General features: G+C 41.7%; 2 protein-coding genes across 6 annotated transcripts in view; one reads left to right on the forward strand and one right to left on the reverse strand.

Annotated features, from left to right (window-relative positions):
- Positions 1-10,684: 10,684 nt before the first annotated feature.
- Sqle (squalene epoxidase) lies at positions 10,685-32,188 on the forward strand. Its single transcript, XM_005397981.2, has 11 exons — positions 10,685-11,617; positions 14,761-15,013; positions 19,259-19,439; positions 20,545-20,641; positions 21,823-21,936; positions 22,020-22,191; positions 24,618-24,713; positions 28,305-28,447; positions 28,835-28,931; positions 30,580-30,667; positions 31,665-32,188. Exons 1-11 carry the CDS (start codon positions 11,327-11,329, stop codon positions 31,861-31,863), a joined length of 1,731 nt encoding a protein of 576 aa, XP_005398038.1. The 5' UTR covers positions 10,685-11,326; the 3' UTR covers positions 31,864-32,188.
- A 2,603-nt stretch (positions 32,189-34,791) lies between these two features.
- Positions 34,792-71,509, reverse strand: part of Kiaa0196 (KIAA0196 ortholog) — a 53,282-nt gene continuing 16,564 nt past the window's right edge. For 3 of the 5 annotated variants that reach the window (XM_005397982.2, XM_005397983.2, XM_005397985.2), the window contains 22 exons: positions 71,302-71,415; positions 69,672-69,843; positions 65,600-65,727; positions 62,989-63,118; positions 61,164-61,276; positions 59,490-59,656; positions 59,338-59,413; positions 57,905-58,015; positions 57,091-57,231; positions 55,679-55,759; positions 52,461-52,562; positions 51,305-51,484; positions 50,720-50,844; positions 49,329-49,491; positions 48,828-48,930; positions 48,660-48,739; positions 45,546-45,649; positions 44,655-44,784; positions 42,984-43,080; positions 40,626-40,779; positions 38,149-38,236; positions 34,792-35,172 (listed from right to left, as the gene is read on the reverse strand). In XM_005397982.2, coding sequence (XP_005398039.1) covers positions 35,116-35,172; positions 38,149-38,236; positions 40,626-40,779; positions 42,984-43,080; positions 44,655-44,784; positions 45,546-45,649; positions 48,660-48,739; positions 48,828-48,930; positions 49,329-49,491; positions 50,720-50,844; positions 51,305-51,484; positions 52,461-52,562; positions 55,679-55,759; positions 57,091-57,231; positions 57,905-58,015; positions 59,338-59,413; positions 59,490-59,656; positions 61,164-61,276; positions 62,989-63,118; positions 65,600-65,727; positions 69,672-69,843; positions 71,302-71,415 — 2,616 coding nt within the window. In that variant the 3' untranslated portion in view covers positions 34,792-35,115. The remainder of the gene's footprint in view (positions 35,173-38,148; positions 38,237-40,625; positions 40,780-42,983; positions 43,081-44,654; positions 44,785-45,545; positions 45,650-48,659; positions 48,740-48,827; positions 48,931-49,328; positions 49,492-50,719; positions 50,845-51,304; positions 51,485-52,460; positions 52,563-55,678; positions 55,760-57,090; positions 57,232-57,904; positions 58,016-59,337; positions 59,414-59,489; positions 59,657-61,163; positions 61,277-62,988; positions 63,119-65,599; positions 65,728-69,671; positions 69,844-71,301; positions 71,416-71,509) is intronic. The other 2 variants (XM_013521306.1, XM_013521307.1) reach the window with 2 other exon arrangements.

The raw sequence follows: 71,509 nt of genomic DNA on the forward strand, positions 1-71,509 counted from the left end.
AGGCGTCCATCTGACCCAGCTCTTGTTTCTTGTCTATCTTTTCCTTATTCCCACTGGTATTCCTTCCTGGAGTACACTGTGAGAACAATGAGTCCCTATATCAAGGTGCATCCATTTTTCTACAAAGTACTCACAATTATCCTTCTTTACAGAAGAATAGTACTCCATTGTGTATAAATACATTTTCTTTATCCACTCACCTGATGGACATATAGGCTGTTTCTAAGATTGAGTTATTATGAATAGTGCTGCTATAAACATGGGTATTATGGATCATGGTAATACAGTGATTTAAACTTTCAGGGAGTTACCTAGAAGGGGAATATCTGGGTCAAATAGAATTTCTAGTTTCAGTTTTTTGAGGAATCTCCATATTGATTTCCACAGTGGTTATACTAGTTTACATTACTACCAACAATGTAAGTGTTCCTTTTTCCCGCAGCTTCACCGGCTGTTATTATTTGATTTCTTAAAGATCACCGTTCTTTCTGGAGTAAGATGGAATCTTAGAATTGTTTTAATTTGCAGTTCTCTAATGGCCAGCAATGTTAAGCATTTTTTTCATGTATTTATTGACCAATAGTACTTCTGAGAAGTATGTATTCATTTTGGTTGCCCATTTTTTACTTGGATCTTTTATTTTTTGGGAGGTCTAAATTTTGAGTTCTTTATAAATTCTAGATCTTAGTCCTCTGTCCAAGGAATAGCTGGCAAAATTTCTTTCCCATTCTGTAGATTGTCTATTCACTGTTGTTGGTGTTTCCTTTGCTGTGCAGAAACTCTTTAATTTGATATGGTCCCATTTGGTTATTCTTGCCATTTCTTTTTTTCCCCGTTCTTTCTTTGTTTTTTGTTTTTGTTTTTGTTTGTTTTTTTTTGGATACAGGGTCTCACTATGTAGTTCAGGCTGGCCTTGAACTTGCAGTGATCCTCCTGCCTCAGCCTCCCAAGGTCTGAGATTACTTCATACACCATCATGCCCAGCTCTTGCTACTATTTCTTGTGCCACTGGGGTTCTGTTCAGAAACTCCTTGCATGTGCTATGTCTTCAAGAGTTTTACGTATTTTATCTTCCAGAAGATTAAGTGTTCCTGTTTTAACATATAGATATCTGATCCATTTTGATTGTACATGATGAGATATATAGATCTAGACTCAATCTTTTGCATGTAAATAGCCCATTTTTTAGCACCATATATGAAAGAGTTTATCTTTATTCAATTGTTAAATAACTGAAGGTGCCTGGGTTGTTTCTGCTTCCTTTGTTCTGTTCCATTGATCCATGTGTTTGTTTTTGTGCCAGTACTATGCTGTGTTAATCACTGTCACTCTGTAATATAACTTCAAATCCAGGATTGTGATGCTTCCTGTTTTGCTCTTGTTGCCCAGGTTTGCTTTTGCTATTCTGGTTCTCTTCTGGTTTTATATGAATTTTAGGATTGTTTTCTCTAGAACTGTGAGGAATGCTATTGGTACTCTGATTGGCATTATATTAAATCTATGTATCAGAATTGGTAGTGTGACCATTTTTACTGTATTGGTTCTGCCTATCTGAGAACGGGATATCTTTCCATTTCCTGATGTCTTTTTGAGCTCCTTTATCAGAGTACTGTAGTTTTTGTTGTGGAGGTCTTTTACTTCCTTGGTTAGTCTAGTTCTTGTTTTTAGATTTTCTTGATGCTATTGAGAATGATATTGTTTCCTGATTTTTTTCTTGATGAGTTCATCATAGGTGTAGAGAAACACTATTGATTTTGTATACTGGTACATTGCTGAGTTTTGTTATTAATTCTTAAAGTCTTTTGGTGGAATTTTTGGGATCTTCTATGTAGAGAATCATGTCATATGCAAATAATAATTAGACTTCTTTCTACACATATTACTTTTCTTTTTCTTGCCTAATTGCTCTAGCTAATGTATCTAGGACTGTGTTGAAAAGGAGTGAGCACTATTTTCTTATTCCTGAGGGATAACTTTCAGATTTTTCCCACTTAATATTATGTTGGCAGTACATTTTTCATAAGTGACTTCTTTCAGATTGAGACAAGGTCGTTTTTTGTCTACTTCCTCAGGACTTTAATTAGAAATGGAGGTTGGGCTTTTTCAAAGGCATTTTCTGCATCTATTGAGGTGATCATGTGATTTTTGTCATTGCTTTTGTTTATGTGATATAGTACATTTATTGATTAGCAGATGTTGAACCATCCTTTCATCCCAGGAATGAAGCCTGCTTTGTCATGATGTATGATCTTTTTTTTTTTTTTGTTTGGTTTTTCTCCGGTACCGGGAACCGAACTCACAACCTTGCGCTTGCCAGGCAGGCGCTTTTGCCGCTGAGCTAAATCCCCAGCCCAATGTATGATCTTTATGATGATTTGTTGCAATCTATCTACCAGTGTCTTCTTGAAATTTTTTTGTGTCTGTGTTCATTAAGAGATTGGCCTACAGTGCTCTTTGTTGGATACTTTTCTGGTTTTGGAATCAGGACAGTGCTAACTTCCAAGAATGACTTTGGACATACTCCTTTTTTTCCCATTCCATTAAAGAGTTTGAGGAGTTTTGGTGTTAAGTTTTTCCTGAAGTTCTTTTGCAAATGACAATGAATCCTTGAGGACTTGGACTTTTCTTAATTAGTAGGATTTATACTGCTGCTTCAATTTCATTACCTGTTATTGGATTATTTAGGGTTAATTCTTCTTGATTCAGTTTTGGTAATTCATATGTATGTAGGAATCTACTTGTTTCTTCTAAATTCTCCAATTTATTAATGTACCATTTTGCAAAGTAATAAACTTTGGAATTTTGGCAATATCTGTTGTGATTTCACCATTTTCATTTCTAATTGCATGTTTGGGTCTTTTCTTTCCTTTTGTTGGTAAAATGGGCAAAGAGTTTGTCCATTTTTTGTTTTCTTTTGAAGAACCAACTCTTCAACTCATTGATTCTTTGTGTTATGTTTTTAGTCTTAATTTCATGCTCTGATCTTTGTAACTTCCTTCTTTATACTAACTTTGGATTTGTATTGTTCTTGTTTTTCTAGGACCTTGAGATGTATCATTAGGTTATTTGGATTCACTTGGTTTTTGTGGTGCTGTCTTCATAGCTATAAACTTTCCTTTTAAGACTGCTTTCAATATGTCCTATAAGTTCTGGTATGTTATACTGAAAGTATAATTTAATTCTAGGAACTGTGTTGTTCCTTCATTTCTTCTGTGCCCCATTGATTATTTAAGAGTGTATTGTTTAATTTCCATGGGTTTGCATAATTTTACCCTGCCATTGAGTTCTAGTTTCATTATGCTGTGATATGGTAATATGCATGGTATAATTTCAACTCTTTTGTATTTACTTAAGTGTGCTTTATTGGCTAGTGTGTGGTTTATTCTGGAGAGTGGAATATGCTGCTGAGAAGAATGTGTTTTGGGTGGAGCACAAGTCATTTTGTTCAAAGGGTTTATTCAACTCAGATACTTCTTAGTTTTTTTTTTGTCAGTTGATGTATTTGTGATAATGAGATACTGCAGTCCATCATAATTATATTAATGTTTATCTGGTTTTTTATGTCTATTAATGTTTGTTTCATGAAGTTGGGTGCTTTGTTGTTTGGTGCATATATGTTTTTAATTGTTATCTCTCCCTGTTGAATTGTTCCCTTAACCAGTATATAATGCCTTTCCTTGCCTCTTTTTTTTTTTAATCAGTTTTGACTTAAAGTCCATTTTATATGAAAATAAAGTAGCTACTGTGCTTGTTTTCAGGTTCTCATTGGATGGAATATTGATTTTCATCATTTAGTCTATGAGTTTCTTTTTGGGTTAAATGTGTTTCTTATATACAGGATATTGTTGGCTTTTGTTTCTTGATCCATTATGTCAATATGTGTCTTTCAAATGGGCAATCAGGAGCATGCAAGTTGAGAGTTATTACCAAAAGGTATTGACTCATTCCTGTCATTGCATTATTTCCCTGTTGCTGATTCCATTTCTTTCCCTTTTACTTAACTGCTCACCCTACCCAGTACATTCAATCTGTTGCACATTTGGCATTATTAGTTTTTGTGTCTCTTTCTGGGATATCATTGAGAATTTTTCTTGGAGTGCTGGTTTGGTTGTCATTTTTTAAATTTCTTCATCAATTTGGAATGATGGTTTTGCAGGATATATCAGTCAGGTTTGGAAGTTGTTTCCTTGTAGGGCTTGCAACACTTCACTCCAGGCTCTCTCGGGCTTTAAGATTTGTGTTGAGAAGTCTACTTTGATTCTAGTTAATTTTTATCTTTCTAAGTGATTTGTTGTTTTTCTCTAACAGCTTTTAAGATTCTGCTCTCATTTTGGACTTCTGGGATTTTGACTATAATGTATTGTGGAGTGGTTCTTTTCTGATCATGGCTATTGGAGTTCTATATGCCTCGTTTAGCTGTCTGTATGTTAAATTCCTTCACCAGATGTGGAAATTTTTCAACTACTCTGTAAACAATTTGCTTATACTTTTTTAGTGTATTCTGATTTTTCACCAATTCCAATTAATCTTAACTTAGTCTTTGCATCATCTATCGGCTACTGGATCCAGTTTTCATAGTCTCTTGTGGTTAAGGTAATTGATCACCAATACAGTTTTGACACTGGTCTCTTCTGCTGCCCATATTTCCCATACAATTTTTAAACTCAAGAATTTGGTACCTTTTCATGGACTCTAATTATTTTCTATGCTGGATATTCATGTTTTGCATTGCTTCATTAGTTCAGCTGGCTTTTTATTAGCATCTTCTGCGGACTTGCTGATCTTTTCATTAGGATGATTAGCTGTTACATCTTCTTTGAAGTCACCAAATGCCTTAGTGATTAGTTTTTTTTAATCTTCTCTGTTATCTTTTTAAAGAACTTTACTTTGTGTTTTTGGATTTCCTTCCTTTTAATGCCCTATGGATCAGTGTTGGGGGAGTTGAGTTTTGGAGGAATTTTATTGCCTTGTCATGTTTCTTTTTTTTTTGTTTATTTGTTTTCTGTGATGAGCCTTATTGGTTGATTATGGTGGGAGACTTTGTTTCTGGCATGAAGACTTCTTTAGTTAGTGTCTACTTTTCAATGATACACTCTGGGCATGACTAACTTTAGGCCTTTGCCTCTGTTGCAGAATCCCCCTACTTCCATTTATTTGGGAAGGGAGGCTGCAGTGTATTTGGCTCAGTTCTCTGGGAATGGGCTACAGTATTGTTAATGAAACCAAGGCAATCCAGATATTGGCATACAGAGAAAACCAGTTAATAGCAACAACTCTGTCACCTTGCTGTAGTAATAAAATCTGCAACAATAATAGAGCCAAAGACAAACTGGATATTGACATACCCTAAGAACCAATAATGTACCACCCTTAACACATTCCTACCAGCTTGAATCACTGGTGGTACATGGATGACTGTAGTAGTGGGTGGCTTGTACCACTGGTAGTACAAACAGTTCTAAGCACTTTTATCAGTTTCTTTATTAATAAAATTAATTAAAAGTCTATAAATGGGCCAAATCTAGTTGCTTGAATTTAAATAATTTAGTGCCAAAAATAAATATTAATCTATACTATTCATACCAATTAAAATTATAATATCAACAAATTACTTTATTACATGAAAATATATTCATGAATTTCATTAAAATATTTATATATAAAGGTGACTGATTTGTGCAGTGTGCAAAATGTAGTGGCACACACAGGTTAGCCATGTAACATCAAATGACTGAATTCAAATCAAAGCCACTAGGTAGTGAGATATATGAATTATAGCCCTGTCTTGAACATGTTAGCCATAGAAAAGAGATCTATGATTATAGCATAAAGCCTAAAACACATCAAATATTGAATTATAGTAAATAGCCACTAAATGGAACAATTTTACCTCTACCAACTATAAAACAGTATTCAATCGGGACAGCATATTGTTAACCATCTAAAGATTTATAAAGCTAATAGGTTGTAGGAGGATAGAGGCTAAGAAGAATGATATCATAAAAAATGTAAAATTAAAAAAATTAGGAAAGGAAGATGACAAAAGTGAAATCTTAGTAAGGAGTAAAAGGAAATTAATGGTATTAGACCACTGTAACAAATAAGAACAAAGAAGAAAAAGCAGAAAAAAGTAAAACAGCAAAGTCAGTGGAAAGAAAAAAGGGAAAATCGGGGGGAGAAAAGCAAAAGAAAAACGGGGGGGAACCTCCAAACACCAAAACTTAATAAAAGAGAAAAAAATGGGCCAGAAAAATTCCTTTATATTTTCATTGAGTGGTTTCCTGTTAGGTCCTACAGTCCAGCAAGTCAGTCCTCTCTGCCCAGCTTTATAGACCGTGGGTTTGTGAGCACCTCCCCCACCAACATCAGAGACCCCACACCATGGCAACCATCCATGCTGAGACACATGACCATTGGTAAATGGGAAATCAATCAATCAGACTATGGGTCTCTGCTGGATATAAGAAGTAGTATGTGTGGGTGTGTTGGGGGAGAGGCTCAAGCAGACCACTGGATTCAATGCCATCACCTTCAGAACCAGCCTCCTTTGAAAGCCACACCTGGCAAGATCATGCCTCCCACCACAGGGTACAGGGCCCCATGTCCTTCCTTGTCAGAACTTGAACTTCTCAGGGTATCTCTGTGTAGCCCTCAACCGCTCCACATCTGTCTCCTGCAGCTGTCATCCAGGCACTGCGTTAGAATAGCACTCAAAATCCTGGAGTGAAGCTGTTGTATAGTTGTTCTTCAGCTTAGTCCTACACAATCAGTCCCTTTCTGGAATGGTGCCTGATTAATCTCTCTCTGGAAATATGGTGGGAACTGTAGTGAGTTTCTTCTCCAACTCTGTCCTGCTGTGAAGGAGTCACTCTTGGAGTAAAACCCCACTTGTTTTTGCAGTTTACAAAAGCTGTGAGCTTTTCTTTGGGATAATGCTCCTGGCCAGGCTTACTTTTTCTCCCTGGAGTGGCCTACTCTCTCAGGGCGTGCTTTTATACATGATTAAGTTGGATGGCTTGTCAGTGCCTGTGCAGTCCTGTGCTGAGACCCAAAATGCGGAGTTAGCTGATAACTGGCAGTTTCATGTGGTCAGGAAATTGAATCCACAGTGTTGGCTGGGTGTGGGCACTGTGGGCCTCAAACCTGGCAGTACCAAGAGGAAGAATGGCTGAGAAAGGGACGAGTTCAATATTTCCACCTGATTGAGAAGATGAAGTGCATCTCAGATCTAGAGCACTAAGTTAAATTTAGGTGTGGCAGATTATTGAGTGTCTTTCAGTTTTCAAACCTGATGGTGAGGAACAGGCACCATGGAGACTTATGAAAAGTCACCAAGTTAGCCTGTTTGAAAGAGAACCCTCATCCTTCCAGTCACAGTGCCGCCGACAGTGGGAAGTGTGGTCACTGGTTGCTTGCACTGAGTGCTGTACTAAGGGTGAAACTGCACTGTGGGAAAGAGGGAAAGAGGCAAGTTATGGTCACTAACGCTGACAGAGGTTGTTGGTTACTTCTAATTTTTAAAATCTTAGCTTTCAAGTAATTCCATCTTAGTCCTCCTTAACCCTTTGTTTAATTTATAGCTTTTTGTACTATAAAGTAGCAGCTTCTTGCCTTTTTTTGACAGATGACATCTTTAATTACTTGTTGATTGCTATCTTCACATTAAACTCTAAACTCCAGAATGACAGGTACTGTTTCTGCTTTGTGTATTGCTTTATTCCCAGTACCAGCCAAGCACAGTGCCTGACACAAAGCACACACTTGATATATACCTATTCCATTGTGTGGGCTGGTGGACAGTCTAGTTATGCTTGATAGACAGTCCACAGGAAGGAAAGGAAAATAAACAAAGTTCCAAATTAATACAGTTGTCTCTATCACTTGTGACTAGCATTTCCAAAAGATTGTTAGGGTGATGGGTGAGAAGGTAAAAGAAAGTTTTGAGCGCTTTAATCTAATGTGTTACAAATAAAAACATTAGTAAAAAAGGAATGGCTTATTTTGCTTACCAAAAAAAGGGTAGGGGGATAAAATAATACAGGAAAGGTTATAGTCAATGTTTTGAGAAATGTTTACCATGTAATAGTTTCAAGTGCTCAAGGCCTTGAATCCTTTGGAAAAGGATAGATAATTACAGCACAGTTTGGTGAGTGCTAGGAGGAGGTGGAATTACAATTTGGAGAGAAGGAGTTGCTGATGATAATTAATCTGGATTTTAAAAGGATAGATGGTGGATAAAAAGGGCATGTTCATCAGGGCTTTTTCTCAGCATTGAGAATGGCATTTAGAAAGGAAGAGGGCAGCACCTGGCGTGCCAGAGTAGGTCAGTGAAGACAGCAGAGGTGTCGAAGCTGGGGGAATAAGGAGAACAGGTGTGTTTTTTGTTTGTTTAAGATAACTAGATTTTGGTGTAGACATAAAAAATAAAGTCAAACATTCCTAGGCTCCTCAGCTAGATTTCCTGCCCTGGGATTCAAGCTCTGCTACTCACTAGCTGCGTGCTTATTTTTTGTGCATTAATTTCCTTGTTTGTAAGTGGGGCTACATAGGACCCACCTGATAGTGCTGGCACAGGGCAAAATGAATTAATGTACGACAAGCTCTCAGAATGCTGCCTGCATACAGGTAGGTTTGCTTTCATCACATTGATGGGGTATTTCTCATGAGGCTGCTCTACAGCATTATCATTTTCTGACAGTAAGGGGCTGACCTGCTGTCATAGTTCAGTTTTCACTTCAGGACTCACTGAGAGATTTCCGTTTTTAAATGAGCAGTGTCAAGCAATATTTAAAAATCTGAGCAGTACTTAATAACATTTAATTCAGTTCAGACAAGAGAGGCATTCAGAGTATGCTTCACGTTAAGTATTGCAGATACTCTTTGTTCCAAATTTAGAAGTGGATCTGAAACTGCCCCAAAGATTGAGGCCCTGACACTGTAAAGATCACTTTGCAGAGACAAAAACACATGAAGAACATTGTTTTCAAGGGATCTAAACCTTAACCTCCTTAATAAAAAAATCCTCACCATAATCTTGAATACAGGGTAAGGAAGAAATAACCCCTCCGACGATACAGTGTTCCCCTCTGTCAACTACTCTAGCCTCATGATTTTAGCAATAAGAAGATACCAATAAATAGTTTATTGAACTGATTTTCCAATCCTTTTTACTTTGATGTGTATTTCAAACACTTTTTTTTGATATTAGTGAAGAATATTGTTGGGGAAAGTCTTATAAAGGAGGAACGGTTTTATAACACAGGAAAGGGCATTTATTGATAATTAGGAGTAGTGGGGACCCAGGTCTGGTGATGTACCACTATGGGAGACTGAGTCAGGAGAATCACAAGTTCAAGCCTAACCTAGGCAACTTAGCAAGGTGCTATCTCAAAAAAGTAAGGGAGCGGGTAGATACAAGATGTAAAGACGAGTTTAGCTTTTGGTTTTATGTCTCACAAGCTGTGATCTAGTCAGGCCACTTGCGTTAGTGTTCCACTGTTGTGACAGAACACCCGAGATACACAATTTAAAAGGTGGGAGGAGTTACTTGGCTCAGTTTCAGAGGTTTCACATCCAGGTCACCTGGCCCATTGCCTGGAAGGAGGGTGACGGGAAGGCCCCACACTCTCTTCGAGCGCTTGCACCTAAGTTTCTTCAGCTGGGGCTCCACCTCCGAAGGTCGCACGATCTCCAGCGATGCCCCAGGCTGTGCCCAGCCTTCCACACAGGGACCTTTGGGAGACATTCCAGATCCTTATGGTAGCTCCACTCCCGTCACTTTCATTCTCTTTTATAAAATCAGGTTGTCGTGGGGGTCAGATGATGCCTTGTAAGTGTTCTGACACATAATAGCGGATAAAACGCGGCAACGGGGGTGCAGTGACGAGAGGTGCCCTGTTTTCCTAAATTCTTGAGTATGTGTCTGGCACAAGGTGCCAGGCGAAGAAATGGCCCTCAGCTTGGAGAGGGTAAGCCGCTCAGCACCTGTACCGCTCCAGGTCTGAAAGTCTAGGCCTGGTCTTCCTTCTACACCGCCCAGCCTTCATTGTTCATTCATTTATTCGTTCCTTTCATTGAGGACACGCCTCCTGAAAAGCAGCTACGTGCAAAGCACCAAGCTAGGTGTCACGAGTGACTGTATCAGGCAGAGCCCTCCCTCCGGCAAGTGCGGGACCGCGGCCAGCGGTGGCTGGTGAGGGCCGGTGGGGCGCGGTGAGCAAAGGCGCCCAGGCCTCCGCGTCAGGGAGGCGCCTCTCCGGGCAGCGGGAGCACAGCCTCCGTCCCCGTCGCACCTCGGTTCTCAGGCCCACACTCCGCGGGCGTCCGCTCCTTGCTCCCGCGCACGCCCACAGGCGCCAGGTTCGCCCGACCCTCACGTGCCCCACGCGCGCTCAACCGCGAGCAGCCTCCCGGCCTCGGGTGGGCGGGGCCTCCGTCGGGCCCGCCGGCCCCTCCCCACGCCCCCACCCTGACCACGCAACATCGCCCTACCGCCTTCCCGGGTGGTGCCCCCGAACTGCGCCGCCTGCGATTGGTCAAGCGCGCTAGCGCCATCTCTGCCTACCGCGCGGTGTGCGCCCTCATTCGCCGGCGGCAGTGTGGGGGGCGGGCCCGACCCGCCCCGAGCTCCGCCCCCTGGTCCTGGCCCGGAGCGAGCCCGCCCAGGCGGCGAGGCGCGGGCCAAGGCGAGCGCAGGGCGTGAGTACGGCGGTTGCTCGGGCGACTGTGGCGGCGCTGCGCGGGGAGGGCGACCAGCGAGCGAGACGTCGAGCGGGCCGCGGGGAGCTGCCGCCGTCGGGCGCGAGGACGCCGAGTCGCGACTGGCAGCGGGGTCGGCGGTGGAGTCTGGACCCGCGGCAGCCGAGGCCGTCTTTGTTGGATCCGGCGTCGACCGGGCCTCCCCCGGGCGGTGGTTGCCGGGTCGGGAACTGTCGAGCCCGCAACGCTCCGGTGAACGTCAGCTGCGTGAGCCCCGCCCATCGACGGCGGGACGGTGCGGCGCAGAGCCGACGCCGCACACAGCACCGCCTGCGGAGCCCCGACCCGGCCGTCGGGCACAGCCGAGAGCGGAGCGCGCGGCCCACCATCCGGAGCGCCGGGGCGGCGGTGCGCGCGTCCCGCCCCAGGTCCTGTAGCCCTGCCCCCCGTGCTTTGTTACCGACCTCCTGGGGGCTGTGGACCCTGATCGCGCCAGCATCGTGGTCCCCTGACAGTGTTCAGTGCAGTGCTTCGGGTGCTCGTGCCTCTCAGTAACAAACCTGTGATCACCAAAACCCTATAGGGGAAACAGTCGCAGCCGTGACACGGGCCACCGAAGTCTCTAGCCATGTGGACTTTTCTGGGCATTGCCACTTTCACCTATTTTTATAAGAAGTGCGGGGACTTCGTGAGCCTGGCCGTCAAGGAGCTCCTGCTGTGCGTGCTGGTGTTCCTGTCGCTGGGCCTGGTGCTGTCCTACCGCTGTCGCCAGCGCAGCGGGGGCTTCCTCGGCCGCCCCCAGAGCGGCTCCCAGGCCGCTGTCTTCTCGGACGTTCTGTCGGGTTTGCCCGTCATCGGCTTCTTCTGGGCCAAGTCACCCCCTGGGTCAGAGAAGGAAAAGCAGCTGGAGTCCCGGAGGGTAGGTTGACTTCAGAGTGGGCAAATGCATGAGTGTGTTGTGTTCAATCTAGGACGGTGCTCGCTCCAGGATTTTATTTGCTTTAAGGGAAAAACTGTCATTTTATATGCTCAGGTGTAAATTGTCATTTGGCCGAAATGATTTTTAGAGCTCTGGATTGTGCCTTGGCTACACCGTATTAGGAAAGATGAAAAACATTTAGTTGCTTTTAGTGTTGGTTGCACTTCTTATGGGGGTTGGAGTGGGTGTGATTGGGAGAGGTAAAATTAAATGTTAGAATTTCATTTTGAAGGACAGCATCACGTTCTTTGATACAATAAGACATTTTATTTAAGTCTTTGGGTCGGGGATGTATATTTGTAACTGGGAAGAAAGAAACGTGCTTAGGTAGCTCCTGCTTGTAAGAAGTAACAGGTGATAGGGAAAGGGACCAGAGCTTGAAAAGCAGCAGAAGTACTCAACATTTTAAAGCCTTGGTCAAAAAAGCCCTCCTCCTCCAGTCATTGGAGTACTGAGTTGAATCCTAAGGATACAGTGGTACCCTTAGCCAGGCAACTACTAGTTGTGATGTGCGCGGTGTAGTGACGTGCCTAGATCAGAGGCTGGTGCTTAAATGCAAGTCAAAGTCCTTAGGAAGGGAGCAGAGGAGTCCAGTGTTGGGAGATATCTGGGAGCAAGATCTTGGAGACCAGATCACTAGGACCTGTTGGCCATGGGTGTTTGGACTTCCCCAAGAGCAGTGAAGATTTTAAGTGTGGGTGGTTTCCAGTGTGCTTGATTTCCCCTTTTTAAGAAATCATTTCATTTGCTGTAATGGAGGGTGAGTTGTTGGGGTGCAAGGATGTCAGGCAAGAGACCATAGCATGGGACCTAGCAAGGGATGAATGTCCATCAAGTACTGTAGTACTGGATCTGCGTCATTTTGCTATGTCTCCAGGACTGCTTAGGAAGGTTTGTGGAAGAGGGGGATCTGGTTTAGAAGTTTTGCTTTACCACTTTTGACTGTCAGACTTGGACAAGTTTCTGCAGGAACCACTTGTCTTTTCTGTTAGTTGGAGATAGCATCGCCCTTGCTGGTAGTTAGGGGATTAGATGATTCCATTTAATCGTTTGCAAATGCCTGATCCATAACTATCTAATAAGTGTTCGTGGAACTTTACTAGTCTCGCCTGGAGGTGCTGTGGAGCTGTTGGGAGCAGTCTGAGAGGTACTCATTGTTCAGAGTAACATGGTGAGTGTGGGTTGGAGGGATGGGAAGGAAGAAAGAGGGCACTTAATTCCGTTTGAAAACTGGTGTTTTTGTCTGAGATGACTTACTGAGCGCTGGTCTGGGTGGCTGGGACTTACTGTTCCAGGCTATGAAGAGAAGTTTTGGAGTAGAAAACCTGGAGTAGTCGGTATTGGTTCTATTTTGTGACTGCCTGGGCCTTTTCCCTGTTTTGAGAAACTAGGGAGTGTGGAGTGTGAGCTGTTGAGCAGGAGGTTTTTATTTGAATTTTCTCTGTTGATATGGGTCTGAAAGACTTGATTTCCTTTAGATCTGTCCTTGTAGGAGTGTGTGCCTCTGTGTGTGTGTGTGTGTGTGTGTGTGTGTGTGTGTGTGTTTATTGGGAAGATTTTAGGAAGAAGGGATGTGTCTTTTTCCCAGAACCACAACCTGAATATAACCAGTTCTGACCATTAAGACATAATGTGAAGAATAGACTTTATTTTCCCTCCTTGGTAAAGGAGAGAAAAGTATTGCTGTATGAGAAATGATAATAAAAAATGGACAATGCCCAAATCCATTATAAAGGTAACACCATGCTGAGTGAATATTAGAACATTAGAGTTCTAAAGAGTTTTAGACTCTCTACCTTCCCTCTTTGCCTGAGTCCTTTATTAAAATCTTTAAATGGAATTTATTCTTACCTTGATCATGAAGGTCAGAGAACTCAAGAAAGATGCTTCCTTGCAATTCTGTATCTGATATGTATTCAAATTGTGAATCCAAGAATAAATACCTAACTGTATTGTAAGACTGAATTGTTCATTTAAAAAAAACTCCATTCTCAGCAGGCAAAGATCTCTCAAACAGGACTTTTTCATCCTTCCTGTGAGTCCAACTGGTGCTGGGTTAGTATTTGGCCTTGTTCCTGAGCTGGAGGACCAATGCTTTGATTAGGCTTGTAAGAGTGTCAGGGTGGAGAGGAAAATGGGAGAGACACCTTGAAAATGTGCTTTTAGGCTAAGGACTAAAGTTGTAAACAAGTCACAGCCCAAGGAACAGTAAGAGTTATTTTTGTTCTTTTATAATTTTATGGATTTAAATAATTCTTAGTTAATAAATAGGTAACCAGAATTTGACAGTCTTTTTGTTATATCAAAGTGATTTTAGATAAATTTTTTTACAAAGTGAAAATTCAGAAGGAGAAAATTTAAGGTGACTATCTGTAGAAATATGTAAAAGGTGTCAAATAGTATAGCACAAAGTTAGAAGTTGTAAGATATTTATGTCTGGTAACTACTCAATATATATTTAAAGCATTGAGTAATTAATGATAGAATTTGCCCTATAATATGCCTTTGAGTCCCTTAGGGACATTTATTCTTGTGTGCAGTTCTAAATATGTTTGTATAATAGCATTTTCTAAATACCATGTTTGGAAAAAGGAATGCATGTATATATTTAATTTTATTGGGATAATATGTATTTTCATTTAATCACTACTTTGATATCATTGATGTTTCTTTTTCTTTTTCTTTCTCTTTTTTTTTTTTTTTTTGACTTTTTTCCTGTACCAGGAATAGAACTCAGGACCCTGCGCTTGCCAGGCAGCCATTGTGCCGCTGAGCTAAATCCCCAGCCCTGATGTTTGTTTTCCAAGGCAGGGTCTCACTATGTAGTTCAGGCTGGCCTAAATTAGTGTTGTTCCCCCTGCCTCAGCTTCCCAAGTGCTGGGATTACAGGTGTGCACCACCACCCTTGGCTTCACTGATTTTTATGTATGGTTTGGGTTTTAAAATATAAGAGGTTCATTTTGTTTAATAATGTTTGGGGTCAAGCTTTTGCCTAAGATGCAAAAGTCTGGTGCATCTGTATGGTGGTAATATGATTTAAGGCTAACAAACTCACAAGTAAAATTTCTTTTTTTATTAAACAGCACAGAAAAGGAATCCACCTTTCTGAAACAACCTCAATAGGAGCAACTACCTCTACATCAATGTCTTCCCTGAATGATCCAGAAGTTATCATTGTGGGATCTGGTGTACTCGGTTCTGCTCTTGCGGCAGTGCTTTCCAGAGATGGCAGAAAGGTGACAGTAATTGAGAGAGATTTAAAAGAGCCTGACAGAATAGTTGGAGAATTTCTACAGCCTGGTGGTTGCTGTGTTCTTAACGACCTGGGTCTTGGAGGTAGGTTCGTGTTGATTTCCAGGGGAATTCTTGTTATCAGCAAGCATCATCGTTGAGACTTCACTGGCTAACGAAAAGGGGTTCCATTGTATTTTCACTTAGAAAATTTAGAATACTCATTTATCAACAAATTCACATGAATATGAGAGCAAAGGAGAAAACCAGCGTTTAGTAGTATGAAGAGAGAGGAAGTGGACTTGATGAAATATAATGAAATATCCAAAAAATTGTAATGGTCGAAACGAAGGACTGGAAAACTAGAATGAAGAGAGAATTCCAGTGAAAGCGTAAGGGGACTTCATTTGAAGAATATGTGTTATATACATGGTATAGTGCTGTTATTTAGAGTCTTATTGAAGCATCATTTATCTGTTTATCTAATGCCTTTTAAGTACCAGCTCTGCTCATTTAGGAATTATTTATTTACTACTTTTGCATGAGGTGCTATACTGGGTACCAGGGATACATTGGTGAACAAGACAGGTAAACTGTCCATTCTTGAGGAACAGAGTGCATCCTACAGCCAGAATAGGAGGTGAGAAGCTCCTTGCTTGGTGTATGTGTGATTGGAAATACGGTATATTAATTAAAAGAATTGATTCTGGAGCTAGGTTGCCTGGATTTGAATACCTGCTCTGTCTCCTATAAGCTGTCTGACCTTGCCTAAGTAACCAGCTTTAATTAAAGTAACTCAACCTTCTGTGTATTAATTTATTGATGGTATACTAAGTGCCTCTACTGCATTGTTATTACGAGGATTAAGTGAATTCATACACATAAATCATTCAGAATAGGGCTTGGCGTATTGGAGGCACCAGATATGTATGTGGTATTTTGTAAGGAACTGGAAAGGAGACCCACATAGCTTGAAGGGAGTGGATGAAGAGCAAACGAAGAGTGGTATAAGACAAGGTTGGAGAGGTAGGCAGCAGCCGGTCATGTAGGGCTTTGCAGTGGAGCCAGAGTGTAATGTGATCTCATTCTGCATCTACAGTAATGACCTCAAACCTTAATAGCTCCTCTGAGTAGCACATTAAATCCGTATATATTTCAATCTGACCCTTTTGGGGGTTGCTGGGGCTCAAACCCAGGGCCTAGTGCAGTGATGGCAAGCATTTTGGAGGCTGAGTGCCCAAACTGCAACCCCAAACCCACTTACTTATCACAGGGCGCCAACACTGCAATAAAACCTGAACGCTGAGGTTTACTTAAACCTGAACACTGAGGTTTTAGTTTAGAAAGAACAGCACATACATTAACGTGTTTTGTTCCAAAGGAAAAACACAGTAACACATGTGCCATAGGATCGCACACTAAGCATGTGTTCTACTACAGAGCTACATACATCTCCAATCCTGAAATTTGTTTTATTTTGCTTTTTAAATGCTTGTCTTGACTTCACCTGATTATAAAGTCCAGAATTCCTTTCACAGTTTACCACTGGGTCACACCTGCCCTTTGTAGACTGCCATTTTAAAAGAATGCATGGATATAGTAGAGAGAATAGACTGTACGTCTGTGATGATAAATAGCGGCACAGCGTCAGACCAAAAGACTAGGTTAACTCATTGCTAAATCCAGATGACGGATGATGGTGGTTTGGACTAACATAGCAGAAGATAGAGAGATGTGGACAGATTCACGGTGAAACTCAGAGAAACGCTGTGACTTCCTGTTATGGTTTATATCTAGATATCCCTCAGGGGTCTTGTGTGTTTCTAGTAAGGGCCTTTGGAAGAGGACTGGCTCATGGAGGTGAAGTAGTTGACTTGCTGTTAGGAGCTGGGCCTGGTGGGACGAGGCAGGTTGCTGGGGTAGTGACTTGGAGGGGTATATCTCCCTTCCCTGTCCATCCCGTGACTCTCTTTGCTTGCTGGATGCAATTAGGTGAGCAGTTGTTCCCCAGACCCCTAGGCTGTGCCCTCCTGCATGGAGCCAAGGCTCTAAGGACTGAAATGGGAGCTGAAACAGACCTGTCCTCCTTTAGGTTTTGGGTGTTGGGTATCGCGTCCCAGCAATGGGAAAGTGACTAAGACAGCAAGGGCTGGGGTGAGGTTTGAAGAATAGGAGCCGCAGGAGCGATTCCTGAGTTTTGACTTGGCAGCTGGCTGGTGGTCCCACCATTTGCCTGTAAGAAGACCTAGAGAGAGGAACAAGTCTGAGAGAAACTTGGGGGAAAGCCAAGTAGAGATGTCAGATATAATACGTGAGTCTAGAGTGCAGGGGAGGCGTTTGGGCCTGCCAGCATTCTAGAGCAGGGTATCGAGTTTGTGCTAGGTGAAAACTGCGACAGTGATTAAGTCCATCTAAGGAGAGCTTCAAAAGAAACAAGAAGGCAGAATAAACTACGCCCTGGGGAAGTCTTATGTTTAAAGATTGAGTAGAAGGAGAGAAGCATGCAAGAGAGACTGGGAAGGAACTGGCAGGGTGGAAGAGCGCTGGGACTGTTTGCTGTCACTTAGCCCAACAAAGCTGCTTGTTTCTTCTCAGAGGAGGGGTGGGTGTACATCAGGAAGGGAAGGTGAGCTCTCATGTCTGCTGGTCAAGGGGCAGGGAAGGTGAGTACAGAAAATGGGCACGGATTTGGCAATTTATGACATTGACAAGAAAACAGATTGAAATGACTTGGCAGTTGAAAAATTTAAGACTAGAAAACTATTCTTTTGACTATCTTTGAGCTTTTTGAATGACAAAAAAGAAATAGGATGGCAGTGAGACGGGATGTGCAGACAGAAGAGGGGTTTGGCTGTGGAGTCTGTCTGGACCTGGAGGTGAGGAAGTAGGGGAACAGTCAGATGAGGAGGTGACCAGAGGCGCGATGTTTGTTCACTCATCAGCTATTAAGCATGAAAATACACAGATACTTTGGAAACACAGGAAATAGATTTTAGGTGTGTGGCCAGCTATTGGATGATATGTGGTCATTAAATAAAAAAACGAAAGATTTTGAGTACTCAAGTGCAACTAGTTACAAAATTTTGTTCTCTTTAGTTTTAATAATAGATAATACATATTACTGCAGATAAAGCTCATGAGAAATTATTACATTAGTTGCATAGTTTGAGCTCCTCTTTATGAAGAGAAATGAAATACACAGTATTATAAGGCACCAGAGAGTTGGTTCAGTGATTCTCCTGGCTGTTTCTATAAAAATGGGAGAAGCAGTAAAAATAGCATTCTGTGTTTTCTCCATAGCAAGACTTATTTAGGCTGATGAAATCCGTGAGGCAGGAGCAGTGGCTGGGGTGCTGTCCCTTAAGGAGCTGGTTCTTCCGTGGTCTTCTTAGTATTTGATCAGCTAACATCCCTGAAAGAGCTGGGCTGCTTCCTTTGTTTTATGGCATGCAAACAAAAGCAAGCTTCCAGTCTGTACCCTGTAGGCAAATCTCACGAATGCCAAAGAATAGCAACAGAAGGCAAATGTCATCCACCCAGCGAGACTCTGGAGACTTTTCTGTGTCATTGATGGCAGCAGTTGGGAGACAGCAGTTGGCTAATGGGTCCCAAAAGTGCTCATGCAGTAGTCCTGGAAGTCCTTGTGCCCTGTGTGGTCCGCTGCCTCTGAACCAGTGCGCTAGCCTCGGAGGAGTTGTGCCCCAAGTCACTCCTCGGAGCCCAGTGACACCTGCTGACCCCGTTGTGGCCCAGAACGCTGTCGCCCTGCAGGCCTGCGGCACAACCCTAAGTCTTTATGGGCAGAACAAATTACCCTCATGGCAGGATTATGGCTTATTTTATTTCATGTTGTATTTTCTTGCTTGGCACTCTGAGGTGAAGTGGAATTACAGACTTGAATAATTGTACTGTTTGCTTCCTTGCTTGCTTGATGTAGTCCAAGCTGGCCATGAACTCATTTTGTAGCCCAAGCTGGCCTTGCACTCCCTGTTATCATCCTATCTCAGCCTCCCAAATGCTGGGATTATAGGCATGTGCCACCATGTGAAGCTGTAATCATTCAGTGATAATACAGTTTTTTTTTTTGGGGGGGGGTACTGGGAATCGAACTCAGGACCTTGCACTTGCCAGGCAGATGTTTGTGCTGCTGAGCTGTGTCCCCAGCAATAATACAGTTTTGCTGAGACACCTGTTGACTTCCAGAAACATTAAGGTTTCTGTACTAGTTATACTAATTGTGCAGTTCCCCAGATGACCTGTAGTCTTGTAAAGCTGAAACTTATTTTCATTGTCTTGGTGTTTTTCTTGTTAGTGACTGACTGTGGGCATGTTCATGGAATTGTTTTGCAGATGCCGTAGAAGGTATTGATGCCCAGTGTTTGAATGGCTATATACTTCATGATCGGGAAAGCAAGTCAGAGGTCCACGTTAACTACCCTGTGTTAGAAAACAGTCAGGTGCAGAGTGGGAGAGGTTTTCATCATGGAAGATTCGTCATGAATCTCCGGAAAGCAGCTATGGCAGAACCCAAGTAAGACTACAGCTTCAAATATGCAGTGTTAAAGGGTTAAATTTGGCCTTTGTGTGAATAAGGCTTTGGAAATCTTCATGAGATTCTGGGCAGAGTCTAGAACAATGGTACACTAACATAACCTTAAGTTAAAAGACTGCATTTAGTGACTGTACATTTAGTGAATTATCATAATTTTCTTTGGAATGATGTAGAACTATAGAAAATTTTCCTTTGATTATATAAAAACTGCATGCTTTTGTTTTTTTGGAATTTAGAGGACAAACTTATTATAACTAGGGCACCTATCCAAGAGTGCCCACTTGGGAGTTTGGTTTGTGGTTTGACAGCTTTTGTGTGAAGTCAGGGCGGAGGGCTCTGAGGAGAAAGTCTCCTTGCTCTGACTGAGGACCAAGCGTGGCAGGACTGGTGGCTGCTCTCCCCTGTTAGCTTCTGTCTGCTGCAGCCTTGTAGCACTCTCAGTAAGGAAAGCGTAAGCATAAGAATACTCATGTGATTGACATAGTCTTGTGTTGACAAAGCAAGTGAAAGAAGAGGATTTATCCTTAGTACTGAAAGTACGTGATACCCGTGGAAGTAGAATATGCTCATTGTGTAAAAATGGAAAAATACACCAAAATGTAAAGATCATAGAATTTACCTTGGATATTCTGACTGGATATAACTACTCTTAAGAACTTGTTGGATAAACAGCAATTCATTTTCCACCTCTGTGTATGAATTATGTGTATGTAACATTTCTCAGCATGCATTTTTAAAAAGTTAATTACAAGTCTAATGTGACTTTTAAACTACTTGTAAAATAATTATGTCAGTAGTATTTTTTGTTTTTTTCTTTTTTTTCTGGTACCGGGAATCGAACTCACAACCTCGTGCTTGCCAGGCAGGCGCTGTGCCACTGAGCTAAATCCCCAGCCCCTTACATCAGTAGTATTATTCAGCATAAGTAAGTTACAAAGTAGAAATCACACATACTCCTGAAACTCACTGATGCTTTTTCTTTTTGTCATTTTAGACCTTATTCTATGAAAAGTAAGGAGTGTATGTCTAGTTTAGATTGCCTGAGTGTGCTCTGTAGAAATTGTGTTGTGTGTTTATCCTCTAGTGCCCAGTTCATTGAAGGTGTTGCACTGCAGTTACTAGAGGAAGAAGATGCTGTGATCGGAGTAAGGTACAAAGACAAAGAGACTGGAGATGTCAAGGTGAGGTTTGTCAGATGTCATCTCTTCCTAGGAGCCAGTGCCCTTTCTTTCTCTAGTGTCCTTTTAGGACGGTAGGTGCACTCATGTACTCATTTAGTGTTCACTGAGTGGACTGTACTCGCCTGGCGCAGCAGGAGGGGCTGCAGATTGTGGCGCACTGTGTGGAGCCCCCGGAGTGCCCTGCATGAGCGTCAGAAACAGAACTCAGTGCAGTACCAGCGTTCAGAGCTCACCCTAGCAGGGAAGCCAGGAGGGGCTGGAAGGAAGGAAAATGAGGGATTCGGCGTTGAACAGAGGGCAGTACGGGTGGTTGTGTAAATCAGAAAGGCACAAGTAAGAGGGTCTGTGAGTCAGCCTTGCTGATTTAAAACATTTTGTGGTAAAATACATGTAACATAAATTTACCTCTTAATTTGTAAGTGTCACTGTATACACCTTGTTCTAGGTAGATCAGGGAGAATCTTTGGGGAAACAGAGTGAAGTAATTTCTGGTCTGTGCTCATGTTGACCTAACGAGAAAGGCTGTGCGGTCCTTCCAGGTGGCTCCATTGGGTCCCCCTCCTAGAAACTGACCTCTAGGAGAGGCTTGCTAGGATCTCTTTCTTATAGCATAATAATATAAGTACACAGAGCCATTAAAGTAAACATTTTCTAAGCCCTAGTCACTGATTCCAAAGTACTATGCAAAGTCTGAAGAGTCTGGGTGAATATGCCTAGTGCATGGTCTTGGTAATGAGATTCCACCTTGTGTCACCCTTGCTTGCTTTGTAGTTGTTTCCCCCGTCTGTTAATGTGGAGGTAAGCTCTGATAGGTTTTTTTCTTTTATTTTTTGAGACAAGGACTTTCTATGTAGTTCAGGCTGGCCTTGAATTCACTGTGTCACCCAGGCTGACCTCAAACTTACAGTGATCCTCCTGCCTCAGCTTCCCAATGCTGGGATTGCAGGTGTGCCCCACCATGCCTGGCTCCCTGCTGGTTTTGATGGGAGTACTTGAAGAGAAGTAATGTCAGGTTCACAGAGGTGTCTGGAGATTGGCCATGTATTACCTTATATCCACATGGTACTTGGCTGCCCTCTTTAATGTTTTCCCATACTAATTTTAAATCTGCTTATGCACATTCTTTAAGAATGGACATTTACTGTGTGTTTCTACCGTTGTGTATTCTGCGTCTGTTGCAGGAACTCCATGCTCCTTTGACTGTTGTAGCAGATGGGATTTTTTCCAAGTTCAGGAAAAACTTGATCTCCACTGAAGCGTCTGTTTCATCTCACTTTGTTGGCTTCCTCATGAAGGTACTGCGGAGCACAGTTGTTGAAAAGCAACAGCAACTTGAAATGTGAAAATCATTAAAATGCTTATTTCTTTATTTTTTTAGAACGCACCACAGTTTGAACCCAATTATGCTGAACTTCTTTTACTTAATCCAAGCCCAGTTCTTATCTACCAGATTTCATCCAGTGAAACTCGAGTACTTGTTGACATTCGTGGAGAAAGGCCAAGGAATTTAAGAGAATACATGGCTGAACAGATTTACCCACAAGTACCTGGTGAGAAAAAATTTTACTGCCGTTGTAATCTGCTCTGAAAGCAAATCTCACCAAAGGCTCGCTCTCCAGTTTTTCCTGAGCAATGCCTAAGATAAGCCAGTGGTAAACATGGTAGGTGGAAAGTGCCTCCTGTCTTAGTTGCTTTTCTCATTGCTGAGACAAAATACTCAATACTCAAAGTTAAAAGGGGAGAGGTTTTTTGTAGTTCACAGTCTGTAGAGAGTTCAGTTCATAGTGAACTGGCTCCAAGGCAGGGTGGCATGCCAAGAGGCGCTACAGAGGAGAAATAGGTCATGGTGGGCAAAAGCAGTGAAGTAGTGAGGCAGCAGTGCTGCAGCCTGCCTCTCTTTTATCCCTTCCAGGCCACCTGCCTATTGAGTGGTGCCACCCACACCCAGGGTGGGCCTTCTATTACCCACACGCAGAATTGTGCCCAAAGTCAGTGGACTCATTCAGTAATCACACATCCTAATCCGGCATCACACACTCCAGCTCACGCCCGCTGTGACCGCATGAGGCTTTGAGGGGATATCTAGACATACCTCTGGTCAACCAGACATGCTGGGACCGAACTATTCAAACTAGCACATACAGGAGAAAATGACCTCTAAGTTAAAAAAGTCGTTTTAGTGTGTTTTTGTCAAAATACTAAATGAAGCTTTTTCAGAATAATTAACAATATGGCATATGCAGTATTTTTTAAGGGAGTCTGCATCATCATCTAAGGATTTTAAATTCTTGCAATATCTCTCATACTTCATTACTTTTTTGTTTGGTGCTTCATGTCTGCTCTAGTTGTCTTACAAATGTCATTTCTTTTCGTGTGTGCAGCTACCCTAGGAGGGAGGGATTCTTGTCCTCCAGTTTTACAGACGAGAACTAAGGTTCAGAGAGATTAATTGGCCTTGCCAAAGATAAACTAAAGGTTAATTATTCTTACCCAAAATGTTTGGTCCTAGAGGTGTTTCTTTTCAGACCATTAGGATTGTACAATATGTGCATTGACTTAAATTGGTTGAGCATCTCTAACCTGGAAAACTGAAATCTGAGATGCTCTCAGAATCCAAACTCTGAATGTCTTTTTCAGCCCTCAAAAATTTTAGATGGTACCAGGTTTTCGAGTCTGCGTTTGAGAATGGAAAGAAGCAGGAGAGAAATGACCAGGAACTGGACAAAACGGCTAGAGTATAGCTCAGTGGCAGAGTGTGTGCTTAGCATATGTGAGGTCCTGGTTTGATCCCAAGGGTTTTTTAAAAAATAAAATTGAAGGGAAACCTTAGTTATCAATTATGAGTACAGTAACAAAAATTAATTCTGAGTGTATTTTAAACAAAAATTCTGGATGATTTTTAAAGTTATTTAATTGACTAAGATACTGACAAAAGTAAATTGCAATGAAGCGGACAAACTTCGATTTTTATTTTTTTATTTTTATTTATTTATTTTTTTTTGGTTTTTCTCCGGTACCGGGAACCGAACTCACCACCTTGCACTTGCCAGGCAGGCACTTTTGCCGCTGAGCTAAATCCCCAGCCCCTTCGATTTTTAATAAAGACATTTTTAACATATGCATATGAAAACACTTCAGTGAATTTTGTTAAGCCACTTTTGAAGCTTTCAGAAGGGAAAAGTAGTGATAACTATTTAGGAAAAGGATAGTCTATCACCTAACACTTTATTTATATATATTTATAATTTTTTTACTTTCAGTTTATTATTTTTTTCCAATCCAGAGGTTGGAACAGGCTGACCTGAAATCATTGAAACTGTAGGTCCATATTTATGTTGGTTAGGGTACCCAGATTCTGCTCCTTGTGTGACTGGAACAGTTTCAACATACGTATCTCTTCCATTCTCATACTGGGAACTATATCCTGATTCATTTTCTATGTAAGTAGAAGCACAAAACTTTCAGATTAGATACCTCAGAGATGAGCTGATCCATTGATTTCATTTTATAGATAAACCGAAGCTCAGAGAAGTAGAGATGGCCTATGTCTCTGTCCAAATCTACTTCTTTTTCTAGCACACACCTCCTGCTAGCTGTGAATTGGTGGTGTTTTGTCTCTTACTGTCAGAGTATGTTGGTTGCAGTAAATTAAATATTGACAATTGCTAGTAAACGATGGAAGAGAGTTGGGTAGCTTTCTCTTTGTCACATCTCACATAAAATTATCTTAGTCTTCGTATAATATCTGCTCATTCAGCTGCATACATGTCTGTTTCCATTAATTTTCTCTTGGATTGCTTAGTAATTCCTTAGCATGAATAGCTAGGTGCTTAATGAATACTACTATTAATAACTAATTCTTGATTTATCACAAGGGATGTATGTATAGTAGGTGTTTGCTTATACTTGGTAGGAAAATGTGTGATAATTTGAAGTGTTATGAATGATTTATTTGGGTGGCTGGGGTTTATTGCAGATCACCTGAAGGAACCATTCCTAGAAGCCTCTCAGAACTCTCCTTTGAGGTCGATGCCAGCAACCTTCCTTCCTTCTTCGCCAGTAAACAAGCGAGGTATTATCCTGTTGGTCTGACTTTATAAAATCCCAGATAACATGAGATTAAAATAATACTGGTGGGAATAACATGAGAAGGAGAACTGGGTACTATGGATTGGGACCTTAATCATATAGAACAATGTTATGATCTGTTTAGTTAGTATTTAGTATTAACTTGGTGTCAGTCATTGGAAATACAACAGAGAAGGAAGTACTCTGGTTACAAATGTAGAAGATAATTTCCTACCACTGGGGATGAGGCTTGTAGTAACAGCTCATCCACGTACCACAAGTCACTGGAGAGGTGGGTGTCCAGGCAGGGAGATGAGTTGCAAGGTAGAAGGCTGGCTGGGGGCGTGTTGTTGAGGAAGAAAGCCAGCATTGGTGCTGGGAGCCTAGTGGGAGCTCATCAGTGGACAGTGAGATGCAGGGATTCTGTAGATGGAATCTCATCTGCAGTGGCCCCCAGGAGGCCGAGACACGATGGCACTTTGAACAAACTCTAGTGCTTCCTGTGGTTGGTGCCTAGGGCTTAGGTACCTTAGGGGTAGATAGGTGGGATAGTGTTTAACATTTAGTTTTAATCCTATAGACAATGGAAAGCCTTTCAGGTTTTCTTTTTGGTAGCAACTTTGTTCACAAATCACTTAGTTAATCTATTTAAAAAATATAATTCAATGTTTTTTTTCAGTGTATTTACAGATAGGTACAACCAGCATGATGAAATTTAGAACATTTTTATTATTCCAAGAAGCCCCTTACCCATTAGCGCTTTCCCTCCTAACACCCAGCCCTCAGGTACCACTGATTGACTTTTTGTCTTAGATTTGTCTATTCAGGATAGTTCAGTAAAATTGAATCACATGGTATTATTCCTTTGTAACTGGCTTTCACTTAGCATAATATTTTTTGTTCATGTTATTCTGTTGTTTGTTTAGGTTTAGTTCTGTTGTAGCATAAATCAGTTCTCTATATGTTTTTATGGACAAATTAAACTCCATAATTGTATGGATATATCACACTTTTTTAACCCATTGCTCAGTTGATAGGTGTTGGGGTTGTTTCCACTTTTCAGTTATTACAAATAATGCTGCTGTAAGTGCTTGTGAACAAGTCTTTGTGTAGGCAAACATTCTCATTTTTCTTGAGTATATCCAGGACTGATATTGTTGGGTCACCTGTTTAAGGAACTGCTAGACTATTTCCCAAAGCAGCCGGCCCATTTTGTATCCTCCTGGCCACGAAGGAGGCTCCAGTTTTTCCACATTCTCCACATCATTTATCTTTGCACTCCTAGCCATCCTGTTAGGTGTGAAGTGCTTCCTCATTGTGCTTGTAGTGTGCAGGTCTCTCATGCACAATGATATATGTGCTCGTAGGCCATCTGTTTATCTTCTTGGGAAGAAATCTCTTTTCAGACTTTGCAGTTTCTAATTGGGCAAATTTAAAATATTACTGAGTTTTAAGGGTTATTTATATGTTCTAGGTACGTGTCCCTTCTCAGATACATGATTTACAAAATTTGTCTCACTCCGTGGGTTTTCTTTTCACTTTTTTTGATGATATCCATTTGAGTACATGTTTTTAATTGTCCCGAAGTTTGTTTTACTTTTCCTTACATTGTCTTACATTTTTGATTTCATATATGAGAAGACTTTGCTCAGTCAAAGGTCACAAAGTTAATACTCCTGTATTTTCTTCTAAGAGTTTTATAGTTTTAGCTTTTAATTTAGGTCTTTGATCCATTTTGAACTCAGTTTTGTGTATGATGTGAGTAAGGGGGTCCAGCTTCATTTGTTATGTGCTTATCCTATTGTCCTGGTACCATTTGTTGAGGACATTTTCATTCCCTACTGTGTTCTCTTGACACTTTTGTCAAAATTCAATTGACTGTGAATGTAATGGCTTATTTTTTTGAACAGTACTTTATACTTCGAGCAGAGTGTACATTTTGCTTTACATTGTTCAGTTCACTCATAAGTATTTTACTTTTTATGGTATGATAAATGAGTATGTTTAATTTTAAGATTGCTTCTTGCTCGTATGTAGGAATACAGTTAATTTCTACATATTTATCTTGTACGTTGAAACTTTACTGAACTAATTTATTTTCAGTTCATTGAAAAGTTTTAAGGTGGTGACACTAAACTTTTATTTTAGAAATACTACTCTGACACTGTTATAGAAGATAGTGTGGAAGAAAGTTCAGACTGAAGCATATAGTGAGGCTATTTAATTTTTCCATGAGTGATGGTAAAACTTGGGACTGTAAAATGGAGAGTCAGGAATGGATAATATCTATGAGGTAGAGTGCATAAAACTTGGTGATTAATTGGGTATTATGTTAGGAGAGTGAGGCCTACTGATCACAGGTAGTTTTGCGAGCCAATTGCCGCCACTGGAATGGGAAAAATTAAGTTTAGGGAAGTGTGGGGAGAGACAGTGAGTGCACTTTTGACATTTGGGTGTGAAGTGTAACAGGGCGTCTGAGGGGCAGTGTGCAGACACCGCTGGACATGGAGCAGGTCTGAACGGGGTTCCTGGGTGTGACAAGATGGTTGTGAGCCACAGACACATGGGCGTAATGAACCGCCAGCCGTGGAGACAGACTACAGTGCAAAGCAGAATGGAGCTGATGCCAAGCTGAAGCAAGCACTATGCTGTGGGACTGTGTTCTGATTGGTGGGTTTGAGAATATTGCATGGAGCAGAGGAGAAAAATTGGGCTTTGTCTTGCAGGTATCAGAGTAATACATAAACATTTGAAATAACATTTAGAAGCTACTTTTTAATATATTAATATAGTGATATATTCTAAAATTAGTTATGTATGTAATTACATTATAGTGTTCAGAAAAGAATTTTCCATAATTCTCTAAACTTGACATTATCATCGTGTGTTTCTCTCAGAGATAAAATTAAATCAGTGCTTGTGCATTGTCACAGGTCGTTGAGCAGGCTGACAAAGGACTAGGGATCTGCAGCTGGCAGCTCCATCAAAGGACGCCCTTGGAGCTGGGTTGTGGGCTTCTCACGTCTGTAGTTTTCACTCAGGAGGTTAATTTTCACATGCGCCGTGAGCAGAGTCTAACATCTGATGACTGAGAACGCTTTGCCTTCTGTTGAACTATGTTATTGGGTGTCTTCCTAGGGCTACTTTCTTTCCCTTCAAAATGTAGTAACAGACATTTCTCTTTAGTGCACTGGCAGCTGCCACTGTTGTGAAGTGTGAGAGACATTGATTTGCTTTTGTCTTGTGGAAGACTTTTTATGTCTGTGCCTTTTTCTTTTGAAAAAGAATAAATGTGTTGATATTGTTGGCTTTGACATTACATCTGTGTGTGAGTCGCATGAGGGCGAAGATACTGTTGTTCTCCTGATAACCTCAGTGCCTGTCATATATTACCAAATAAAGAGGGATTGAATCAACTCTGAAACTTTTGCCCCACCAAAGTTGAGCCATTATTCATTCCCTTGTATTTGTACATTCTTCCTATTTATCCGCTTGTATCAATGTTTATAAGCTAATAAAAGTAATCTTTTCTCTCTTTGTTTTGTCTCAGTAAACTCGTACAGGACATCATAATCTTAGTCATCTCTCTTCATAGGTGTTCTTCTTCTGGGAGATGCGTATAATGTGAGGCACCCTCTCACTGGCGGAGGAATGACTGTTGCTCTGAAAGATGTGAACCTGTGGCGGAAACTGCTGAAGGGGATCCCTGACCTTTACGATGATGCAGCTCTTTTGCAGGTAAGCTGTTAGATTATTCTTAACGAAAATAGTTTTTGTCTCTTCACAGCTTTGGTGGGAAATCTGCACTGGGAGCATGTGCCTCATCATTCTTAGGCAGTCTTGTTCAGGCTTGAAGAATCTGAACTGCAACCTGTGAATCTCACAGAATTCCTGAATTTCTGTATTGTAACATAACATAAAACTGGATTCCCAGGGACAGTACACTCTAGCAAGAGTCATATAACCTGTAGCTCTGAAAATGAATTTTTGGTGAACAGCAAACATAAGGCAATATTACTTGCTTATAGTGCTCAGGATAACAATAAAAATATCAATGTGATGGGATTATAAAGTTTATGTTTTTTCTGCCCTTACTATGTAATAAGTTTTCCTTTTCATTTCTAGGCTAAAAAATCATTCTATTGGTCCAGAAAAAGTTCTCATTCTTTTGTTGTGAATATCCTTGCCCAGGCTCTTTATGAATTATTTTCCGGTAAAGACGGTAAGTGTAGATACTTTTTAATGTGTGATACTGAATTCGCAGATTTTTTTAGCATAGCAAAGGAACTTGATTACAAAGATTGGTAACTAATCCAGAAATCAAAGTGTTATTCAGTTTGCTGACTACTAAGTTCGTAGTTCTGTTTGCCTGACGGTCTATTTATTTTTGGCTTATTGAGACAGGGTCTCACTCACTATGTAATTCAGGCCAGCCTTGAACTTAACATATAGCCAGGCTGGCCTGAAATTTGTGTCAGTCCTTTTGACTTAGCCTCCCTAGTGCTGGGATTATAGGCATGTGCCACCACGCCCAACTTGGTACCAGTAGTTTTTTTAACTCCATGCTGGAGCAAGATTTTCAGTTTGTAATCCTCGTGTATTCTGTTACTTGATCTGGAAGGCTGTTGACTTTCCTTACACATTGCTGTTCCTAATGGCAATACCTCAGTCATTCATTATTTTGAATTCTTCTGGTCCAGATTAGATTGTGCGTGTCCTCAAATGCAAGTTTGTGATAGAAGGTCTTTCTAGCTGTGTCTGAACAGGCCATGTGGTCTTTTTCTTCCTGAACACTAGTTTCAATTTTTTTTTAGGGTAATATTTTAGAAAATAAATATGAACTTCAAAACAAGTTCAGAGTTTCTCTTCTGTTAAATGCACAAGTAGCATAGTGCATTTACCCTTTGCTCATATGAAATAGCCTTATGCTTTTGTTTTTGTTTCCATATTGGAAAGAAGTAATGGTCAGTCTAAATGGTTGAACATTGCTCATGAGAAAATCTGACATCAAAATGCGCTCACCTTTTTTCTGATCTCTTTGATGATGATTGCAAGACGATCAACATAAATGCTTTCTGTATCCTCTATGACCATTAACTCTTACTGAAGGAAAGAAAACAATGGTGATTTGCAGAACCAATTTCTCTTGCTAAATTGGCATGGAAGTTAGTGTTTGGATAGGCAAATATAAAGTAAGTTTTTCTTTCTAAGCTTTTCTCAGTTCTTGTATTCTTCCATTATAAATTGGAATCTACCAACAAAGCAACATTAACTTAATGAAAGATTGGGGAAGGAACAGATTTTATTGGAAGAAAAGTTTTTTCTGCATCTTTTAAAAGATGTTTAGAAAAATCTAAGTGTACCTTCTAAACTTTTAGAAAGATTATTGATTATTAAACTGGATTATTAAACATTCAAAGTAATGAATTACTTCGAAAAGTATTTAAAATTTATACAGAGAAAACATTAATAGCTGTTGCTTTTACTTGATACATGGAGACACGGATTGGGCATCTCAAGAAGTGGTAATTTTATTTCCAGAATTGTGTTATTTTGTAGTAATAAAGAACTTAAAGTATTTTATATCATTTAATGAACTTACAACAAAAATCATACAAATAACTTTAAATAAACATAATTTCTGAGATCTAAATGTTAGCAATCATTTACTAACAGAAGCAGTTTTATTGTTATGTGTTTAACCACCCTTAATATTGATTATGGAATTTAAAAGAAATTTTGAACGTTAACATTTCAGGACTACATATTTAAAAATTATCTGTAATGCTTGGTATTTGTTATGTTTTCTGACATATCGTTATCACTGCAAATATGTATTTTGATTGAGAGTAACTTAAATTTTATTTTAGATTCCTTACATCAACTAAGAAGAGCCTGTTTTCTTTATTTCAAACTTGGCGGACAGTGTGTTGCTGGTCCTGTTGGACTGCTTTCTGTGTAAGTTGTTCTGAGAGAAAACCCATTTTCCAGATTTTCTTAGGTCTATTAATAGTGTATGGAAATCTTTCTCCCTTATGCATTTTGTGATTTTATTAGCCATAGTGTCTCGGTCAGAAAGTGGCCCCATGAACTGAAAAAAGGCAATGGTAAACACTGTTTCCCACTTGGGAAACAGTATCCAGAAGTGGGGGTAGAGGGAGGGTTGTTTTTTTAATCCCCTTTATCTCTTGATCTTTTTCCCATGTGAGAAGGATATGGCTCCCTACTTTCTATGTTTCATTTTGCTCTTTATACAAGCATACCCATGGTTGTAGCAGCACAATTCATAATAGCTGAATCTTAGAAGCAGCCTGTATGCCCATCAACACATGGATGGATAAAGGAAACATTGTGTATTTATACACAATGGAGTACTGCTGTGCTATAAAGATAAATTCGATCATTTCTAGGAATATGGATGCACCTGAAGACTACAATGTTAAGTGAAGTAAATCAAGCACACAAGCTTAAATGTCACATGGTTTCTTTTATACAAGACCCAAATTGTAAAAATTATTTGAAGTATAGAACTCACGAAACTCAGTTTGACAGTGTAGACATATGTAGAACTATTCTTGAAAAAGCCTGAAAAGTGAAATTCTTTGAGTCATTTTTCATTCATCTATCATCTGAATGTCCTCCTGAAAAGCCTAGGTTCTGACAGGCGAGGACATCTAGTATTTCAGTGTGGGACGTCATGAGCAGTGAAAGAAAAAGCTTAAAATACGTAGTTTAGGAGTGGAGAGGCGATACTGGCTTCTCTGAAAGAGATTACCCTAATTTCTTGGAAAAAATCTTTTGTTCTTGCCATCAAATGTAATAGGCAGGCAAGTTTGTAAAGTCTTCTGAAATGTATTATAGGTATTGTGCTTTATAGATGATACATAATTGGAACCTTTCATTAGTGAATTTCAGTCTCTGGGTCTCACCCAATGTTTTTCTTCCTCTGTTACAGGTTGTCGCCAAACCCGCTAGTTTTAATTGGACACTTCTTTGCTGTCGCAGCCTATGCCATGTATTTTTGCTTTAAATCGGAACCTTGGATTACAAAACCCCGAGCCTTTCTCAGTAGTGGTGCTGTAATTTACAAAGCGTGTTCAGTCATATTTCCTCTCATTTACTCAGAAATGAAATACGTGATTCATGAAGCTTAACGGGGACCCACTTGAACTCACCAAGTCTTACAAGACTTTTCTGAAGCGTAAAAAGTGTATCTAGCATAGTACTTTACTGTACTACTTCTAAAGGGGAAACTCTTGGACCAAGATTGGGATTGCTTGGTTTTGAAGTTTTTTTGTATATAAGCATGTAAATATATGCCTTAATTTACACTTTAAAATGGATGGTAAAAATAAGCTAGATATTTAAAAGAAATGATTGTGACCGTAAGTTTGTGCTAACCTGAGGAACTGCATTTTTCTTTTGATTTCAGTATTTGGGATAAGTCTTGGGGCATCCAAATAAAACGGTGAATCCTCATGTCTGCCTTGTGGGCTCCTTTGCATAGCTGCATGGTAAGGGAAGAAAAACAAAGTGAGGAAAGTGCATAGCCCTGTTCTTCAGCTCACTCTCACGTTGGGGAAGGGAATTTATTCCCATCCACTCTTTCTGAGTGCTCTGAAGATACCAGGTCCCTAAAGGCATAGCAAAAAGGGGCTTTATAAACGTTTCCTGTGACACTAATAAGGGTAGCGTTATCTCAAGAAACAGGTAATGGACAAATAAGTACTTGTAAGACCTGGCATAATGCCTTAAAATCAGTTAGTTTTCTTTATTTTTCGTGGTTCTGGGGATTGAATGCAGTGCCTTCTCACTGACCTACATCCCAGCCCTTTTTGTGTACTGAGGCTTGAACCCAGTACTGTGCGCAAGTTAAGCATGTGCTCTATCACTGCAGCCCAGCCCTCTTTCCAGTTTTCACTTTGAGACAGCTTCTTGCTAAGTTGTCCGTGCTGGGCTCAAACTTAAAATCCTGCCTCACTTCCAGGAGTGCTTGGCTCACTGAGTGTATTGACTCAGTAGACGGTCAACTCTTGCAACTCTTGCTGAATGAAAAAATAGCTAGTGGTCACTTGCAGAAGCAGTGTCTCTTGCTATATTAGCATTGAAGAGGTTTATGGAGGCCTCTGTCTTGGGCATCATTAAAACCTTAGCAAACCTCTCAATGCCATGAAAATAAATTGTGGTAAAATATAACCTGGACGATTCTAATGACTGGGATAAAAGTGATTGTTCACTTACAATAAAAATTTATTTGAATTTGTGTTTCCTCCTTCAGCTGAGAAAACGTCTCATTGGCCAACTGACTGTGGAATCAGTTTTTGGCACCCCTTGTTTCAGCAGAGCACATAGCGGATTCATTTACTTGATGTCACGAGATCCCCCTCTACTTTGCCCCAAACTTCTATTTTTTGATGAAAAACTCTCAGATCTGGTATTTTCAGCAGCTACCTTTCTTTTCACAGAGAATTAAACATCTCACGTATCTACTGTTCAGAGATGACATGGAATAGCGAGATACTTGTGTGGTGTGGCTGCTCCCATGCACCAGCTTTGCAGACTTGTAGGCTCCCGCCATTCCCTTCCATCCGGTGGGGCCTGGGAGGGCACGTGTAGGGCACTCAGTGGTGGAACTCTTGCTCAGCCAGCAGGAGACCTAAGTGCGGTCCCCAGTCCTGAAAACAAGTCCTGTTCTGAGGCTGGACACCTCCTCATGCCTCGGTCTGAGGCTTACTGTCCTTCCTCTCCACTGACTCCTGTTAGAATCATTTTCATTGTGACAGTGAAACAAAACCTATGAAGTCATCGTCCTGTTGTTCCTTCTCCTTCCTTCCTCTTTTAGTACCTCAGGATTTGAGGTCTTCCAACAAAAAGAAATAGCTTTCAAATCAGAAAACTGAAGGAACGCGAACAAGTTCTCAGCCCAGACTTTACAGATGACCTAAATAGGCTGGCCTGGAGCAAGGTTTCGCCATTAGCAGAAACACAAGTTTGTCCCTTGATGATGGCATCTTGATAAATGACTGTCTGACACATTTAGACCGCAGGCTTTGCTGCTCAGTTTTCCCTTGCTCTGACTAAATATTGGGATTATCAGCTTAGGAGATTTGTTTTGGCTCATGGTAGGAGTGGTTTCAGTCCATGGTCACTTGGGCAGGAGCAACAGCACATTATGGTAGGAGACACGGCAGAAGTCTGCCTACCTTAGGGCAGCTGAGAAACGAAGGGGCAGAATGGGGCACGGTCCCAATACTCCCTTCAAGGGCAACCTGCAGCGACCCAACTGACTTTCTAAGCCCTGTGTCCTGAAGGTTTCACTACTGTCTGGTAGTGCAGTGTAGTGTCACAGGCCAGACACCAAGCCTTGAGCACATGGGCTCTGGGAGTACATTTACTGTAACCATTTTAGTCTGTTTGTTCCTCTCTCAGGAACATAGGTAGTGAGGACATAGCTAGTGAGAGGATCAAAAACTCTTTCTTGCTTTCATCTAAACCAGTGATGTCCCAAGTTGCCACTGTGGGACTGCAGCACCCCTCGGTAGTAATTTTCATGTAGAAGTGTGTTATGATTTTGAGGGAGTTAAATACTTACTAGACATAAACTGTTACAAAACAAAAAGCAAAAAAGTTTATGGGGACTGGGACAGGACTTAGGCTGCAGAGGAGGGGTCTAGAAGCAGTGGAAGTGAGGGAGCCGAGGAGCTGCTGGAACTCCAGGGCATGGGGCCAAGAGATGCTGAGCCTTGGACACCAGAGCCATTGCAGCACACTATCGACTGGGCAGTCACCGGTACACTGCTGCCCTGTGTCTACCCACTATCGTGGGGGCCGCAGATGTGTACCGCCTTCCAGGCAAGGTTTGTGTAGGATGAATATACTTTTACTTTTTGCGATACTGGGGACTGAACCCAGGACCTTCACACTTTATTTTGAGACAGTCTTGCTAAGTCCTTAAGTCATCCAGGCTGGGCTCAAACTTGGGATCTTCTCACTTCAACGTCCCACAGTGCTGATATTACAGATTTGCACACCATGTCTGAATGAATACACGTGTTTGAAATGAAAGCAGAAAGATACCTTGGTTATTGGCAATACAATTTTACTGAAAATTTGGAGTTGCACAAATAGCTCTTTAGAACATAAAACTAAATGGATTTATATGTAACAATTACATTCAGTATTTATAAGAGGCTGTACAAAAATGTGTTCTGCTTCTACGTGATATAAACTGCAAATAATACCATGATGTTAACCAGTCCGTAAGATACACTTTCCTAGGAACGTCTCCCGTTTCCCACAATGGAGGGAAAAGTAGTTACGTGAGTAGTTGAGTTTCATTTCCAAATCTGTTTGAGTGATGGGAAGATTTAAGGACAATCCTTTCATTTGAAGTAGAAGAAAAAAAATTACAGGACTGTTCTGAACTCATCGAAAATGAAGTTAGGCACATGTGCTTCAGCAACCTGAAATATTAAACAGAAGAGCTTAATTATGAGCAAGTTAAAAATTTCCCACAGGAAAGTTAGAAAAGTCAAGCTATCCCGTGGAGCAAGGTGAGCGCCAGGGACGGGCTGCACTCCCAGAGGTGGCCCACTGGGACCAGCTGCTGTCTTCTGGTGGCCCAGTCCTGGTGTCTCATTTCTTGGCTCTGCTAAGGGTGCCCACCCAGCTCCCCAACTCTGAACATGACCCCCTTCAGGGGTGTTCTCATCTGTCAGGAGCACCGAGGCGCCAGGGAGCCACACAGCGACCTTCCTTAACGGAACCGAGGGAGAACAGGGTGTCTGGCAGGGACTGTGGGAACTAAGGAGAACCAGGCCAGGGGAAGGGCGGGAAAGTCACCGAGGCGCGCCCGCCTTGGCTCTTGTGGGGACCCCTGGAGAAGCCCAGAATGGGCTGGGATGTGGAACTAGATGACTTCTGAGGGCTGCAGATGAGTAGTTTTAAAACCCAGGGTTCAGTTTTTTTTCTGATTATAAAGGTATCACCTGTTAGAGGAAATTTAGAAATTTCAGATGAGTAAAAAATAAATAAAATCTCTAATTTTCATCTTCAGAAAAGGAAATCTGGTAACTAAATGTGAATTCTTCCAATTTACATACTTAGAATTGTGATCACATAATCTTGTGCTGTTTGTTACCTCCACAAAATCAACATCCTTGCACCTATCATGGTCCAGTTTTGCACCTGAATCCAGCAGGTAAACTAGCAGTAGAAGTGCTGAGCCAGGGTAAGCACATTATGGATTTTTGAAACAGATGAAGCTCAGTTCCCCTCCTCAAAGGCTCACAGCCAATTCCTACTCTCACTAAGATCCCTGAGAAGGCTCAGGCAGGACTGTCCACCTCCCTATAGGGCAGAAACAGTAACTGCCCGCCACCTCGGCTGACGCCCTGAGGACACAGGTGAGGCTGACCCCTTTTCCAAAGGTCGCTCCCATTAGGGTTTCTTCTGAAACCTGCTGCGAACATCCTTGGGCCCCTCCCCTACTGGGTTGGTAATCTTTTTCTTATTGATGTGGAATAACAAATATAAATCAAGGAAATTAGTCTTTGATTCTTTTCTTTCTTAGTTAAGAGACATCTGACAAAGAATTAATTTGTCATTTCATTAGATATCTTTTCCATTATAGTTTTTTTTGTTTCTCTAAAAAGATGGTATTTGTCTAAAATTTCTGCTAATTAATTTGCTTCATATTTCACACTAATTGTTTATCTGTATTTTATCTAAATAAGAAAAAGATATGAAGGGATCAGTTTGCTATTTTCAACCCCAGAATGCACTAACTATCCCAGTACTACTGACGCCGCCTCCTTTCCCAATTTCAGATGTTACTGCTCCATAGTACAACTGTATGCGTATTCCTAGGTTTATGTGTAGCCTACATAATTCTGTCCACTGATTCTATTATTGAATTTTACACCGCTATACTATTTTGATTTTTGTAGTTTTACAATACCTTTTAATATATGATACATTTAAAATATTTTTTATAACAATAGTCCTTTATAACCCCACATCTATGAAATTTTTAAAAAATTTTAAGTTAAAAAAATTATCTGAACCAAACATGGTGGGATATACCTGTAATCCTTGGTATGTGGGAGGCTGAGACAGGAGGATTGCAAGTTTGGGACCTTGTCTTAAAATAAAATTGAAAAGGACTGCAGGTGGACTTGTCTTGCATGTACAAGGTCCTGGGCTCAATCTCGACAACAACAAGAATCTGAGCTTTCGGTTGTAACCATGGTAAATGGATAAACTAAAAAGAACTGATATATCTCCATAATGTTCAATTCTCCTCATTCAGAAACACAAATTTTCAAAATTTTATTTTTTCCTAAATCTGTCTTTAGATTTATTGTAAAGGGTATCCCTAACTATGTTGTATCCTTACCATGTCTGTGAATGAGACCTTTTCCACATTATTTATAAACATAAAATGGTTTTTGTTTTGTTTTTGAGACAGGGTCTCGCTTTGTAGTGCAGGCTGATCTTAAACTCGCTTATGTAGCCCAGGCTGGCCTCAAACTTGCAGCAATCCTTCTGCTTCAGCCTCCCGAGTGCTGGGATTACAGGCATGTGCCACTACACCTGGCTATATTTTGGTTATTGACGTATGTATTTTGTACATTTATTCTGTAAGTTATTGTTTCCTGAACTCATTTGTTGAGTACTTTTTCACACGACTCTATTAGGTCCGTATTCAAGGAAGACAATTACATTCTCAATAAACAATACAAATTTTGGTCTTCTTGATATTCACTCTATTTTCTGTTTACCATGCACACTGTGCAACAAAAGTAGCAGGAGAAACAGTACTGCCTTATCACTTTTACAGTCCTAACTTTAGGAAAACTGTACCGTCATTTCACTACATATGACACTGCTAGTTAATCTGAAGGAATAATCTTTGGCTTTTGTTATTTAGAAAAGTATCTTCAATTCCTGGGCTAATCGCTTTTAAAGATCTGGAATGACTTCAGCTTCTGTTCAAAGTCTTTCTATTTTTGCATCAAGTTGCGATAGGACTGAGGAAGGAAAGGAATTTCTTAGAAGGTAAAAAGTAGTCTCTCAGTTTAGGAAGCAATGACCCGCAGAGGCACCCGCAGCATGGAGTTAACCGGACTTGCTGTGAGCACCAGGTGGAAAGGACAAGGCACAGAGATGACGTCTCCCCCAGCCAGTGAGGACTCCCTGCAGCTTTGCCCTGTGGCTCACCAGTCTCCCTGAGCGATGGCAGGAGGAGGGTACCGTGGGGAGTAGGCCAGGAGGGAACTGGGCCTCTTGCCGCTGGGATGGTGGGGAGAGCACACTGGGTGCAGCAGGGGTGGCGCTCCCCCACGGCCTCACACCCCCTAGGTCCCCGGCTGCCCCTGCAGCAGGCAGCACCCTGTGCGCGCAGCTCTTCGGCAGTGCTCTTTCCCTGTGCGGCTTACCCGTCTGGGGAGCTTGGTGTACCGGACGTAGTCCTCCAGAAACAGAAGAGCACCCACGACTTCTGCAGGCATTTCAGGGATCTTCTGGCTGTAAGAGAGAGGCTGGGATCAGTTCACTGCTTGGCACGTGACAGACCTCGGCTAAAATAACGAAGACTAAATGTGCCATCGATTACCAAAATGAAGTCAAGGAACAACGCCACAGGGCATCCTCTGGATTCTTACCAAGTTATCCTGCTCTCACATCTTCAGGATCCCACCCTGGAGGACAAAACCTGAACTTTTCTCTGGTTGACACTGTGATCCCTGCTGTGCTTAAACTTCTCATGCCCAGCACGCGTTCTGCACACTTCCCTGAAGGCAAACATCTCCAAGTCCCAGCTTGGACACTTCCTCCTCCCTGAGGTCCTCCCTGACCGACCGGGTTCACACGTGGGGTCTTTCTCCAAGCCTCTCCCTTCTCAGTTCTTCTGTGCCAGCCTCCTATCTAGAGCACAACTCTTTGATAGCCTGGGTTTTGCTTCATCCTTATAAATCCCAGGATCTGGCATTGTTGTGTATTTGGGAATGTCAAATAAGGGGCTGGGGATTTAGCTCAGTGGCTCAGCACCTGCCTGGTAAGTGCAAGGTTGTGAGTTCGATTCCTGGTACCAGAAAAAAACTGAAAAAACCCCCAAAACAAGAAAAAAAACCCCAAGAATGTCAAATAAATGCAGCACCTAACAGTTCTTCATAGGGGATCCTACTCATGTATTCATTCTTTCAACTATAATACCGAGCACTGTTCTAGAGCAGGGTATACCTCAGCTTCCCTACAGAGAGGTAGCACCCCTTTAGGTTTCTACTCAAAGGAATCTTTAAGTATTAAACCTATTTCCAATTTATGTACCAACTGGCACTTTCTAATTAAGAAAGGGCCTTATGGTACTGAATTACTGATCTATTTCTCAGGTGATCTGCTGCGTCTGCAAAGGTTAAGAGTGACTGCACCTGGAAAAGGTCTCATTCTTGCCAACCCTCAAGGGTGGACCAGGGCTGGGTTTGCTCTGCTTGGGGCAAGAATAAGGCACGTGGGTGGGTGTGACTCTATACACCCAGGTTCCTTATGCTCCTCTGTGCTGCTGAGTCGGAAACCTTGACCTATAGCTGTGCTCCTGGTCCATGCTGATTACTCTCAGGTTGCCCGAAACATGCTGGACAGCCACACTTGAACATCTTACTTATTTCTGTTTTGTAGTCCTGGAGATTGGCCCATGGTCTTTGCCCTAAGCTCCATCCTCAGCCCTTTTCCATTTTTTATTTGAGACAAGATCTCCGTTAAGTTGCCCAGGCTGTACCTGCACTTACAAACCTGCCTCAGCCTCCCAGAATGCTTGGGTTGCAGGCCTGTACCACCAGGCAGGGCTCCACACTTACACCTTTACAGTCACTAGAGAGGAAGAGGGACTTGCCAGTGCTCGACAGACAGGAAACTATGGTTGGGGATGGCCAGCAGTGGCAGTCACCTCCAAATAATGATGTCAGCTGCAGCCCTTGCCTCCACTCCAGAGCCCGATGTGCTAAGGTTTCAAGTGCCCCCGGTTCTGCTTTCCAAAGGACCTCAATCTATGATTATTACTGCAATTTCATTTTTGAGTTTCCTATCCTGCTGGGATCTCTTCTATGATTCAACTGTTTAAAAATCTGCTTTTTAAACAAGTCTGGCCATGTATCCTAGAAAAACATCAGTATTTGTTTACTTCACTACCTGACATGTTGAAAAATAGGCCTCACTGCAGCTCACAGCAAAGTCTCTAGGACGTACAAAGAATGCAAAAGCTGCATCTGCAGCCTCAGCTTGGGAAGCCACACTTTATGATGGGCAACACAAATCGCAGAAAAGGTCCCCAAGCTGGTAGCAACTTCCTGTGACTGCAGCCAGGGACAGGTGGGAGGGGCTCATCTAAAAGGCAAAGCAACAGTTTGCACCATAACCCGGAAGTGACATCACCAAGGCAGGCAATCGCAAGTGTCTTTGTAATCTCAAGGGTGGCAAAAACTCAGTGTGCGGCATTCCCAGACATGCGGGTTTCTAATCACCACAGTCAGGCATGCTCAAGTTTTAGCAGCACAGCGTGTGGCCTTGAGAGGCGGTGTGTGCCCACCGAAGGGGACCAGCTCTGGGCAGTGGCCCAACAGGAGCGCACTGAGGTACAAAGCTTGATCCAAGACAGGCGGGTAAGAAGATGCACTTTTTCCCTCATGGTGGTTGCCAGGTGCAGGCTTGAATCATTCCTGGGAACCCCTGCAAGTACACCGCAGGGTTCTGCCCTGTACGCTGACTGAGGATGGGCATGTCAGTGATGGGTCCAGACAAGGAGCTGCACCCTGACCCAGAAGGAGAAGCAGCCACTGGCCTGTCTCTGCTAGAGAGAGAAGAGGAATTCGCCAGGCACGGTCAGGTCCTGCTTTGGGGCGCTAAGCTCCATCTTCCGTACCTTGTACACTGCTCCACTGTGGAGCGGATAAACTGGCCGATCAGTGCCAGGAACTGCTCGGTGTACCGGGAATGAAACTGCTTCAGCAGAGTGAGCAGGCCCAGGACGAGCGGCGGCCAGTCCACGGGGTCAGCAGGTTTGCGGCAGACCATCCCTGCAAGAAGGGGACACACGACAGCGCTGAGTGAAGTGTCTGCCTTGGCAGCATTTGTTAACATTTGTCTCACGCATGTCACAGTATCTGGGGCCCACATGGTCATGGGCAGGTGACACCTGGAGGCATGACAGCCTGGGACTATGACTGGAGTTAGCCACAGTGACTGACGGAAGACAGGGTGTAAGGGATGCAGAACAATGAAGTGAGCACAAATTTTCATAAATCTCAGCACTCTTTCTTTTGGGCTATAAAACTAATGCGTGCGGTTGTAGAAAACTTTAAGGAATAGATCAGTGTAAATGAGAAAGTAAATGGCGCCTGCAGTTGACTTCAGTTAATGATGGCATAACATACCAGGTCCTCTCCCTGAATCTTTAAACACCGATTTGAATGTTATGTAAGACTAGAATCCGCCAAAGTCAGAACAGTTGAGGGAAGAAATCTATGGCATGAGTCACTGCCCACGCTGGCTCTGTACTGAGAGTTTCTGCCAACATCGACAGACTCTGACTTCTGCCTGGGTGGCAGCACTGGAAATAGGAGGGGAGCACAGGGTCTCCAAAGGGAAACACGTTGTTAAAAAGTGGGCAGATTTATGCTGCCTGTTCTCAAGGCTCACTATAATGTCACAGAATCAAGACAGCTTTGGCATAGGATAGACAAACACACAAATGGAACACAACAGAGAACCTAGAAATAATACCAGTCTTACACAGTTGTCTGAATTTCCACCAATATAGTAAACAATTTAGCGGACAAATCTTCTCAACAAACAGTACCGAAACTGGATAACATAGGAGGGAAAAATGAACCTTGATCCTTGTCCACAAAAAATAATTCAAGACAGACCCAGACTTCAATGTAAAGCTAGAATCAGCTTTACAGCTGATTCTAAAAAAAGCTCTTAGAAGAATACCTAGGAGAACGACTTTGTAACCCTGGGGTGGACAAAGCTTTCATATACATGACACAGGAAGTGTGATTCTGAAGAAAGTAGGGGGGTAAACTGGGTATCACCAACATTAAAATTACCTGAGAAAACCATCACTAAGTGAACAGAAAAGCCAGTTTGTGAGAAAATATTCTCAGTAGCAACACAGGGAGCACTGAGAGGGAAGACAACTCTCTGAACCCTGAGATGCACTTTTATCATAGTCTCAGGTGTGCTTTGAACTGCTTCAGAGCACTGGGTGGAGCCAGAAGCAGCCCAGGAGAGCCGCACTGTGTGAGGCGTGGCGCACTGGCCAGAGCCACGCTGGGGAGAAACAGTGAAGCCAGAACCACACACACCTGCTCCCTCCCTCCCACGGCGAGTATGCACCGGGGACACCGGGTGCCGCGTCTGTGGCAGCGATGAGCACTATCACAGGAAAAACGTCTACGCACAGCAAGTACCTTTGAATGAGAGGATGAAACCACTAAAGAGGCTACATTTGTACCCCTAGCTTATGAACTAGGAAGGGAGCTACTTTAAGGAAGAAATACATTTTGGGATCTCTGGTTAAGGGAAATAATATATAGTGTCATTTTTAGAAACGCTCTGGTTATCATGCTGCTTTCTAAATTAAATGAACACAGTGGATTTAAAAATTCCTACTTGGTTGGATACCATGCTTGGAGACACAGAAATTACTTGGGAATCTATTAAGTAATTATAAAAATGTTCAAAATAAACTGATCATTGACAGAAAAGTATGGCTATATACAGGACAGATATATTGAAAGTGTCTAGTATCTACTGTTTATATCAAATAGCTCAACATGCACATATATAAGATATATACTGGTCTTAGCTCCTTTTGTTGGTGTTCTTGTTCATTTTTGTGTTTTGGTCTTATCTCCTTAACTCTGCTGTTATTATTCGCATTACAGTTCTTCCTACATGGAGGCAAAGGGCACGAGATAAAGAATAGAACATTAAGTAAAAGAAGCCTCTTCACACCATAACAGCTGCTCAGACATTAAATGAGAGGAGAGGAAAGATCCCTCGTCCATTCTGCAAGCTGGATAATCACCCTGAGGAAGGGGGACTGTAGTTGGCTGATTTTTAAATTCACTCTACATTTTACCAATGGGCGTCACACATTAGAGGCACAAAGACACGGATTTCATAGAAGCATTTAAGTAAGAAAAGATCTCACACTCGAGTATCAATCTACCGCTTCTGCTCCTTATTATAAAGAATGAGCATCATACAGTACCCAGGTTTCTGCTGTACTGAAGTTTTGGCAGCTGAGCAATCAGAAACAGGAAGTTGACCACTGGGAAGTAGGGCAAGCGCTTTGTCGTTATGTAGATCTGGAGAGAGAAAGGCAAGGGAAATTGATGGCTTCTTCTTACCACACAACACAGAACACATTTTCAAATGAGAAGCCTCAGTGTACTTCGGTTTGCTCTTCAGATCCCCTAAAATATTAGATTAACTGCCTTCACAGTTCTACTTAACACCTCTGCCTCCATCCAAAAGTAAAGCTTATGGCCCAGTTTTAGCCCTTCTGAAAAGAAATATTTTGCTGAGAGATGAGTAGTTCCTTCCGTCTGAATCTTGTTAATGCCATTGAAGGAAGGGAAAGGAGAAAGGGAGGATGAAAAACAATAGGAGGGACAGCAAAATTAAGAGCAGTCAAGGAGCGGAGCGTGGTGGTGCACACCTGTAATCCCAGCACTCTGGAAGGCTGAGGCAGGAGCATCACAAGTTTGAGCCCAGCCTGGACAACATGCAGACCAAGCGAGATCTTGTCTCAAAATAAAAACAGTTCTGAGGATCAATAGGAAGGTCATGGGTTCAATCTGCGGTGAAAAAAAAAAGTAGCCAAGAAGGTGGAGCTGGAGAGAAGGACCAAGGTAGGGGGTTAAGCAAGGAGAAGAGGAAAGGAGGGACAACGGAGAGAGGGGAAGAGCCAGGTAGTAGTGAGTGAAGGTGCTCGACCAGCATGGAAGAAAGCCAAGTCCTGCTGGCGGCTTGCTTTCCCTGGCGATGATGCAGGCTGGCCTCCCCGAGATAACGTGGCAGAAGATGAACACGGGCAGCCACCCCTGCCTCCCAGCCAGCTCCACGTCCCCGGGAGGCAGCGAGTGCAGGCCCGGCAGAGCCCTGCTCGGCGCTCCAGTGTGGTGCTGCAGAGCCTGGGGAAGCCGGCAAGCTCCCACGGCCTCAGGTGCTCCCACGAATGGCTTCCTTCACAGGCTGCTGTGAGGTAGCCCAGCGCCGGGCCAGCAAAGTGCCTGGCACAGAGTAAACACTAAGTATCTGTTTAACATCCATCAGCTGCTATTCATAACCTTTTATCCCATAACCTTTTATCCCAAACCAGAGAGATAAATACAGATATGAGAACTTCTGATTTCATGGGCTTTAGAAAATAATCAGGATAACACCCTGGATCAAAGGCATCAGTGTTTCTGCACGAAACATATAAATACTCATAATGAGGAGGGCAACTAATGAGTACAAACTGTCTATCAGTGCAGAGCGGGTTTTGCCACCAGTGAGGTCTGGTACTAGCTTAAGCAAGAGCCCAGGACTGCTCCCTCCCGCCCCCATAATGCCATTATTGTCAGTGCGAGTGCAGCATCTTCAGATGGACCCATGTGACCGTTCGGCTGAGCCATCAAAACCCCCACCAAAGCCCAGACTCCTCCCTTCTGCTGACACAGCACTGTCACTTTCCCCTGAGCTCTGACCAGCACTACACCCCCTCTTCTCACCGCCCCAAGCAGGCAGCTCGGAAAGGGTGGAGTGCCTGACTGACAGAACGGAGCCTGACAGAACCCAAGTCTCCACTATTTTCCCAATAATCCGCGAGTGGAGCCAGATCACCTTTCGCACCACACTGCCCTCTACCATACTACTGCATGCTTTCCTCACTAACCTTATTCAGCGGGTTGTGGATGCCAGCTGCCTCCAGATAGGCCGTGATCTCATACAAGAGTGTGTTGTCTTCCTTGGGGTAAGGAAGCGAAGGGTCCTGGTAGTGGGCTTCAATATCTGCCAGGAGAGCCCTAGGTGGCAGAAAAACCAGTGATAAACACAATGATTAGCTGAATTTTCACAACCATCAACACAGGCCAATGACCGTCAACTTGGGGGGGTGCGGGGGCTGTTTCCTCATCTGTAAAATGGGGGCTTGCTCCTTCCAAGTCCCATTTTCACACCTGTGACTGCTCCAAAGTGGAAAATGTGACCTGGCATTGCTTTCCTTTGGAGTTAACCTAAACAAATGCTTTCGGCACTCAAATGTCTTATGAGTTGGCCAACCGCTTCAGTACCCACTTGGTCAAAAGCAGTGACTTCCTGTCACTGTTTAGCTCTCAAAAGGAGGCTGGAAATGAGAGCTGGTGCTGGGTAAGGGAGGGCACTTGTGTCAATACATCTTCCATTGCCCTCTGGGTGACCAGATGAACTAGCAAGCCCTCAGGATGACCATATGTCTACTGAGGATTTGGGTAACTGTTTTCCAAATTCATGCCAAGGACTATTGCAGTGTCTGGGGGGATGTCAGATGATCAATATATGTTGGTAGATCAAGTAAATTCGTCAAAAAAAAAAAAAAGCAAGAGCCAATACTTGGGAAGAGGTTTCTGAAGGCATATATTTTTTTTAAACCCATGGAAAAGAGGTCAAGAAATTCACAGAAGATCCCAAACAGTTCAGAGATCGCTTCCCCAAAAAGAACTTAAAAGAATAAGAGGTAAAGAAACTGTGATGCTTGGATAGTGAACAATCCGAGCCCCAGACGGCTGCTTCACGTGCTGGCACTTACTTATTTAGATTCTCCAGAGCAGCTGCCAGATGTTTGGAGTCAAACCGACAAGAGTAATTTAATTCATTTGCAATCTGTTGCCTCAGAATCTGCATCTGCCCAACCTGTAAACAACAACAGCGAGAGAGGAGGTAAACATCTGAGTGCTTCAAACTGAGTGAGGAGGCAAACAGAGATGCCAAGTGACCATGGGAGCGAGCACAGCACTCTGGAATAATGGGGGGACTTCCTGCCTGGCTCCATGGCTAGGACCGTGTCACCATGGTTGAACAGGAGACACCCCTCAAGGAACACCTAGGTAGCCTGCTACACACCAACCCCAAAACCGCCCCCAAAGCTAAGATTTACCAAATGATCCACTAATGTTCAGTTGTTCAGGAACCAAAGGTATCAGTTTTCAAGCTACATGTTTTTCATTTGGGACAAACTGCAGGCTGAGCAGCTGCTACAAGAAGCCCGACTTCATCTCAGGGCCAAAGGATGCCACTTTACCACCGTAGTCTCACATTTAGTGAACATGTCAGTCCATACCACACACGACTACAGGTCACGTAATTATCCGGATGAAATATAATAAAATCTTCCTACAGGTCAGGTAATTATCCGGATGAAATATAATAAAATCTTTCTCCTTGCTATCAATGAGACTCTTAATCCAGGGTTCTCAATCTTTTTGTGTGCCTTGAAGCCCTTTGGGAATCTGGTGGAGCCTACAAACGCCATCTCAGAATAATGTAAAATAAACCTATGTGCAAAATAAAAGAGAGAGTAACAACGGAAACCAAGTTGTAATATAATGTAATAATCAAACTATGAGAACAAATCTGTGTTAAAGCCTTTCCTAAAAGTGATGAAAGCAGATAAATGGAGTAACACAAATATGAAGTAACCTCAAATATTTTCCTTGCAACCACTATTCTTATAAGACTATTATTCCATTTATGTGGAGAAAATAAAAGCCAATACAGAAATGCTATTTAAAAGGTTTTTTTGTGGGTATCAAGAATCAAACTCAGGACCTTACTGCCAGGTAGGCACTTGTACCACTGAGCTATATCCCTGGCCCAAATGCTATTTATAAATAAGAAATCCTAATTTACAGAAAAATACTGTTTAACAATTAGAATAAAGTGGCACTCAGGAGCTGAAGCGGGATTGCCACGAGTTCAAGGCCCGCCTGAACTACACTGTGAGACCTTGTCTCAAAAAAAGGAAAAAAAAAAATGGAATTTGGCAAGACCAAGAAAGTAAGTTCTCAGGGGACTCAAAAGGGCTCTCAAACTTTGCCTATGGCCCATGTAATTCCTTGTTTAACTCTTATGACAAGGGTTTAAAACATCCATCTAGAAATGGAAGTAAAAGTTAATATAACTTGTTCTTAATGTTATACTGAATCTTCATGACCAACATTTTTTATTTTTGCTACTAACATACTTCCAAATTTAATGAGCTGCCAGAGACACTACACAGCTGGGATAAGTGACAGACACATACTACCCATTTACGTGTCTATTTAGGGATACTGGTCTACCACTCTTTCTCCAAGATTTTTCTGGAATTGCGTGTCCAGGACAATGTGTAACTGAACACTTAGTGTCGCAAAAGCTGCACGTGACTGCACAGAACATTCGCATCGTTGTTCCAGACAGACACTGGTTTAGTGACTGCAAGTTCCCTAATCCATGAAAAAAGACAAGTTTGCCTCTGGGGGCTTCACTAAAAGATCACCGACTGAGACACAGTTACTTGGTTACCAGTGAATCACCAAGCAAGTATAAATAACAGTCTAGTAGCTAGGAGAGAGCCACCTCGTAAGCCTGGGGGAAACCTCTGAGTCTCTGCACAGAATTGCTCTATCCCCCTAGATGCCCGTAGTTGAGACTCAGGACTGTCCAACCACAGGTAATTTTTCCACTCCTCCTAAAAGGTTGTCTAGCACTCTGAAACTTGGCCTAAGAAGCACACAGTACCTGCATTCAGGAGCTAAGGGAATGTCAGACCTACCTAACAAGAGGGCATGGTAAACAGCCACAGGCTCCTTGTGTTATTTACTGGTTGTTTAGTGGTCCAAAGTAAAGTAAAAAGAAACAAACCCAAAACTCCTACTCCCTGAAATCGGCAGGAATACGGTGTGACTCCAGCAGAGGCACTAATGAGTACTGTCTCAGTATATAACTGGCGTAGAGCTTGGCATTCAAGACTTCCCATGGTACATGACACTTCCAAGCATGAATCCTATTTTCCTCCAGGAAATCTACTCTTTCCTATGAAATTGTAAATAATCTTTGCAACAAGACAGGTAGTGTTTCAACCGACTGTCACTTGCAGTGACTGACAATGCCTTGTGCACAGCAGGTGTTCAATTAAGTGCCATTGGCCATCTCGAATCATCCAGTGATAAAAAGGGATGTGTATAGAGCAGAGGCTCCCTGGGGTCACAGCCCTGGGGAAAGGCAGGAAAGCAGGTGACTGCATTCTGAAATTAGCTGGGGTTCCACCCAGCCAATTAATCTTGCTGGTCTTTATTCCTAATTTCCAAAGACACAGTCTTTTACTCATAATGTAAGGATAATTATGTCCCAGAGAACCCTGTTTCCTAACATCTATGCAACTTCTCTAATAGCTACTTGGAGAAGACTTGGATTTGGAAAAGGAAAATTTGCTTTACTAGATGTACTTGAAGAGGAACTTCATCTTGTATACAAGCACTCTGGCCAAAGGCATTTCAAAAGGAGCTAGTTTTACTGAGCGCAAGAGAAGGAATGGATAGGACCATAAAAAGCTTAGTCAATAACAGCTCCCAAAAGGAAGAGAAAGATAGTACCGGAAATACTGAAACCAAGACCTTTTACTGAACTACATCCCTGGCCTTTAAAAATTTTTATTCTGAGACGTAGTCTGTAAGTTGCTAAGTTGCACAGTCAGGGGCTGAACTTGTGATCCCTGTGCCTCAGCTTCCAAGTGCAGGATTACAGGAATGTGCCACCATGCCAGCTTAATACTTTTGTTCCAATGACAAAACAAAGACAAGCAGCTTTCATTAAGCCACCAAGTTACAAGAAAATGATTAATTTAAAGTCTATAGCAATTATCATCCCCTCTCCCACAACATACCTTCATTATTGCCTCGAGGTAAGGGGTCCAAATCTTCTGTGTTTTGGCAATGGCAGAAAGATAAATTTTATTTGAATTTGCTGAAAGGTTAAAACATAATTTTCTATTTAGTAATTTGAGAAAGGCAATATTGTTATTTCCACAGCAGGCTGATCGCAGGACACTCACCTACAATGCTTTTCAGGGGGCTGACAGCATTCATGAGAGTTTTTAAAGTGTCCTGAACAGTTCTGTCTCTCAGGATGATTTTCTGAAACATACTGAGGAAATTCTAAAAACAAGAAGACATGATCAAGGAACCAAACATAATGAATGAATAAATACTCTGGCTAACTCAAGTGCTAGGCAGAAACAGACTTCACTTAAGAAAAGTCACATAGCCTCTAAATAGAGAAAAGCAATGACTAATGTTCCCGCTAGAAACAGATCCTGTGGGGACGCGTTACTGGCTTCAAATATAAAAAGTCTTTTATTCCTAAGTTGAAACTCACAAAAACAGTGTATTTATACTATGCTGGCCGAAAGTTTATGCTCAGCTTTTCTGAGTAACCTGTATATGCTTCACATTAGTATAAAAAAGCATGAAAGAAAGTTAGGAATTTAACTTGGCCAGATCTGCTCTCATTGTCTGCTGGGTAGCAACCCAGGCACACGGGACCCGGAGCTCACCTGCAGCTCTTTCACAATCATGAAGCACAGAAGTCTGTCCAAGCCGTTCAGACCAAACGTCCCCAAGGTGGTCTGGATTTCTGAGAAAAGGCGGCTGCTGGTCACTTCCTGGTGCGTTTTCATATCATACCAGGTGTTCAGCTGGTCTATGTGACACGTCATTCTAAAACAAAAGCAAAGCAAACCAAAAGCCCCAGAGCAGCTCAGAATTCACCCTGAAGAGATATGGCTTTGAACAGGATCTGGGACATCACACACCCAGAGCAGCAGCTATGTGACTTGTGCTTCCTGACCTCAGTGTCTCGACATCAACAGATCTGCACACGACCACGCCGGGGACCAGGAGCTGGAGCTTAGTGGGTTCAGCTTAGAAAGGGCCACCTTTCTTCAAATGAGGTGTCTTTTGGAGCACAAGTTAATATATAAGGCCCACTCTTATTTTCTGGAACACATGGTAAAATGCCGTCAGCAATTTAACCCATGGATTCCATGAAAGGAAGAGCTACAGAACCTTTCGGATCATTTACTCTTTTTGGCCCATGAATCAGACAAAATTCCTTATTCCTGCTGGAAATTTTGGATACAGTTTAGATACAGTTTGTCAACCCCAGACAGGGCAGTGATACAAAGGATCCAGGATGTAAGAACATTTCCTTTACACAAACTCCACTACATATGTGGCGGTGGACAGAGAAAGAGCAGGAGCACTTTTTCCTGGGTATTTCCACAATATCTAGGCAGTGAGCAAGAGCCCTGGGAGGACACGAGCACATCCTTCCTGCAGGTGATCTCAGGGCTTTGTCTGTGGCTCGGTGAAGAAACAGAAGAAACCCAGACAGGGTCCCCTGGATTTGGAGGCAGTATGCTGTCCTCACCCTAGACTCCGCCTAAATATTCTTAAGGGCCATTTTAATTCTGAGATTTTTATCCAGTCCCTCTGAGTGTACAACTCAAGTGACCCAGACATAGAGTAAGGGATTCCCTGTGCACAAACCTATGTAGTCTGCCCTGGACCAGTGCAGTGTGTTGGGCTTGGGAGGCAGATGGGTTGGCAAGTACAGTATTCTGGGTCCTCTAAGGTGACTCAGCTTTCCTGTGGCTCAGTTACTCCATCTTTAAAATGGGAATAAGAACAATGCTTCCATCCTAAGATGGGGGTAAGGAGGAAATGCACAGATGTGGACGAGGTGCTGAGACGAGCACACAGGTGAATGCTCAACATCCAGCAGCCTGTAGGCTCAACTCAGAAACAAGGAAGTCACCTTGGAGGGTCAGAGTACGAGGTGACAAATGCAACTCCAGGGCCCGAGTGCCACACTGGGGAGTGTGCCACAGAGACACAGGAGCAGATGAGACCACCTGCAGGGCTCAGCAGAATCCACAGCACTTACTTTGGGTCTGTGATTCGCAAGATTTCTCGGCACAGCCGACCAATAAATGTTACGGACTCATCCACAGGTGTAAACTTTGGTATTGGAATGTGGGTGGACTGGTACATACTCTGCCAGTCTTGAATCTGGAAAACAAAACCATAAACAATTAGTTGGATAGAGTAACCCAGTTATCCTTTCTTCACATGGTTTCACAAGGATAAAGTTCCATGAAGCGTGACAAATGTTCCCAGCCATAAAGAGGAAAACAGTGAGTAATATCCTCCCAGACACGTTATTACAACATTAAAACAGAACAACTGTGATAAAGGGAATGGAGGAGAGAGAGAGAAACTTCCAAGACCTCAGCACTGGTGCTTGCACGTTTAGTTTTCTGTTTTAGGACAAAGAACTTAAGTAGACATTTTTCCAAGGAGGAAATACAATAATTTTAAATAAATTTCACCTCCAGAGCTCCTCTAGGTACTCTGACCATCTTTTACTAACTATTTAAGTAAACCTATTGGCTTCTCAGAGGTTGGAGGTGTGCATTTTAAACATAAGAAATAACAAACTCGGTAAAGAATTTTAAAACTTAGTAGCTACCTTTGTTCTTAAGAAGTTATTGCATTCTTGCTCCACATTATAATTTATAATACGAGAGACTTCTTCCTGCCAGATCTTCAGACCATAAATGTTGACATAGTCCTGTATGTATTCAAAGGAACGATGAAATCCATCCATGGTAGCTCCCAACTCTTTCAGCTTGGGCATCAATTCGCTTGGCTGTGCAAAGTGGCGAATTAAATCTATTATAATGGAGTAGATCATCAACTACTAGTACCTACATTAGATTTTAAATGATACAGCAACTAAGGGGGCTTGGTCATAGCTTGAGATGTAGTTTAAGCTTTGGACATACTCATTTCCTACTTCACATAGGATGATTAGCAATGGACATCAGACATTCAGTAATGAATAGATTTCATATGGGAAGTCTCATATAAAAGAATATAAAAAGTGAATATTGATAATTTTTCTCATGTGATTTGATGAACATATCTAATCTTAGAATACTTAAAATATTTTAGATTAAATTTATGGGTGAAAATACCCTACATATAAATTTCAGGCCCATTTTTTTTTCTCTTGATAAAAATCATTATATTTCCTAATAGATAAAGCAAAACAAAAAGTTACAGCCTTTATAGTTTCTATCTTCTTGAAAGTCAATAAATTCTTTTAATTATAAGAAATAAGATTGAGCTAGGTGTTGGGGAATATGCCTCTAGTCTCAGCACTCGGAGTCTGAGGCAGGGGGATCTCAAGTTTGAGCTCAGCCTGGGCAGCTTACAGACTCAGAGAGAACCTGTCTCAAAAAAGAACTGGGGCTATAGCTCAGTGTCGAAGCTCAAATACTAAGAAACAAACAAATACTCAAATGTAAAAGAAAACAGAACAAAGTAAAACTAACATCAAAGTTAACTCTAATCACAAACATCAGCTCAATTCTTAAAGTTGGGAATCAACAGATGAAGGAAAGAAGTACTGGTAGGAAAGAAGTACTGGTTTTAAAAAGGATTTTCTCACAATATGAATACAGAATCAAAAACATATTAAACACAAACCAGAAAGTGTATCAGTTGGTACTGAAAACCACATTAGATGCACGCAACAGCAAGAAAGGTCTCATCAGGACAGTGCCTTCACCTAGGTTTTGAGCTGAGTATATGCAGAAGAGACACACTCTGTTCATGTCTACCTTGGCTCGAGGGTTGAATATCAGTCCCCGATGAAGGGCAAAGGCCACTCGTTTAACTAGCTCCTTTCTTATTCCATCTTCCAGCAACTGCTTTGGATCCACCTAAGTAAAAGCCAAAGGGTTAAACGGAAGTGAGGAAATCTCCAGTCCTGAAGAGACTCAGGAAAGATGACTTCCGGAACTTCAAGGGGAGCATTTTCCTAGCCTATCTTGAAGTGATTTGGACTCTTCCCCCTTCCCTGCCCCTATCTGATCTTAACAGTTCAGACAGAATTATTAAATTCATATAAAGTGGGTTCTACCATTCTAATTGAATAATTCTCCAATTCTGTTTATAACTAGGGAGATAAAATAAGAGAACAAATCTATCTACTTCTGTAATCTTTGTTAATTTTTCTGTAATGAGAAAGCTTTTGTTATTCTCTAAAAAAAAGTTTACCAGATCTATAAAACATCAAATGTTTTTAATAGACTCCTTTGAATTTCCTCAGACTTGTTTCATTTAATTTGTAAAGAGCCATTCTTTTAAAAGTCATAAAGATAATTGATAGATTCCATCTGGTTTTGATTATGTTTAAACATCAAAGAAAACAACTGTAGTCAGAGTTGTAGAAAATACAAAAGCTAGGAAACACATGCAACTACATTAGGAATATGCAGTCAAAAAATCCCCTCTGTACAGAAACTAAAGGGTGAGACCCTGAGTTCTTCAACAGATTAACTGGAAAGAAAGGGGAGGAGAAACTTGGAATAAAATAATTTGAGATACATTATTTTCTTAAATGGGCAAGTCTAAACTATAGTGTCTAGAAACTTACCCTTGGATAATAAAAAAGAGAGAAGTTGTGATTAGGTTGGGGCACATAAAATAATACAAAAGCAGGGACTAAGTTATATTTCCTAATTTACATGGTGATGGTTTCAGTGGATTGTCAACTTGATTAGCTTTTAGGATGTCCAAGGGATTAGTAAATCACACCTTTGGGTATATCATGGGGGTGCGACCCTGGGGTGAATATCTGGTCCCTTACCTTTTCATCTTTGGTGCTGTTCCCCTGATCTGCTTTCTGAGCCCATGAACTAAGCAGGATTGCTGTCATGCCCTTCTGCCATGATATTCCTGCCTTGGTGCCAGCTGACCATGGATTGACTCCTTTGAAACCATAAGCTAAATAAACTTCTCCTTTAAATTACATGTGTCTGGTATTGTGTCTCAGCAATGGAAAAGGTGACTAATATACATAGTGAATGGTACAATATTTATCTTGTAAGAACCCATTAAACTACATAAATATTTCTATAACTTGCAGTATCTGTTTTATTTTACAACATAAAGCTAATTATAAAGATTCATAATCAGTGACAACAAAATCAAAGAAGTAACATTAAGTTTTCAAGGAAATACTCCTTTTAAGAATAGATTACTGGGGTGGTAGGGGTATAGTTCAATGGTAGACTATGTGCTTAGCATGTGTAAATCTCTGGGTTCAATCCTTAATATATATATATATGGAACAGATTTAGGGAAATTGAATTCACTGTGTTTATGACTATAAAGTTGCTATGTGGCTCTTTTAATTCCTTCTGGATTTTCACTAATCTATGGAAATACTCATAGGTAAGAGAGGTTTTCATATAACCTCCTCCTATTTCTATCCCTTCCCATGAAGTCAGCAATAGTTAACAGTTTCATATGCATCTTCCAGACCTTTTTCTATTCATTCTCTCTCTTTCTCTCTCTCTCTCTTTCTCTCTCTCTCTCTCTCACACACACACACACACAAATTCATATACATATTCATCCTTAAATACACATATGTAATTTCAAAATCTAAATGGGACCCTGGTGTGTGTGCATGCATGCACACACACGTTACCATTGCTAGGACAAACTATCAGGCACCCACGCCTTTATTCTGGTTCACAGTTTCAGTCCATGGTTGGCAGCTTCCAGGTAGAGACCACATGGTGCAAGGGCCTGGCAGAGGAAAGTGACCTACAGCAGCTTGCAAGCAGAGAGAGGAGGTGCAAGGAGAGGAACACATTGCTCCACATCACGCTCCCAGCAACTCACCTCCAACAGGCCCCACCTCCTAATAGCACACTCAGCTGAGAACTCATCAGTGCATTAATGCATTTGTGGGTCTACAATTTATTTTTTCATTTTCTATCTTACAAACTTGACAGTGGCAAATTCTTTTTTAATGATGGCATAGCAATCATGGATACATCATGACATATGTAGATACAGCCTTTTCTCTACTGATGGATATTTAGATTTCTTTCTTTCTTTTGACTGCCTCTAACAATGAACTTTTATATCTCTGTATAGCTCACTTGTTTTAGGTCTCATTGACCAAAGCGAACCTACACCTCTTGTACATTTTTGAAATATATCCTTAATACTTGGAGGTTAAAGATTAGTAAGGGTCCAAGGATGCCTCCCAAGACTCCTGATTACTACTTAAGATAGACAGAGCCTACTGGGTTAAATGGGGTCAGTAAACATAATACTTCTACCAGAAAATTCGTATCATTTCTAGTTACCTTAATTTCCTAGATGTTATTAACATAAATGCTAATTCAGTAGCTATAAACTTGTATAAAAATCAGAAATGTTCAGACTCTGATGTCAGATAAATGAAAAAATAAAAAATACCATAAACTGTACACTACTAGTGATCACAGGATTTTAGATTAAAGCATCAGTGAGTTATCACTCTATACCCACAGGATGACAAAACTTGCAAGTGGAACGTGCCTGCATGAGTGATGACAATGGTCTGTTAACAGAAGGTACAAGTACCTTAGCTGTCTGCACCTAGGGTGCAGAATAAAAATACTCAAAGGAAGGAAGAGAGAAACAGAAGGGAGGAGAAAGCAATTTGCACTCAGGAAATCACATAGCATCTTTGCTTCTACAGAAATTCAGTGAAGTAAGTTTTCCTTACATTTGAATAACTCTTGGGTAAAATGGTTACTAATACCATAAATTTTCTCCAGGACCACAAGATAAAGAAATTCCAAGATTATACCCTGAGACTGTCTTCTTCATATTATTATGAACAATAAAGGTTATAATACTCTTTTCCTTTACCAACCAATAAGACAAAAATCAGAATGTGAAACAGTGAGCGGTAACATCCTTTCCTTTTCTATCATGCCAGAAGAATGAAAGCCACTAACCACGAGGCCAGAGCCTAGCACCCAAACTGTACCTTGATGATGCCCACCAGGGTCGTTTTCATCATTAAGATGCCTTCAGTGAAAATGGAAATAGCATGAGTAAGCTTGGCAACCTTTAATAAAGAAAAAGAGGTACATTGAAGGACTGCAGATAAAAGACTCATCACTTCTAAGGAAAGCTAGGTAATCGGCAAGTAGTCTTAGCACGGACAATGCTAACAGGAAATGAATATGTAGATTTAACAAGATCTCCAGTGTCCACGTGCCTTGGACAGAAATAAAGTCTTTGCCGTGTCAATAAAACACCACTGTTAGACACCCTGGGTGCCAGACAGAAGGTCCTCATCAGTCCTTTAACCTTGGAGAAGCACTTCCCTGCCTCAGGCTTCAGTTTTGCATGTCTAACATTTAGTAAGTACGGTTGCAGCCAGCCAGAAAAGGCCAGCTGTGACTCGGAGAGGGAATCTCCCCTTCATAGGGCCCCACATTCCTTCTAAGCAACACCAGGAGACACTGACAAGGCAGGCAGACGCTATTATTTTTAAGTCAGAATAAACATGAAATAACTGCTTAACAGTATAAATTCCTGACGTATGTTTTGAAGTTACATGAGAGAATGGGAAGCTGACGCTGGACATTACATTTTCAATTTTCACTTGACTCCTCACCTCTTTAAATTTCAAGTTCAGGGAGAAAGAAAAGCACCAGTGCTTAGTGAGAACAAGCTCTGAATTTGCTTAACTCTCAGATGGGCTTAGAAGTCTGGTTGTTGGCAATGGTTAATGGGACACAGATTATATTTGGCTGCTGGCTTGACATACAGATGGCTAAAATTTAACTATTTTTTCATTTTAAAATGGTGCAAAGGTATGCCCATACAAACACGCTGTTCTTCACTTTCAGTACAGCAGTGAATAAATTCACGAACTATCCAAAACTTTTATTATAGAATAGGCTTTGTGATAGATGATTCTGTCACACCTCAGGCTAATGTAAGTGTTCTGAGCATGTTTAAGGCAGGCAGAGAAAGCTATGATGTTCAGAGGTTAGGTGACTTAAATATATTTCAACTTAGGGTATTTTCAACTGATGAGAGCAATTCCATCAGTCCTGGAGGAGCTGCACACACAAAAAAGGAACATAAACATGAGACAAGTAGGTAACTGAGCCCAAGGAGAACAGGGTGGATTTACCAAGGTTGCTTAAAAGAGAAGTAACCAGCTGAGCTCCATTTCCCAGGCCTTCAATGACACCAGGAAAATGCCACGAATAAAGATGTGATTGTACTAAAATGGCAAATACACCGTGGCTGCCATTGAGAGAATAAGAGAACAAATTGGAATTGGTGTGGTGGTCCCCAGGGGATGGCAGGTGACACTGTCTGTCACACTTCATGGTGCTTAGTTTTCAATAACAAAAGACGGAAGTCAAGGAGACGCAGCACCTCATATCGTGGGCCGAGCTGAGCATAGTCCCTCAGCTTGTCTTTGTCCAAGCGGGTAGGCACTTCAATGATATCATGGGTCTGAAGCTTGATGATTTTCAGAAGAGACGTAAACATGCTTTCTGGGATGATCTGCAGGACCTTTAGTGACAGGGAAAGGAGGGGACACAACAGAACCTCCTTATTGCTTGTAGCTGACAAATACCAGGGCAAATGGCAGTATTAAGAAGGGACCAGAGTATACAAAGAGCAGTTTGTCTACATGAAGGGATGGTGAAAAATTTAACATTAATTGCTCACACACTATAAAGCTAATCCTTCTACAATGCTATGAGAAGATGCACCAATTCCTACATTGGGGTTCAATGATGTCAAATAATACCATGGGAGCATACTCAGCTAGGATGTGACACAGATTAATTTTCAACTCAGGCCTGTCTGGCTTCTTGCTCCATCATAAGTACAGAAATAAGGACCTAAATCCCCATGAAAATTTGAAATAGGTTCTGATGAGGATACGTTGGCTCTACGATTTGAAGAAGCTATGACAGCTTTTGTTTCTCAGTTTCTGCACCTGTAAAATGGAAGTTAATACCACCATTCAAAAAGGAGGTATAAAGTTATCTGAAAGTAAAAATATATCTGCATGCCCATAGTGGCAGTAAGACTATGTTTACTTTCAGTTATAGAAATTTCTGGAATCAAATTTTAAAAAGGGAAAGAGATACAAGTGTACTTTTTACAGGGCCTAAATGTACCTCTATATTTAAGATAATTGTTAGTCAATACCAGAGCACCTTGATGCATGGCCTACCTTTCTCACATAGGACACCAGTTCACCAGAGTAATACTGAGACACACTGAGAAGGTCAGGGCTATTTGCTTGATTAATACGAAGAAGGGGCAGGTCCAGGGCAGAGGCAAGCTAGAAGAAGAGTAACATATCTGTGTTTTGGGTTCAAAGAAGTCCCAGACATCTGTTTTTCCAGAAAACAGAATACAACAAAGTACTTGAGGTTACTCAATAGAAGGCAGCAACCATGAAACCTCACCCATATCACACGTAGTTTCTAACAGGACATGTTTAGGAATAGGACAGATACCGAAGATGGTGATGGCTCTCAGGTTGAGGTGCCTGGGCCCCCAGGAAGAGTATCACCTGTGACCCTGTCAGCCATACGTATTTCCCGGCCCTACCCAGGGGATGGAATCAGAAACATGGGGTGGGGCCACAGGCTGCACTGTGACAAACCCTCCTAGCCATTCTGATGCACGCTCTTCTCTGAGAGCCAATGCGCTAAGAAGAAAACCCCTCCTCTGGGAAAATGGGACATCCTGATGGCTGCACTGTGGGCCCCATTGATCTGAGACGCCATGGAGTATAAGAAGTGCCAGCACTTTCCGTACCACTCAGAAGGGAAGGAAATGCTGATAGTTGCACTACGCTATATAGCATCAACCACAAAGTCCACTTACGAGTACAGAGATGGCACAACATGAGAACAGGAGCACTCTGAATTGACAGGTCTCGTGAGTCCATAAGGAGATACCGGGTACATTATTGTTTGTTCACGACGCGCTGAAATCCCCTTGAGAGGCAGGCCCTGCCTATGCTGTTTGCCAGGATTCTCTAAGCTTTAGAGCACACACTGTAGCAGAGGCTGGACTAAAAATTTCTAAAAAGTTAACTCGCCTAACATGCAGGAGGCCCTGGATTTGATCCCCAACACAGCCAAAAAGGGAAAGAAAAAGGGTTTCATCCATATTTAGGAAATGAAGGAGCCAAAGGACTCACATTTTTGGTACACAAATAAAACAATTTTTAAAAAATCAATGTATTATTTCAAAATAATACTCTGTCCATTTCTGAGTTTTTATGTTTTGGAGGTACAGGGGAGTGAATTCAAGGCCTTGGCACTGAGCTACAGCCCTGTCCCCTTTTGTTTTTCATGCTGAGATATCACTAAGTCTCTTAAGTTGCCCAGGCTGGACTCAAAGTTGCCATCCTCCCGCCTCAGCCACCCAGAGTGCTGGGATTACAGGCATGTCCCTCCACACCTGGCTTATTGGCATCTTTTGAACCCATGGTCTCATGGAAAAACTGCTGACAATTTTCAGTCCATAAAAATACTTAAATTGTCCAGTTTCCTAAAAGGAGGAAATCTCGGCCTGATGTATGAATGACACGAGTACGAAAGCCAGTTCTTTCCTTGTAACAGAAAAGTGACCTCACTGCTGTTTGCTTACCTTTAGGAATGTGGCTCTGAGTTTGGTAACCATGGATGGGTTTACCCTTATGCTTTCTTGCATGATGGATGTGAAACTGTAAAAAGAAACAAATGCTAAGAAGATGTTCCTAGTTGCCCTCAACACGGGCAAAGTCAGCCCTTTCACATTACCTGTCAATTAACTGCCAAGCAAAAGAGAGGTCACCAACGATCTGCATGGTGATCAGGACCTCCTCTTTAATGTTGATCGTCCTGATCATCTGGTGGAGAAACTTGCGAGTATCAGCGAGAAACTGACACACCTGCAGATGTGACTCCAGCTGGTGAAATTCCTGAACCTGTGTTGCACAAAAATGTTTAGTTTAAAGAATTCTGAGGGGCCTCAGTGGTGCTCTCTTTTCTCTGAAAAACACTCCAAATAAAGCACATTGCTATCTCTTGATAAAATTTTTATTGCAAATTATAATTTCAGAAATACATAAGCCAAGTCGAAAAGTGCACACATTTTTAGGATGGTCTTTTACACATTGCTACAAGTAAACACTCTCATTTTCCATTTTGTTAAAAATAAACATATATTGGAAAATCTTACTTCTGAAGATATGCATCATTGCTAAAAAAAAAAAAAAAAAAGTACAATTTAGGGGCTGGAGCATGGCTCAGTGGTAAAGCACTTGCTCAGGATGCGTAAGGCCCTGGGTTCCATCCCGAGCACAATACATACACACACATACATACAGGTTATACACAACCATTGTGTTCGTACTTGTATATTATTAAGTTTTTCTGGTTACTCTTTAATGTCAAACAATGCTTCAACAATGTTCTGAAATTCTGATGTCTATAACTCAAGAAGCCTGGGTTATATGTCAAAATAAGTAAGGCAAAAGACAGAAAGTATCAGAGGCTAACAAAGCTGTTGGTAGTTGTACAACAGACTAGAAAATTCTCCAATGAAGTGAAATAGAGTGTAGTTATACAACTGTTGTGGAAAGAGAAAATGTGGTATGCTAACATGGGGCACTAGGCTGTGTTGTCACTTACACAGATCATCCTAAAAACCTCCAAGAAATAACAAATAAGAAAGTCTGCCAGATGAAAAAGTATTAATTATATCTCTGAAAATATAGTCATACCATTGGGTAGGGTTATGAATACTATTTTAAATAAAGTCTATAGTTATTGTTCTCATGCTATACTTTCCATTTTAAGCCTATTTAAAAAAAAAATTGAGAATTTTAGCTGGGTGTGGCACTGCACGCCTATAATCCCAGTACTAGGGAAGCCAAGGCAGGAGGATTATCAGGAGTTCAAGGCCAGCCTGGACTACATAGTGAGACCCTGTCTAAAAAGGAAAAAGAAAAATTTAAGAGTGGTGAGGTATAATCACTGGGGTACCATCATTTTTAAGTAAATAAAAAAAAAAAACCCTATTTTTTCAAAAAAAGCATATGATCACTGGGCAAATATTTTCATTTTTGAGTATTTATTTCTACCTTTTATACATATTTTACAAACCTAAAAAAGCGTGCACACAATTTTATTTTTACCTCCTTATCACTGATTTCCCGATGTTCCTACATTGTTCTCAGGGTTCTTATTCTAAGACAGCATGTTTCCTCAAGTTGAAACGCCACGCTTCTCCGCTGTCAATCTACTGATGCTGCTCACTTGCTGATTTGTCCAGTTTTAGGACACTACATACAATGGTGCAATGAGTAAATTAATGTGCATTGCTTTTGCTTCTAGTGAAATTGTCTTAGGTATATTTTTAGGAGCAAACTATTGCATGGGTCCTAAATATGATTCTTGATTCAAAACCAATTCAAAGAAGACTTTCCTTACCTCCTCCAGAGCCTGTATTAGTTGCACAGTTTTTCTGCCTGCAGCAGTGGAATCATCATAATTTAAAGACAATATCTGTTTTGAGATCTCTCTGAACCAAGCTTGAAGATTTTCTATTAACACAGAAAAAGGAAAAACTAAAATCCAGAATTCCTATGGCTGTGGCTTTGAATTTAATTAAGTCATCTCTTACAAATCCAGTTCTCATTCATAGACTTTTTATTATGCACCCAACACTGCTTCTAGGAATTCTCCGAACTACAATAAAAATGTCTGGACATGTGCCTTTGCAGGACAGATTAACTTACTACATAAATAACTTCGTCTAAAATGCTTGGCAGAAAAGGCTTGAAGGCCCATGTGGCACTGTAATCCACAAGGACAAGGTGCTGGTGGCCGGGGAGAGGCATCAGAAATGATGGGGTGACAGCTACGGAGAGTGGTCTGCAGAGGTGAGGAGAGGCAGAGATGAGGAAGGGTGCTCTGTCCAAAAGGAGGCTTCTGGCAAGGATGACAGTGGTCAGATTTCCCCATCAGGTCAACATGGAACCTAATCCTTGAGTTTGATTTGGTTCTTATCTAATTCAGTTTGCGACCAGAATCACAGAAAGAATTAAGTTCATGAACACAACCACCAGTGCACATGCTTATTCCACAAGGTTGTACGATAAAATGAAAAGAATTTGTAGAGGTACTTCTTAAGCTGAAATAAACTGTGTAGCCAAAAAAAAAAAAAAGTGTAAAACGTGCATGCAAATGATCGGAAACAAGGCTGGCGTTTATGAGAAACTAAGAGAGACAATAGAGAGCCTGATTCTAGACTGCTGATCTGGTCAGACTATAATAAATGGCTATTATTTTTTGCTTTTTCATCACAGTTTGGTGACTTGTAAAACATGATGCCCACTCACATTACATCGTTATAAACTGGCTGGCTTTTTAACTAGGAATACTAGTAAGTATACTTTGGGAACATATTTTAGATGTACCAAACAGCATCAAATAAATTCACAAAGCCAATATACAATAATCATAAGCTCCTACTGATTAAAAATAGTTAATTTTTTAAATAAAAAGCTACACTATGAACAATTCTACTACATAGTTAACTTTCCTGGAAATAGATCTGATAGTTAAGACAAGCATTTAAAAAGTTTAATTTGTCATCTTAAAATTATAAATGGTCTATCAGAGTTATTTGAAAAGTTCTTATCTACGAAAATTTGAAGCAATGCCACAACTTTCCTATCAATTTCCTAAAATAAGTAGGATGAAAATCAATGCTTCCTTTCCAAAACAGTCTTTGGGTTTCCTCTTCTGCCACTAGATGGCAGGTGCATGGGACAAGAACAGAGGAAAATAACAATCTTAAGTATGATCTATATTGGTAGTTATTAATATTCTTAGGTGACATCAGCCTCTGAAAAGCCCACAAGAACTATACACCCTTTTCTGCTCCGGTAAATGCACATAAACTGACACATGAGTTGTGCATACCGTGGGGTTAGGGCAGAGTATGACTAAGCTGTGTCTATGAACCAGAGTTTTTAAGAACCCCTGGTTTAGCCTGACCTCACATTTCAAAGGTAAGACAAGAATCCTTAAGTCCAGAGTGGATTCAAACACTCACTGCCCAAGAGAGCACAGGGCACCAGGCAGCCTGAAGCAAACCTCAGCTCTTCACTGCACTGCAGCACTGGGACGATGTCACAAGCAGACGATGACAGAAACATAAGGCCTTTTCACTTGGCCAGTTTCTAAAGTGTCAAACCACCTGTACAAGTGCAGCACTTCAAACACACCAATACTCCGCCACAGTAATTACCATTTTTCTCCACCCTGGTGAGGGGCTTCACTCCTGAAAAGACATCGGCCAGCTCAGTCATCCGCTCTGAGCTCTCCTTCTTATAATGCTCCCATTTGGCCTGCTTTTCTGAAAGCATTTGTTTGAACATCTGTTGAAGAGAAAGACAAGACCGAAGGGAAAATCCTGGTCATGCAATTTATAGAAGAGGCCCTGAATAAAACCCGATTTTTAAATAAAATTATTAAAAAATGAATGTTGGCCCATTCCTGTATTACACAAATTGATGGGCAAAATGATACCACCTCTAAACCCATGGTTCTCTGACCAACTGCACAAAAGCACAACCTGGAGCGTTTGGAAATTTTCAAATTCCCACACTTGACTCCTAAAAATTTGGTTCAGGTCTTGGTAGGGCCAGAAAACAGCATTTTAGTGTGAGTTTAAATTTGTGACAAAAGTCACAAATTGGCTTTTCTAGGCTACAATTTTTCCAATACCTACTTAATCAAGGAAGATTTGGGTATCATCCTGCCAGATTACAGGGGTAGGGACAGAGCTTCCTGCTGGTTAGATTATACAGAAATTCTGTTCAATAATTCACTCCTTCATAAAACTTAAACCTTATCTTGGGATTACAGGTAAGTACCACCATGCCTGGCTCAGACTTCCTATCTTGTACAATAGAGTTTGGGAGGGCAGATGGCCCTTGAATTTGGAAATGCAGGCATATAGAGATGAGGAGAGATACAAGTCTAATTACTGTGTTTACAAAAGAGTCAGAAGGTGATTCTACAAAGGTTGGGGTGTGAGGTAGGAAAAAGGAAAACACAGGTTAAAGAACCAAACTGAAATGTCAGAAATTCAAATCTGTCATTTTTGTGCCTGATTTGTGTTGGGTAATTTTCTTCTTTCTTTCAACTAGAGTTTTCTCCTCATGATAGGCTGGTGCCCCAAAGGCTGTCTCGCTTCCTCTCTGCCTGAGGAGACAGGAGGAGGCTGCCCACACTGGTCTGGCAGAGCCCAGAGAACAGGGTGAGGGTTAGAAATGCAGGCTTGGCACTCAGGTGGCTCAGACCTATCCGTTTCCAGTCAACAGCGCTGAACTAACTACAGAGGGCCAGTCTGCAGTGCTGTGGTTCTGGATTCTAATGGCCCATGGGCGTTCTTCCTGGGTGGCAGCTCACTTGCCTCCGACCAACAGACTCCTATAGTGCCTGACGCTCCTGACCTCTTGGCTGGTTTCCTCTTTTTTCCCAGTACACCCTGGGATCCTTGATGTCAGGGACATGCCTTGATCTTTTAAAACTCCTAATACCTCACTGGCAATAACGTAGGTATTCAATACTTATTTGTTAAGAAAGAAAACATTAAAATTACTAAATAGATCAAAATTGGAAAAATCACTGAAAGCACCTAGTGTACACATTAGCATTGTGTTAATAACCAATACCTACCTTTTCTGACCACTTGGGGAAGAGAGTACCCTCACACACCTAGAGGGTAAAGCAGAACCTGGTATGTCTCAAGCAAATTGAGACAAAGTGAGGACTGGCTCTGGGTGGACATCAGCATGTGGGGCTAGTTCCTGAGCCCACCTAATCCAAGTGTCCAAGGCACTAGTTATAAAAGCTGGGCACACTGAGGTATCCTCCATTCTTATTTTGCCCCTACAGGATTCTTTAGGGTAAGACTAACTTTGGGATTTCCCTTAGTAAGCTCACATTCCTCGAAGTCCTTCAGACCACCTTGCGAAATGCAAATCACCCACCCTACTCAACCCTTTCCTAGTAGGTCCCCTTGGCTGGCAGAACACAGATAAACCTTGCGAGGCCCATCATGGATGGCTCCTGCCTGTCTCAGCATCACTTCCAACCACCTTTCTGTCGCCTTCTCCCCCGCAGCCAATGGGCCTTCCAGGCCTTTGACGGTCATGCTCTTCCCTATCCTACAGCACTTACTCACACAGTTATGACAATGGGGGCATGTTCTGTACAATGTGTGGTCAGTTGATTTCTCACTGTTACAACACTGTATCTGCATGAACTAAGATGGCTACAATGTCACTAAATGATATACTCTTACCCACTCACCATGGTGTATTTGGTTTGTTGTTGACTGAAACAGTGTATGGTGCCTGGCTGTAGCCCTTTTTCTCCCTGGGATGGTCTCTGGAATGCTCCCCACTTTGTCTAGCTAACTCTGACACATTCTTCTCCAGTCCCTTCAGAGACTCTTACTTCTGTTCTCAGGGAAGTCTCCAAGGTAGGACAAGATCCTCTGTTTTAGGCATTCAGAGAATTGTGTTCCTTCCCTTCAGAGCACAGAGCTCATTTTGCGTGTATATTTTCGTGGGTGTGATTCTCTGATTAATGTTCGTATTCCTCATTAGACTATAACCTGCATAACCTTTGCACTTTCCCCATCACTATATCCCAAAGACGATATGCAGTAAGTGCTGGCTGAATGTCTAATCCTGTCCTTTTTAAAAATAACAACTATTTTATGCAGCCAGAATGTGTAGCTTAAACCAACAGACATAGCAACTAAATCTTAATCTCTTTCTTAAAAGTACTTTTAAACATTAAAAAAAACCCTAAGACTTTGGTGATTATTCATTCAGTATTTTTACCTCTTTGAGTATGAACTCAAACTGTGCAGTATCCAACAGCAGCTGGAAGAGGATCTTGGGATTGTACCTAGAGTCGGTTAGAATCTGGTCCTTGATTTGACGAAGGCGTTTGTTGTTTGGGTCACAGGCTAGAAATATGAAGAAAATATGTATAAATTAAGATGAAATCTTAAGTACTTTGCTTCACTTTAAGCATTTAAAAAGTACTAAGCAAAATATTTACCAAAACAGTGGTGACAGAGTGAATCTATGCTAAGGAGGACAGCCAAACCTGACATGGAACGTTACTCCCTGACACACTGTTGAATGAAAACAGTGTTCCTAAAGTTCGTAAGTGTTCTGGGATTGGCTTTTAGCAAGTGCCTAATTAACTGGGAGTGCATCACAGGAGGATGGCCTTCTTAGTTCCTGTCTACTTGGACCTGCTTCTGGTGTAGACACTGACTCATGCCGTTTGGCTGTGGACAGGCAGGCTGAGGATGCTGTCCTTAGAGCTGTTTGCAGGTGGACTCTGCACAGGCACCTGAGAACCTGGCTTTTGAGACGAGCGGTCACCACTCTGAGAACTGAGAATGATGCTCTGTGCTGACACTGTCTGCAAAGACAAGGCCCACCCCTACCTTTCTCTGAGGTCTGGACTCTCGTGGAGGCAGGGGAGGCACTGCCTACGGATCAGCCCTGGTAAATATGTGGACGCTGAGTCTAACAAGCTTGCCTGGTTGTAACGTTTCTCACGTGTTGACACAACTCACTGCTAGGGGACTTAAGCAGGTCCTGTGTGACTCAACTGGGAGAGGACCCTTGCAAGCTAGTGCCTGGTTCCCTCCGGACTTCACCCGTGTGTCTTTTTCCATTGTTGATTTTGCTTTTGCAAGGATTAAATGACAGCCATAATTATTATCAGACACTGAATCTCCCAAGTCCTTTGAATCTGAAAACTTGGGTGGCCCTGGGGACTGCCTGACACAACAGGGAAGCAGGGTTACCCACCCAAAGATGTGGTCACTTGGAATGGGCAGTAGAACTCTGGCCATCCAGCTCTTTGCGAAGGCCAAGGGCATGGCGGGGACTCCATGCTCCCTGGATGATCCACTATCCAGGCACTGGAGCTTCAGACAACTAAGCAAGGTCACAGAGCTTGGCAGTGATTGAGCCATGGACAAAACAGCAGTTGGCCCCACTCTCAGCTTGCTCTATCAGCTGCCAACCACAGCCATTCCAAATAAAATAAATGGTAAGTTAAAAGGAAAGTAAAGCATAAAAAAAAACTTTGTTTTTTGATGTTTGCTGAGACTGATTTACAGGGTCAAGAATAAAATAGGATGAGGCAGAAATACTTATAAATTCAATCTGTCTAGATCTAGACTGTAAATAAGGTCAAATTAAAAATGTTAAGGTAACAGACATTGTCCCCAAAGTTCCCAGCTGAGTAGAGTCCAAGGTCTGTGGTACTTGCACTAGTATTTCACATGCACACTCAGGCTTGCTCTCCCATGTACAGCCGGGGTGTCTAGCAGGACAACAGACACTGTAAGAGCATGTACCATGAGGCCGTATGCTCTCTGTTACAAGAGAATATACCATGGGCATTTGGGTGCCTCCGTTATGGTGACACCTGTATGGTGAGGCCATTTCATGTATCGATTTCTAAGCTACTCCATCAGCATGGGATTTTGACAACCTGTGAAAGTTTTTGTAGAAAACCCCAGAGTTCTGATTTCTCATGCATTTTCCAGAACTACCTGGGAAGAAATAATTGGAACTGGTAACACTGACTCTACAAAGAGAAAATTTCCAGCTTCACATTTTTCTAACCGTAAAACCAATAAGAAAACCAAAACCAAACGCCGGAGTTCTAGTCACTTCTATATTCACCCTACTGCCAGAGCCTGGAAAAATGCGTCCAGAAGGCCACTAGGAGGCAGTGTGGGCATCTGTCAGCCTTTGTGCACCAGGACTGAAAGCCAGAGATGCTAAATAAGCAAGTACTTTTCCCATGTCTGACTCACACCCAGATAGGCAAATTGTTTGCTTCTGGTAAATTATCTCTATGCAATTAGGTCAGGCAATGGCCAGGCACAAGAATGGAAAACAGATGTGGCTGAAGATAAAAGCCGAGGTTAGCCCTGGCAGGGGTGCAGATCTGGAGACCCGACTGTCAGGCACCATCACACAGAGGATGGAGCTCAGGCTGAGTCACGAGAAAACCACAGCTATTTTTACAACAGGATAAAGTGAGGGCCTGGCTGTTTAAATGCTTGTAAATGGAAGAGTTTTGGTAGAAAAGATTATAAGCTGAGTCAGGGTAGTACAATCCTGAAACTAGAACTGGAGTTCATGTGAAAGATAAACAGCTAATTTAAAACAGATCAATTAGATGCTTAAAAGCCATGGTATTCACACTGGGTGATTTGTAGGTGGATCTGGGCCAACAAGCAAAGGGGTGCAAAAACCTGGAAAGCAACACTTGTGGGAAAGGTTCAAGGAGCTGGAGAGAAGGCAGAGGAGAAATGACACACATGTTGAAGGCAGGAAGGGTGAGGAGGTTACACTGCTACTTTTGCCGCTTTCCACTGCCAGGAAGTGGAGACGGCTGGTAGCTAGAGGGACTGGGAAGAACACATTGAGGGAAGAGTTGTGAGGTTGGGGCTACTGCGTTATGTAGGGGGCTACCGAATAATCGTGTGGATGGTTTTAGTGGCACAATCTCATCCAAAAAAAGAAGTGAGTGCCTGTCTCAGCAGGTCCTCCAGAAAAGTTAGGTGAAGTTAAGATAAAAAGAGAGGGCTTTGCCAGGCTGCTGAGTGACACAACTCTCAGGAGGAGAATCAGTCCTGGATGAACCAATTCGTTAATTACACTTGATGAAACATTTACTGTGGATAAAGAACTGGCCATCTCTGAACAAGCTCAGGATTGTTAGTTCAGTCTACTCATTTCTCTACCATTAAAGCAGTCACTGCTTTACGGGTTCCATGGAAATGATTCACACATTCTATGAACTCTATGAACTTGGTGGTCAAACTGTATAGACAGAAAGTCTCAAAGGTCTCTGCTTTTTCTACACAGAAAAGGTTGGGGCTGAATCTTCCTGAAGTGAGCACTTTAGTCTGGTCAGGTCCTAAACTCAGGGAGCCCATATTTTCCTGTACTTCTAAAATCATACCATTGATTCAATACTTCTAGAATTTCTTCTGGTTTTTACCTCATCTTACTAAGGGCCTGGCCAGCTCCTGACTCGTGGATGGAGCCTTGTCTGAGCCCCCCGTTTCTCCACCCCAAGCAATGCTTCCCTCCCTACACTGGACTCACACCACACTTAACACACCTGGCTTACTTACTGCCTGGACCTTGTGTCAGTTGCCTATGGCTGTGCTAACATATTAGCACACACTTAGTAAATTAAAACTATGCACAATTATTCTCTTACATTTCAAAGGTGAGAAATCTAAAACAGGGCCCACTGGAGTATATTCTGCAAGCATACACTAGGGGAAACTGCTTTTCTTATCTTCTTCAGCCTCTAAAGGCTGCCTCCATTCCTTGGCTTATGGCCCCTCCCATCTTTAAGGGCAGCAATGGCTACTCATGTCCTTCTCTTGGTGCATTTCTCTGGGTCTGACTCTTCTGCTTTTGTTCTCTTGATTCAAGGACCCTTGTGGTTGTATGAGCTCCACTGGAATAATCCAGTAATACTTTAAAGTCAGCTGAACAGCAACCTCTTCAATGTAACATGTGTACAGGCCAAAGAGATTAGGGTATGGATATCTTTGTGAGGGTGGTTGGGGAGGAATTATTCTGCCTACTGAAGATCCGCAGCTACCTTTTTTTGTATGTATATACCTTATCTCCTCAATCCAGTCAATGACAAGTACCTTCAACATGAGACCTAAACATCCTCAGATTCCGCAGCACCCGACTTTTCCAAGTTGACACAAAAAAGGTTGAAAGAGCAACTTGATTCTCATCCCAGGACTCTTTCCCTGCTAAACCACTTTGCTTCCTGAAGTAGATCTTAATTCTGAAACATTTTCTATGGAGCAATGTAATGGTTACCCTTTTCGTGTGTTACCTGAGTCTGCTGTGTGAAGCATCAGCCACCGGATGGCCACATTGCAGTCGCGCAGGCAGTTGAGGAGTTTTGGGATATTGTCCAGAACCATCTCCTCCCTTAAATAACCTTCTTTCAGAAACTGCTGTGCTTGAGCATGCACTCTTTCTCTGACAGTAGCATACCTGCTTGCCTTTGAAAATTAAAAAAAAAACTAGAATTATATTGTATTAAAAATATTTATCTTCAAAACAAACCATATTCAATTAAATCCCTAGATAAATAAGCCAACTTGTCTTCCTTCTCTCCTGCCCTCATTCCTTCCTTCCTCCCTTCCTTTCCTTTCAACAGTAACATTTCTACGTGACACGAGTAACATATGGACTATAGTTCTAACACTAAAGAGCAACTGGTTTACTAAACATCTCTGGAAAGAGCACTATACTTAATGGTCTGAGAACAAGTCTTAGAGTTGGTGACTGAACCACTGGTGTGACTTTACGTTTAACCTCTGCATAGTGGTTTGTTCACATGTCAAACGGAGAATTGGACTGGGTGGTTCCTCAGATCCGTCCCTTTCCTAACTTGATAACAGAGAAACAGACAGAAGCCCAACTGCCTGTTGTTGATATTATCACTGAAAATGAAGCATAACAAAGCAGACACATGAAAAAGATCAGACTTCTACAGGTATATGAAGCTTAACAAAAAAAATCCCTTAGAATATCATTACTGAATTCTCAAACCAGCCTTTTAGATATTTGGTTATTCTGTACTACTAAAGACTCAAATGTTAAACATCACTGACCTAGCCAAGTTAGTTTAAAACTATGCAAAAGCTTCAAAAATGTCATAAATGTTTGGAAAGGGGTTTTAGTAATGAAAAATTAATGCTTTGATATCAGTAATTATGGAAGTGCCACTTACTGTAATATATTTCTAGGAGACATGCCAACACTGAAATTTTGTGCATTATTTATATAACTCAATTTATTTGAATAAAACATGATAAAATTTTTGGAGTCAATACTGTTCTATCCACACAGGAAACTCCGCAACTCTGGCAGTGAAGCTGAGAAATAATCGTCTAGGAATATCAGGTATATATCCCAATAACAGAATTTATTTTTATGCTTTTATTAGTCAAATATTTCCTCTGCCTTGTGTCCTTACAGATGATAGCCATTTAACTTAAAAATGAATGTGTTAAGTCTTATTGCTTAAATAAGCTAAATAACACATCAGGAATGATGACTTCAACATGTAGTGACAGAATCTTCTCTAGGTTCAGTTACCATCGTTGGCATTCATCCTACTGATGAAAACACATTAATTCCAGCAATTGGCAAAACTAACTCGGTCCATACGACACTGTGTAAGGAAGATAAACAAAGTCAATGAGGACTATACATTCACTATACTGACTTGTCTTAGGATATCAAATAGCCTTAGGACCCAAGTCTCTAATTTATTATACACAGAAGTTAAAAACCTTTACTTGTGTGTTTTTTTCCAGTGTACAAAATATACCTTCTATTATAAATGTCTATGCAGACATTTTCCAAATTTCTTAGAAAAGCTACTTAGGTCAATTCCTACTTCATAATCCTGGCTTGCAGTTATTAAACCTCCCTGGTTAGGTAAAACTTACCTGTTCTCTGATGTTTGAAAGGTCCAGGGTGTTGTTTAAAGCAGTTTTTGCAGCTTTGTAAGGTTCCCAAGCTTCTGCCAGGTTCACTGTGATCCCCATGTAAACACTAATTACCTGAAAGAGAACACACTCACTCAGTACTGTCTACCACTACTCACTTCAGGGTGGGGGTGGGGTTGGGAAAAGGTGAAACTATAGATACTGCCCT

The sequence above is a fragment of the Chinchilla lanigera genome, unplaced genomic scaffold, assembly GCF_000276665.1.
Source record: "Chinchilla lanigera isolate Chin_1 unplaced genomic scaffold, ChiLan1.0 scaffold00060, whole genome shotgun sequence".
NCBI classification, from domain to species: domain Eukaryota; kingdom Metazoa; phylum Chordata; class Mammalia; order Rodentia; family Chinchillidae; genus Chinchilla; species Chinchilla lanigera.

Bases quoted from the DNA above. Each gene is read 5' to 3' on its own strand.
- Sqle (XM_005397981.2), top strand. From the start codon at position 11,327: ATGTGGACTTTTCTGGGCATTGCCACTTTCACCTATTTTTATAAGAAG. The intron at 24,714-28,304 runs GTATTATCCTGT...CTCTCTTCATAG, and splicing joins TTCGCCAGTAAACAAGCGAG to GTGTTCTTCTTCTGGGAGAT. The intron at 28,448-28,834 runs GTAAGCTGTTAG...TTTCATTTCTAG, and splicing joins ATGATGCAGCTCTTTTGCAG to GCTAAAAAATCATTCTATTG.